This window comes from Coregonus lavaretus (genome assembly GCF_964263955.1).
Source record: "Coregonus lavaretus genome assembly, chromosome: 26".
Lineage (NCBI taxonomy): Eukaryota > Metazoa > Chordata > Actinopteri > Salmoniformes > Salmonidae > Coregonus > Coregonus lavaretus.
Genome location: NC_140013.1, coordinates 36085056 through 36150055, shown reverse-complemented (window position 1 = coordinate 36150055; position 65000 = coordinate 36085056). Strand labels below are relative to the sequence as shown.

General features: G+C 45.2%; 2 protein-coding genes and 1 pseudogene across 3 annotated transcripts in view; 2 read left to right on the top strand and 1 right to left on the bottom strand.

Annotated features, from left to right (window-relative positions):
- The window catches only part of LOC311102016 (glutamate receptor 4-like), a gene marked incomplete at its 5' end in the record, with an annotated part of 129655 nt that extends 118916 nt beyond the window's left edge, over window positions 1-10739 (top strand). Inside the window, 5 exons of the mRNA XM_084143237.1 lie at window positions 1109-1337; window positions 4430-4677; window positions 7336-7494; window positions 8135-8249; window positions 9239-10739. Of these exons, the coding sequence (XP_083999363.1) occupies window positions 1109-1337; window positions 4430-4677; window positions 7336-7494; window positions 8135-8249; window positions 9239-9484 (997 nt within the window). The 3' untranslated portion in view covers window positions 9485-10739. The remainder of the gene's footprint in view (window positions 1-1108; window positions 1338-4429; window positions 4678-7335; window positions 7495-8134; window positions 8250-9238) is intronic.
- Window positions 10740-25367: 14628 nt separating this feature from the next.
- On the bottom strand, window positions 25368-32215 carry LOC311101818 (uncharacterized protein). The gene is made up of 4 exons (XM_084143021.1): window positions 32025-32215; window positions 30405-31034; window positions 27612-27881; window positions 25368-26240 (listed from the first exon to the last, which is right to left on the bottom strand). The coding sequence occupies exons 2-4, from the start codon at window positions 30741-30743 to the stop codon at window positions 25488-25490; spliced, it is 1362 nt and encodes a 453-aa protein (XP_083999147.1). The 5' UTR covers window positions 30744-31034; window positions 32025-32215; the 3' UTR covers window positions 25368-25487.
- Window positions 32052-53877, top strand: LOC311102015 (L-aminoadipate-semialdehyde dehydrogenase-phosphopantetheinyl transferase-like; annotated as a pseudogene). The gene is made up of 4 exons: window positions 32052-32168; window positions 33608-33839; window positions 34676-34797; window positions 53821-53877. The product of its transcript is annotated as an L-aminoadipate-semialdehyde dehydrogenase-phosphopantetheinyl transferase-like (transcript).
- Window positions 53878-65000: the final 11123 nt, after the last annotated feature.

The following is a 65000-nucleotide window of genomic DNA, read 5'->3' as shown; positions in this document are numbered from 1 at the left end:
AGCAACACGTAGCGTGCAGACAGAAACATAGGACAAGCAACACGTAGCGTGCAGACAGAGAAACATAGGACAAGCAACACGTAGCACGCAGACAGCGCAACATAGGACAAGCAACACGTAGCACGCAGACAGAGCAATAGCACAAAAAGAAACAAAACAAAATACATAAATGCAACAAAATGTTTACACACCCCACAAGCTACAGACAACAGATAGCATGGAAAGCAGCAATAAAAACAGCTAGGGATTATGTTCACAAGTCTGATTGGCCTTTATCCATGTCTTGTCTGTAGTTACCAATATAAACAAACAGGGAAATGCAGATAAGACTCAACAGTGTGTGTGATCAAAGGTACAAGGTCTTTGTAGACAACTGCACAGCCAGGCCAATAATTGACATAACATACACTCTCACATATCGTGTTGCTCTAATGCAATAAAGGTTCAAGTGGAATGGAGTAAATATAGCCACAGGTTTACAGAAGGGTATTACATGGAAGCTGAGAGGGATTTGTTGGATTTGAAAGCAACACTTGCTGTTGTTTCCTGCTCTCTGTTTGAATAGAAAGGCCCGCCCTCTCCCCTTTAAAGAAGAATCAAAGCTTCCCTCTTTTTTTACTCTCTCTCTCGCTCTCTCGTTCTCTCTCTCTTTCTCTCTCGCTCTCTCTCGCTCCCTCTCCCTCCCTCATGTTATGTTACCTTTTGTTCTGGTGGTGGTTGAATTGATGTTGAATTGGTTTGAATGTTAATTGCTTTAACTGTGTTGTTGCTCTCACTGTGGTGCCAATGAAGCAAAGCATATTTGAACTCTCTGGAATTCAATTTAGAGAGCCTCAATATACTGTGTCTCGGTGCACTCTTTGAAAAAAAGGTGCTATCTAGAACCTTAAAGGGTTATTTGGCTCTCCCCATAGGATAACCAATTGAATAACTATTTTTGGTTCCAGGTAGAACCCTTTTGGTTCCAGATAGAACTTTTGGTTGCAGATAGAATTTTTCTACCTTTTATCTATGATTTTCCCTCTCTTTTCTCTTTTCCCTCACCCCCTCTTTCTTTTCCTCCTTCTCCCTCTCCTCTCCTCTCCTCTCTCCCTCCCCCCTGTCTCAGGTCTCTGTCGGGGCGTATAGTGGGGGGCGTGTCTCTGTCGGGGCGTATAGTGGGGGGCGTGTGGTGGTTCTTCACTCTCATCATCATCTCGTCCTACACGGCCAACCTGGCAGCTTTCCTCACAGTGGAGAGGATGGTGTCGCCCATAGAGAGTGCTGAGGACCTGGCCAAGCAGACGGAGATCGCCTATGGAACACTGGACTCAGGCTCCACCAAGGAGTTCTTCAGGGTGAGTACACACACACACACACACACACACACACACACACAAACACACAAACAAGGACACAGACGTGTGTGTGTGTGTGTGTGTGTGTGTGTGTGTGTGTATGTGTGTGTGTGCGTGTGTGTGTATGTGAATAGTTAGGGCCTGGCAGTAGCAGACAGAGTGTGCATCTGTGAGCAGCGTTAACATCATCAACATAACGAGCAAGCTGGAATCTGTGGAGGGTGAAGAAGCTATTTACTCTGAGAGGGATTTACCACCATTCATTGTGTGTGTGTGTGTGTGTGTGTGTGTGTGTGTGTGTGTGTGTGTGTGTGTGTGTGTGTGTGTGTGTGTGTGTGTGTGTGTGTGTGTGTGTGTGTGTGTGTGTGTGTGTGTGTGTGTGTGTGGGTGCGTGTGCATGTGCGCGCGCATGTCTGTGTGTGTGTGTGAGTGCGTGCATTCATATGTATTTTTCACCACTGATTTCATAAAGCCTGAAGGTAAGCTTATGATGGTCACTACATTGAAATTACGGCATTGTTTGGCCTGGCAGACAGAAAAAGAAGGAGAAAGAGAGAGAGAGAGAGAGAGAGACAGACAGAGAGAGTGAGAGAGACAGAGAGAGAGAGCGAGAGAGAGAGAGAGAGTGGGGGGGCGAGAGAGGCTCGCTGGTTCGACGAAAGTCACTGACATTATTATGGGATAGATGTCTGTCACACCCAAGCAAATCCCGGCGAGGCACACACACACATACACCGACCTCTCTACTCCAGGCTGTAGCTCATTGGCTAAGGCTGAGGCTTATCGTGTCCTAAAGGAGAGAGATAATAACACTTTATAATGGAGAGAGAGAGAATAACACTTCATAACGGAGAGAGAGAATAACACTTCATAATGGAGAGAGAATAACACTTCATAACGGAGAGAGATGGAATAACATTTAATAATGGAGAGAGAGAATAACACTTCATAACGGAGCGAGAGAATAACACTTCATAACGGACAGAGAGAATAACACTTCATAACGGAGAGAGAGAATAACACTTCATAACGGAGAGAGAGCAGAATAACACTTCATAACGGAGAGAGAGAATAACACTTCATAACGGAGAGAGAGAGAATAACACTTCATAACGGAGAGAGAGAATAACACTTCATAATAGAGAGAGGGAATAACACTTCATAATGGAGAGAGAGAATAACACTTCATAATGGAGAAAGAGAATAGCACTTCATAACTGAGAGAGGGAATAACACTTCATAACTTAGAGAGGGAATAACACTTTACAACGGAGAGAGAATAACACATCATAACGGAGAGAGGTAATAACACTTCGTAACAGAGAGAGAGAGAATAACACATCATAACGGAGAGAGGTAATAACACTTCGTAACAGAGAGAGAGAGAATAACACTTCATAACGGAGAGAGAAAATAACACTTCATAGCGGAGAGAGAGGAAATAACACTTCATAATGGAGAGAGATAATAACACTTCATTACGGAGAGAGAGAATTTCACTTCATAACGGAGAGAGAAAATAACACTTCATAACGGAGAGAGAGAAAAACACTTAATAACAGAGAGAGGAAATAACACTTCATAGCGGAGAGAGAGAATAACACTACATAACGGACAGAGAGGGAATAACACTTCATAATGGAGTGAGACAATAACACTTCACAACGGAGAGAGAGAATTACACTTCATAATGGAGAGAGAAAATAACACTTCATAACGGACAGAGAGAAAAACACTTCATAACGGAGAGAGTGAATAACACTTCATAATGGAGAGAGGGAATAACACTTCATAACGGAGAGAGAGAATAACACTTCATAAGGTAGAGAGGGAATAACACTTCATAATGGAGAGAGAGAATAACACTTCATAAAGTAGAGAGAGAATAACACTTCATAACGGAGAGAGGGGAAAACACTACATAACGCAGAGAGGGAATAACACTTCATAACGGAGAGAGGGAATAACACTTCATAACGGAGAGCGAGAGAATATCACTTCATAACGTTGAGAGGGAATAACACTTCATAACGGAGAGAGGGAATAATACTTCATAACGGAGCGAGAGAATAACACTTCATAACGGAGAGAGAATAACACTTAATAACTGAGAGAGAGAATAACATTTCATAACGGAGAGAGAGAATAACACTTCATAACGGAGAGAAGGAATAACACTTCATAACGGAGAGAGAGAATAACACTTCATAAGGTAGAGCGGGAATAACACTTCATAACGGAGAGAGAGAATAACACTTCATAACGGAGAGAGAGAATAACACTTCATAACGGAGAGAGATGGAATAACACTTCATAATGGTGAGAGGGAATAACACTTCATAATGGAGAGAGAGAATAACACTTCATAACGGAGAGAGAATAAGACTTCATAACGAAGAGAGAAAATAACACTTCATAACGGAGAGAGAGGGAAATAATACATGATAAAAACAAGGGAGTAATGACAGTTGTGGAGAATGACAGTTTGTTCCCCAGCTTGTTATTTTCATTCTTCACTACACACACAGACACACACACACACACACACACACACACACACACACACACACACACACACACACACACACACACACACACACATACATTCACACACATATACACACACACACACACACACACACACACACACACTGCAGCACACTAAGATCAAGCATAAAGTTGTGTGTTAACAACAGGGTCTGTTTAGAGACAGACAGAATCACTCCCTGTCTTCACAGAGACAACAGCACCACTCCAAAACCCCACAGCTGTAGCATGATACCAAACACTGACAGACTCATGTCCTACAATATTTCACTGTTCACTAGCAGTTGGTTTCATGCTTTTCTAATTTTCCACGCTGCTTAGATCATTTCTCATTCTGTCACTACATTCTAATGAATGCCCTGTGAACAGCAGCTGCAGACGACCATAAATATTTCAGGATCAATGGTCATTGCAGCTGTGAGGACATATAATTCAGCTTCACACATCAGATGGATGGATGGATAGATGGATGAATGAATGGATGGATGGATAACTAACCCTAACGCTAACCTCTAACCCCTTCTCTCTGCCCTTCCTTCTCTCAGAGGTCAAAGATCGCGGTATATGAGAAGATGTGGTCCTATATGAAGTCTGCTGAGCCTTCTGTCTTCGCTAAGACCACAGCGGAGGGTGTGGCTCGCGTCCGCAAGTCCAAAGGAAAGTACGCTTTCCTCCTGGAGTCCACCATGAATGAGTACACGGAACAACGCAAGCCCTGCGACACGATGAAAGTTGGAGGCAACCTGGACTCCAAGGGATATGGTATCGCCACACCTAAAGGCTCACTGCTAAGGTGGGTGGAGTAGTATAACGATGGTAGTCCCCAACTCAACTGTTGTTATGGTATTCCACCTACCCTGGTGTGCCTTTTATATGGATCACTTAATAGTGTATTTGTCTGGTCTATGTCTGCTGCTTTTTCTCTCTCTCGCTCTCTCGCTCTCTCTGTTACTTTCTTTCTCTGCCTCTCTTGCTCTCGCTCCCTCGCTGTCTCCCTCTCCCTCTCTCTCTCTCTCTCTGTCTATGTTGTGTTAAGTTATTTAGTGCCTGTTAGTTCCATTGCTCTGTTGTATTGCTGTCTGTCCGTCTATCCATCCATCCCTCTCTCTCCATCTCTCTTCTTTCACTCACTCTTTCTCTTCACAGGGCCACCGATCAGGTAATCTGTCCACTCGTTTGTCATCTTGATTGTCTCATTCCTTCATTCTCAGACATAGTGTGTAGTGTAGATACTATCTGTTTTTGGACTGAGGCTGATTGTGATTGAAGTTACTAACAGTGATGCCGTGGGGAGGGGCGGAGCACCTTGGCGTTGCCATGACTCCCAGAGTCACCTGGGGGAATTTATAGACACACAGGAAACAGGATGTTGAAGGGCCTGACCAACGGGGGGAACAAAAAGCAGAAAACTATCAAATTATTTCATAACACCCCAAAATACAGATCAAATCAATCAAATCAATCAAAATAAACAAATTCCCACAATCCAATTCATTGATGATGCCCTGAAACACGAAAATCCATATATTTGTAGTATGTGTGTGTGTGTGTGTGTGTTTTGGACCAAGAGGAGTCCCATCTATAGCAGCATGACTACTGACACCATTTTCTATAACTTCCCCCTGTGCACCGTGCAAAGAAGTCCTCCCACTCCCCTGCGCCTTTACCAGGGTTCCTTTACCACTCAGATAAATGAAGGTTTTCTATTTTAGAGGGAAAAGTGACAGCCAGTGGATGATAGTCCCCACCTGGCCCCCTTACTATTCTGGGACTATTGACTGCTGTCTCTGGCTTCTCCTTATCATCAGAAAACCTACGGGAGAGCGCACGTCAGGCGAGAGCCCCTGCTCACGGCAAGCCATTCAAAGCACCGATTTGACATGATGATGATGATTTTGATAAAGATTATTAGTAGTAGTAAGATATGTAGTTAATAATATATGTAGTTAATTCATATGATAATAATTATTTTCCATGTATGGGAGATGTCTACATAGCATCATTCTTTTTCCCCTACCCTTCTTATGATGGTGATTTTTTCCATGGCTTGCAGCCCACCCAGGAGAACTCTCTCTCACTCTCTCTCTAGCCTCTGAGCCAAGGGGTAGCACAGTGTACAATACCACAATCATGACTGTCTGTCTGACTCTCTGTTTGTCTGTCTGTCTGTCTGTCTGTCTGTCTGTCTGTCTGTCTGACTCTCTCTCTGTCTGTCTGTCTGACTTTCTCTCTGTCTGTCTGTCTGTCTGACTGTCTGTCTGTCTGTCTGTCTGTCTGTCTGTCTGTCTGTCTGTCTGTCTGTCTGTCTGTCTGTCTGTCTGTCTGTCTGTCTGTCTGTCTGTCTGTCTGTCTGTCTGTCTGTCTGTCTGTCTGTCCATCTGTCTTTCTGTCATACACAACCAGATAGATCAGAACACTGTTACATTCTCCACAGATCTTTTTTATTAGAGAGACAAGCTGTCAACCAACCCAAATTCAAAAATCTGTCGATGTGCTCTTGAGCATGGCTCCTAACCCTATTGTCACATACACCCTATCTGGTGTATGTGACAATAAAACAGGAGAGAGAAGAGAGAGAGGAGAGAGGAGGGAAGAGAGAAGAGAGGGAAGAGAGGAGAGAGAAGAGAGGAGAGAGAGAAGAGAGAGGGGTGAAAAAATTGAGGCGAGAGAAGAGCGAGAGGAGAGAGTGCAGAGAGAGAGAGGAGAGAGGAGGGAGAAGAGAGGGAAGAGAGGGAGAAGAGAGAAGAGGGAGGAGGGAGAAGAGAGGAGAGGGAGGAGGGAGAGGAGAGAGAAAGGAGAGAGAGGTGAAAAAAGAGTGGGAACAGAGGATAGATTGAGGAGAGAGAAAAGAGAGAGAAGAGAGAGTGGAGAGTGGAGATTGAAGGTGTGTTATTTTAGCCCTCTGTGTCCGTGGTCCATTTTTGGAGGTCATTTCCCCTCAGGGTGTGAGATGGAGACCTGCAGGGGAGGAGGACAGGAGCGGCAGTGACCAGAACACCAGCAGCAGGGTATTAGCTCCGTGTCAGTAGGGGACTAAGATAGGCTTTAACACAACATTTAACCAGGGCTCCACCACTCCCCTTTACCCGCCCTGCTGCACATCATTCAGACAATAGCCTTTATCTATGCCTGGTAAAGGTGGACTGAATGAAAGGGGTTTGGGCTATTTGGCTCTCTCTATAGGCTCTATATGTTGATTTAGCTACAGCAAACTGGCATAACCATTCTAAAGGTGGGGTTTCAATATTGCAAAGATATCTTTATAATAAGGGGGGATGTAAAAGCTGGAAGAGAGAGAGAGAAAGAGAGAGGGTTGTCTGGAGGGTTGTGTGAGTCCACTAATCTGATGCCTTCCAGCCAATCACCGGTGTTCCTTTTCCTCATTCCATTGGCTCATCATTGGCTGATACTCCATCCCTCCTCTGACCAACTATGTTTTATCCCTCTGAAGAAATGCGGTCAACCTGGCCGTGTTAAAACTCAACGAGCAGGGCCTGTTGGACAAATTGAAAAATAAATGGTGGTACGACAAGGGAGAGTGTGGCAGCGGGGGAGGGGACTCAAAGGTTAGCCTCTCTGTCTCCGACCGCGGTTCAACCGTGTTCGGGAAGTAATGCGAGCATCTGCCCCGGCCACACAGATCAGTGATGAACATGACCACATCGCCCCGCCCACTTCGACTAACCTCGGTCTGAAACATGGGAGGAAAGAAGGAGAGGAGGGGAGTGATGGAGAGAGATAGGAGAGAAATTACTGTCAAAGCAGGAATATTGGCCCTCTAGTGGATGCTCTGAAGAGAGGAGTGTGGACTAGAAGACTGTCAGAACATAGAGGGAGAGATAGAGAGGAGGATGGTGGGATGAAATAGAGAGATTATGTACTTTATGTTTTGATGTACTTTATTGTTTGCTGCCTTTTAAATTCCTTTTCATATCTCTTACCCAGTGTGAGCAGGCCCTGCCAATAGTCCTGTGTTCACAGTAATTGCCTCTGCTTGTGTAGCACCGGCTGGGGCAGTATGGGCGCGTTACCTGAAGTGATGCAGGGGGGTCCCACTCATATGTCTGTAGCTCGCTTAGCCCTCGCCCCCCAGTCACCCAACGAGCATACACACATGTACTCAGTGGGACCCAGACTGGGTCACTTTTACCAAGCAGTACCATTGATGTGACAGTTCTGACTGTATGTGACCTAATAACATAAAATAACATGGACCTATGATGTTATTTATGTTATTTTTACACGCCAAGAACCCCGGTAAACCTTGCGGTTTTGAAACTGAGTGAAGCAGGAGTCTTAGACAAACTGAAAAACAAATGGTGGTACGATAAGGGCGAGTGTGGACCCAAGGACTCGGGAAGTAAGGTCAGTGTCGCGGGCAGAGTGGGGGACCAAACACCCTCACTGTGTGACAGACAGGAACGCCTCCAGATTAGCCTGGAGACTAGGATTAGCATTAGAATTAGCATCAGTTAAATCTAAATAATCTAATGATAAAATTTGATTGATTTACTGTTGAATACCTTTCTATTTATATCACTGCAGGTTTTCTGCCTATGCCACATCTGCCTTTATAATGTGATTTCAAAATAAAAAAATTATGATACTGCATAAATTCTGGAAAATGTGTTAAGGCCTTAATAATAATGGGCTTAATCTCATACCATTCAGTTTACTATTCTCTGGGTTACTCTGGGTAAAAGAAAAGTCAAAGAGTGGAGAGGTTCTTTGAAACATAATGAGTTTTATGAAACTACAGATAATCTTAGAACATTTAAGACGTCCTTAAACACATCAGATGTCTTTAGAAGAACACTTGAGAGATTCTTAGAAGATCAGAGAACTCCTAAGAATGCCAGTGAAGTTTTTAAAATACTAGGGACCTTCACCAAGAGTGTCTGAATAGAATACTTTATCATCACTCATCCAAAAGCCTGACCAATACGATGACTGAACATATTTTAATTGTTACAGTGTACTAGTCATCCTCGACTTAATACTTAATACTTGTAGCAATATTAAAATGTTTCTTTACTTAAATTGTAGTCATGCAGTAGTAGTAGATATGTAGTAAATGTAGTAGTACTGTCATAGTAGTAATAATAGTTGTAGTGTATGCACTAGTAGATTATAAGCTTTAATGATGGTAGTAGTAGAAATGCTTACCCTAGCAGACTAGTCATAGTAGTGGTAGGGGCTGTTGTTGATAGCACAAGTAGACGTTATTGTGCTAAAAAATAAAGAACTAAGACTTAGTCATGATGTTGATGAAACTCTAAAGCTGCCTGTTCTGTGTCTCACTAGCACCACTGTCTCTCTCTCTCTAACCCTGTGCTCTCCGTCCCTCCTCCCAGGACAAGTCCTCCCAGGCCCTGAGCCTGAGCAACGTGGCCGGGGTCTTCTACATCCTGGTGGGGGGTCTGGGCCTGGCCATGCTGGTGGCCCTGGTCGAGTTCTGCTACAAGTCGCGCGCCGAGGCCAAGCGCATGAAGGTGGACCTTAGCCCCCCTCACTGCCCCAGCCCCTCTCCCAGCACCCAGAATTTAGCCACTTATAGAGAGGGGTACAACGTATACGGCTCCGAGGGGGTCAAGATATAGGGGTAGGACTTAGGGTCTCCTATAGGTGGGCTGGTGTGAAGTTTCGTGTGCGTGTAGCCTCTAGCAACAGCAGACCAGTGTTGTGACTGTGGTGAAGCATTGTGGAACCAATGTGCTTATGTTCTTTCCCTTTTTTCTGTTGTGACAGCTTCTTATGTTTCAGTTTTAGTTTGTTTTTCTAATCGTTGATGTATAGCGCTTCACCCCAGAGCATTCTGGGGGCAGGTGGCAGATTGGTTCCATCGTCTTTGGCTGCAGATGATGATGATGATGTTATACACCTGCATTCTGTCTATACTCCGTACACTACACATACAGCACATAAGACATTAGAGCACATCTCCTGTCCTCAAGGCCCGCAGTATCTGCTGGTTTTAACACTGTTCTAACAAGTGACTGATTTAGACCTTGGTAAGCAGGTAAACATTGATTGACCAGTTAGGTACCAGACCAGGGAGAACAGAAAACCAGCAGGACTGCTTCACTGGAGGACTGGCGTTTTACAGACAAGTTAAGTCCCCTGTCAGAGTTATAGAATTCTAGATGCCCAAACATCCCAAATGAGGTAGAGTTAGAGAAGAATCCACTCAAATCAACACTTTATAGAGGATGTCTGCTTTTTGATGTTAACCCTAAAAGTGACAACATATTTTTGGCTTAAAAGCACCAACAGAGATCATTTTTCACCCCAAATTGGTAATGATTGCAAAGAGACACTGTCTGTCTAGCAGATTTTTTTTATTAACCTTTTGTAACACAATTAAATGGTTTAAATTTCCCAAAATATTTTTTTTAAATATTTTGATACATTTCACCCATAGCCATTTGTTTGAAAGAAATTATGTCATTCATTCAAAGTAGTTGTGTTTCTGTGATACTCAGTGGCTGAGAAATTGCCGATTGAGCTAATCTGTCATACCGGTACGACCTAAGATGGCCACCGATATGGGCGAATTAGGCGATAAGGGCGCCGGTGCCATCAGACTTTTAGTTCCAATTGTATCTGAAAGATGAGACTCTCGATCTGGAATAGAGACATTGACTGGAAGCTAAATATGTATTTAAATTGTTGAGTCATTTTTTTGTTGTAGTGGCTGCCATGCCCACCAGGGGCCAAATCTGGAGTGTCTCCATATCTATATATCTTCAGGGTACATACAGTGCATTCGGAAAGACCCCTTCCCTTTTTCCACATTTTGTTATGTTACAGCCTTATTCTAAAATGGATACAATTTTACTCATCAATCTACACACAATACCCCATAATGACAAAGTGAAAATAGGTTTTTAGAAATTTTTGCAAATGTATATATAATAAAAAACAGATACTTTATTTACATAAGTATTCAGACCATTTGCTATGAGACTCAAAATTGAGCTCAGGTGCATGCTGTTTCCATTGATCATCCTTGAGATGTTTCTATAACTTGAATGGTGTTCACCTGCGGTAAATTAAATTAATTGGACATGATTGGAAAAGGCACACACCTGTATATATAAGGTCCCACAGTTGACAGTGCATGTCCGAGCAAAAACCAAGCCATGAGGTCAAAGGTGTCACGATTTAAACTGAATATGAACCCAAATGCAGACAACTAAACCGAGCCAGAGAAGGTTTAACAGGTTTATTTCAAAGTTAAATTGTCCAGGTTTCCAAAAATAGGGGAAGAGCAAGTCCAGGTCTACAGGGAGGGTAACAGATCCAGGGTTCTGAGCAGGAGTGGTACCGTAACGTCCTAGTGTCCGTGGTGAGTCCAAATGTGAGGTCCAGTAGTGGAAAGCAGGATGGTGGTGGCAGGAGTGAAGCGGAGGCAGGAGTCAGGTTCCAATAATCTGTGGCACAGGAGAAATATAAATAGAACAGGCCAAAAACACAAAGAGCGAAAACAAGCAGGTTGAGTCAGCAGCGAGACTAACATGGTCGTCTTGACTATGATCTGACGATGAGTGGCAAGTTTGACCGGGTCTTTAAGGCTGAGGTGATTATGGTGAATGAGCTGCAGCTGGAACCCTGACTCCCGCACACCAGACTTCACTCCTGCAATCAAGAACAGACAGAGGGGAGGGGGAGAGCAGAGAGAGAGAGCTACCTAGCAGCAGTAGGCCTAACAAAAGGAATTGTCCGAGACAGGATTGTGTCAAAGCACAGATCTGGGGAAGGGTACCAAAACATTTCTGCAGCATTGAAGGTCCCCAAGAACACAGTGGCCTCCATCATTTTTAAATGGAAGAAGTTTGGAACCACCAAGACTCTTCCTAGAGCTGGCTGCCCGGCCAAACGGAACAATCGGGAAAGAAGGGCCTTGGTCAGGGAGGTTAATTGAAATGCATTCCAGGTGACTACGTCATGAAGCTGGTTGAGAGAATGCCAAGAGTGTGCAAAGCTGTCATCAAGGCAAAGGGTGGCTATTTGAAGAATCTCAAATATAAAATATATTTTGATTTGTTTAACACTTTTTTGGTTACTACATGATTCCATATGTGTTATTTCATCGTTTTGATATCTTCACTATTATTCTACAATGTAGAAAATAGTAAAAATAAAGAACAACCCGTGAATGAGTAGGTGTTCTAAAACTTTTGACCGGTAGTGTATGTAAATGTGATATTTTTAAAAATATATTTTTAATACATTTGCTACATTTTCTAAAAACCAGTTTTTGCTTTGTCATTATGGGGTATTGTGTGTAGATTAATTTCCAAAGGAAACATTAGGAACATTGTATATCAATGAGTAGTGTGTTCCTATAAAGTGTTGCCTGAGACAAAACAGGAGTCAGTCAGTCTCTCTCTATAATTCTAAATCTGTGAAACACCCCTCACTTCCCCTTTTCCTCCAAAACCTCACCTTACAAAACCTCATCTTACTGTACAAATCCTCACCTTACAAAACAAATTCTCACCTTACTGTGCAAAACCTCAACTTACTGTGCAAAATCTCACCTTACTGTGCAAATCCTCAACTTACTGTACAAAACCTCACCTCACAAAACAAATCCTCAACTTACTGTACAAAACCTCACCTTCCATGTTTTTAAACCAAGACCCCAGAAATGCATGATCACTTTGAAATGCAGATGTCTAACCCAAATGTATTTGAAACGTATCCTGAGCATCTGTCTGTTTGTTGTTGCCTGCCTTTTTTATAGAATGTTAGTTTAAGTAGTCATATACAGGGAACTGCGAAAATAAAAGAAACACCAACATAAAGTGTCTTAATAGGGCGTTGAGCCACAGCGAGCCGCCAGAAAACCTTAAATGCACCTTGGCGTAGATCCTGCAAGTGTCTGGAAGGGATGCGACACCATTCTTCCACGAGAAATTCCATCATTTGCTGTTTTGTTGATGGTGGTGTAAAACTCTGTCTCAGGCACCACTCCAGAATCTCCCATAAGTGTTAAATTCGGATGAGATCTTTAAACCCCCTATGCTCCTTTGAGACCCCTCTTTCAAAGTCACTGAGATCTCTTCTTCTAGCCATGGTAGCCAAAATAATGGGCAACTGGGAATTTAACTGCTTCATTAACTCAGGAACCACACCTTTGTGGAAGCACCTGCTTTCAATATATACTGAACAAAAATATAAACGCAACATTTAAAGTGTTGGTCCCATGTTTCATAAGCTGAAATAAAAGATCCCAGAAATGTCTCTCAAATGTTATGAACATATTTGTTTACATCCCTGTTAGTGAGCATTTCTCCTTTGCGAAGATGATTTATCCACCTGACAGGTGTAGCATATCAGGAAGCTGATTAAACATCATGATCATTACACAGGTGCACCTTGTGCTGGGGACAATAAAAGGCCACTCTAAAATGTGCAGTTTTGTCACATAACACAATGCCACAGATGTCTCAAGTTTTGTGGGAGCGTGCAAATTGCATGCTGACTGCAGGAATGTCCAACAGAGCTGTTGCCAGATAATTTAATGTTAATTTCTCTACCATGAGCCGTTTTAGAGAATTTGGCAGTACGTCCAACCGGCCTCACAACCACAGACCGTGTAACCACGCCAGCCCAGGACATCCATTTCCTTCTATGAACTGTAACTCAGTAAAATCTTTGAAATTGTTGCATGTTGCGTTTATATTTTTGTTCAGTGTACCTTGTATCCCTCATTTACTCAACTTTTTCCTTTATTTTGGCAGTTACCTGTATGTTTCTATGCTAATGCTTGTGTGTAATGTGTGTGCGTGTACTTCTGTGTTCCTATGTTTGCACAGTGACTGATGTATTTGATTAATTAGGGTCCTATTGTAAAAACTCAAGTGTTTCTTTCTCTTCTCTCCTCTCCTCCCATTGCCCCTCCCTCTCTAATCACCCCATCCCCCTCCCCTGGCTCTTACATCCCCTCCAGCTCCCCTTCACAGAAGCCATGCGGAACAAGGCTCGGCTGTCAATCACGGGCAGTGTGGGTGAGAATGGGCGTGTCTTAACCCCAGACTGCCCTAAGGCCGTCCATGCTGGCCACTCCCTCAGACACCCAGGGCTTTCTCTACCCTCGGGCCTACCCTGAAAACCAAAAACATACACTGTGCCTTAACCACACACACACACACACAAGGCTACATCATTACCACCCCGACGCCACACACACACACACACACACACACACACACAGAGATCGCCAGCAAGCTAACAGCAACTACAGGGAGAGAGGAGGGACACATATGACGATCACCATCACACTAAAATCCTACCTTGAGTGTAAACTTTGGGAGATCCATGGAACAAGGACAACAAGGTGACAAACTGACAGTGTTAGCACACTGACTACACATGAACCCAAAAGATTAACTGAGAAAAAAAAAAGATGCGATGTTGAAGACGAAGACTTTGGGCAGCGTCATGAGCAGGCAGACGTGACTTTATCTGCTCCGACGTGATAGACTGCATCCTCTAACAAGCCACACCCTTGACCCCATACCAGGAAACGATGCTTTAGGACAAACACCACCATCATAATCTTCATCATCATCATCTTCACTTACCTATGAGGAATAAGCGGCAGGAGAATCTCTTATAAGACCAGAAAACTGTAAACCTGAAAACGTTGGACTGTACAAACCTGCTCTTTCGCTGTGAACTGGTCAGACGAACATGCTTTCTTACAACGCTTTGGTTAGCGTCTAGCAAAAACAACGCAGAGATCACTGAAGTTACCGTACTAGACGACAACTCAATGGATATCTCCAAACTCACATGGCTAACACAACCGTAGGATTCACAGGGGTTTGTAGATATAAAATACAAAAGGAGTAATAGTTATTGAAATTATCCATAATAATGACAGTAACGCTAAATAACATCTAGATTTATCACTTCTCTGGGTGGGGAACAGAGGTAAAGCTGTACATTCTGTGAAAAGTGAAGAAAACGTATCAAAGTAAATCTCAAATGAGACACTAATCCATATAATGCATTATTTTTGACCAGGGCCACATTTAGCCACCTAGGGCTCTGGTCAAAAGTAGTGCACTATATGGGGGATAGGGTGTCATGTGAGACGTAGCCATGTTGTTTTCCAGTGCAGGGGGAACATATTGTATCAAAGCTTGCTTTTTAAACTGTTGTAAATAACTGCGTAGCAAAACTGAACTCACCTCTCTTTTTTAACCATCTTAGGTAATAATTCATTGCAATAATGAATATAACAAAATGCCACTTGTAATTATGAATACATCTTTTTATAAATACATATTATATACAATACAAATGAATATATATCTATACATCTATAGAGAGCTATAGAAAATTATAAGATCACCATTGAGTGAGGCCATGGCATATGTTCTGTTAAAGGGTGTTTTGAGAATGATAATGATTATGTTCCACAGTCTTTGTGTGTCCTAATCCACACTGAATGTCAATCTGACACTCACAAACACACATCATCACTTACACATGGTCAACTCTTACAGAGCAATTTTTGGCACCACACAAGATGTTCCTTTTTTTCTAGTTGTTTGTTCCCCATTTTGTTTTATTTTGTTGTTTTGTCCACCATTTTGAGATGTACAATAGTCCCAGATCTTCTTTGTGTTATTTTGTCTGACTGTCCTCTGTTTTAAAGGGTATTGCAGCAGTCTGGAGTGGCCAAGAGGAAAGTACCAGACATTTAGACTGAAAGACTTCTAACTGAATGGTGGTGTTTGGTGGCATTGACAGCAGTTGCGTGGGTAGTATTGCCTTGGCCCTGGCATTTTGAGCACTCTGTATCTCCTCCTCATCTCCTCTCACTGACAGGGTCACTGCACACAGCACACAGAGTCACCTTGACCTAACCCCTGACATTAAACCTTTGACCTTCTCTAACTTTGACCTTTCAACTCTTATAGGCAGACACGACCAGTCAACCTTTAAACTCTCACTCTGAACCCTAGTCTCATTCTCTCTCCCTCTCCTAACCCTCCCTCTAGAGCTTACAAGACAATTAGATTACTTTATTTTTTTATTTTTCAATCTCCCACCAAATGAACTAACCCCGGGCAGGCAGTCCTATCTGTGTATCGTTGAAGCAGACAGGCTGACTGCTGGCTGACTACTAACCACCACAGTGTTCTGGGTTTAACACAATCTTTCTTTGTATTTGGTTACGTTTTCTAGTAAAATATCAACCCCTGCTTTCTCTCTGAGTATTTCTTTCACTGACAGCATTTTGGGTTGTGTGTACTGTGTGTGACTTCAACATGATAGTTTCTCTCTGAAGATTTCTCAGAGAAGACCCTTCCAGAAATAGGGTGTAGATACTAATTTTCCAAATAAATGATGACAATAACAATATTGGCAATAATTAAAGATAATTGACATTTCCATGACATTTATATTGCCATTTGCACTATAGATCCGTGAGCGTTTTAGATTGTAACCTGAGGCCGTATGAATGGACAACCTAGCATGTTCTCTGGTTCAACAGAGCAGGGGTTAAAGCTTCCCTGCTGTAGTGGGGCCATGTTGGAGAGCTCCCTCCCTGCTGTGGTTTGTTGGAGAGCTCCCTCCCCACTGGGCACAGACGTGAATTCAACGTTCATTCCAAGTTGGTTCAACATAATTTAATTGAAGCGACATGGAAACAACATTGATTCAACCAGTGTGTGCCCAGTGGGTCCCTGCTGTGGTGTGGCCATGTTGGAAAGCTCCCTCTCTGCTGTGTGGTGGCCATGTCGGAAAGCTCCCTCTCTGCTGTGTGGTGGCCATGTCGGAAAGCTCCCTCTCTGCTGTGTGGTGGCCATGTCGGAAAGCTCCCTCTCTGCTGTGGTGTGGCCATGTTGGAAAGCTCCCTCTCTGCTGTGTGGTGGCCATGTTGGAAAGCTCCCTCTCTGCTGTGTGGTGGCCATGTCGGAAAGCTCCCTCTCTGCTGTGTGGTGGCCATGTCGGAAAGCTCCCTCTCTGCTGTGTGGTGGCCATGTTGGAAAGCTCCCTCTCTGCTGTGTGGTGGCCATGTCGGAAAGCTCCCTCTCTGCTGTGGTGTGGCCATGTTGGAAAGCTCCCTCTCTGCTGTGTGGTGGCCATGTCGGAAAGCTCCCTCTCTGCTGTGTGGTGGCCATGTCGGAAAGCTCCCTCTCTGCTGTGTGGTGGCCATGTCGGAAAGCTCCCTCTCTGCTGTGTGGAGGCCATGTCGGAAAGCTCCCTCTCTGCTGTGTGGTGGCCATGTCGGAAAGCTCCCTCTCTGCTGTGTGGAGGCCATGTTGGAAAGCTCCCTCTCTGCTGTGTGGTGGCCATGTCGGAAAGCTCCCTCTCTGCTGTGTGGTGGCCATGTCGGAAAGCTCCCTCTCTGCTGTGTGGTGGCCATGTCGGAAAGCTCCCTCCCTGCTGTGTGGTGGCCATGTCGGAAAGTTCCCTCCCTGAACACCTCACACACACACTAATGCAGGGTCATCACTGACAAGCATTTCCCATTTATTCTTCGGCAGAGCAAAAGGGCTTTTTGAACAGCTCTCCAAACCTCTTAACCCCTCCCCCCCTCCTCTCACCGCTCCACATACACACACTTACATGCCCTTCCCTCACTGTCTCTGCAGAACAATTGCAGACTTTTTCACCTTGTATCTCTCCCTGTCTCCTACTCTAACCCTAGCTCAATACCTCCTACACTTTTCCTCTCCCTTTTGTATCTTTCTCTCTCTCGCTTTCTATCCCTCTCTATCTCTCCCCTCCTTTCCTTTCCTCTCATCCATCTTCCGCACTCTCTCTGCTTTTTAATTCTGTCCCCTGGGCTTCTCACAGCATTCTGCTGCATCAATATTGTCTCTCCTAAAAATATTGTCACACCTTTTTATCTTCTCACCCCTTCCTCTTCACCCTCTCTCTTTTCTCTCACCCACTCATTTTACATTTTAGTCATTTAGCAGACGCTCTTATCCTGAGTGACTTACAGTTACTGAGTGCATACATTTTTCATACTGGCCCCCTGGGGGAATCTAACCCACAACCCTGGTGTTGCAAGCGCCAAGCTCTACTAACTGAGCTACACGGGGCCACCAACTCCTTACCCTCCCCTCATCTGTCACACATCTCTCCACCTTCCCCCCATCCCTCCGCCTTCTCTTGATCCAAAAAGCTGTTAAAAGGCCATCTTTGATGATAAAGATGGTTAAATGTGTTTAGTCTGTTCAAGTGTACTCGATTATGATGATGCCACTCATGTAAACCTAAACAAAGACACGTGACAAGAGTCCAAATGATTCAATACGATTTGTCATGTTAAATATTAATGAAGTCAGTTTGCTTCTGGAGCCATAGTGCTGCATTTGACAGATATGATTACCAATATGTATTTTACTGGACAGAGATGGGGGATATTTTCAGCAGCCAAACTGCTGCAATTATTTTGTTTTCAGTCTCACACACACACGTTACGTCATTTATTTATTGAAGACATGTTTCACCAGTGAAAAAGGACCATTTTATAAAACAGAATTTGACGTAGACGACTAAACCCGTCAGCAGCCGAAGCACATCCTTTCATATAGGCTTTCCTTACAGAAACAGACAACAGAAAATCTCAAAGCGGGAAAAGAACCGTAGTCTGTGTGATTTGAACTGCCTGCTGTGTGTGTGAGTGAGATGGAGGTGTATCAGGTGATTTACAGTGAGGGAAAAAAGTATTTGATCCCCTGCTGATTTTGTACGTTTGCCCACTGACAAAGACATGATCAGTCACAATCTTCCCAGCTCTGCAGATTTTGCTGTGAAGAGACAGAATCATTAGATCATTTGTTTTGGTTCTGTCCATTTGTAGCTTGTTTTTGGACACAGGTCCAGGAATGGCTAAAGGATTGCAATATTTACCTGGAGCTAACCTTGCAGATAGCATTACTAGGTGATCTGAAAAGTCATAGTCAATCGATCAATAATATAATAATACTTTTAGCAAAAATGTTTATTTTTAATTCACAATCTGTAGAAGCAATGAGAATAGAAAGGTTCAGAATTTTTGTAAAACATCACAGTACGGTTGAAATATATATGGCAAATAGAAATCCTATATGGATGGTGTTAAGAGATAGATGGGATGTATTGAATAGAGATGAAGGATGGGACTAATAACAAATAACAACAAATAATAACAAAGATAGCTAATAATGTAAGCATACTGTGTCCATAATAAGTATATAGGTTGTATTTTGGGAGCTTTTGGGAAAGAGCACAGTTAGAAAGATATGGCATATAGAAGCAAACCGGATGGACATCATGAAAATGATCGGAGAGGTTGAGAATAGAAGTAGTTCAGGAGCAAAAATATATATACATTATCTACTAATATATATATATATAATTATTGTAAAATTAACTGTGTCCATAAGGTGTAGATAGTAAGTATAGACCGGAAGTAGAGGCCTGGGCATTGTTGTTCACTAATTTACTCCAAGTAGGGAAAGGATGGTGGGATTGAAAAGTAATAAAGGGGAGTATATAAAACATGGGGGATTGGAAGTGATGCAGACAATTACATTGATAGAAGATACAATCTATCTGCAATATTAAGCTGATCCACCCCCCCCCCCCCCCAAAAAAAAAAAGACATGATCAGTCTATAATTTTAATGGTAGGTTTATTTGAACAGTGAGAGACAATAACAACAACAAAATCCAGAAAAATGCATGTCAAAAATGTTATTACATTAAAAAGCAAATCAATTGATAAGTATTTGACCCCCTCTCAATCAGAAAGATTTCTGGATCCCAGGTGTCTTTTATACAGGTAACGAGCTGAGTTTAGGAGCACACTCTTAAAGGGAGTGCTCCTAATCTCAGCTTGTTACCTGTATAAAAGACACCTGTCCACAGAAGCAATCAATCAGATTCCAAACTCTCCACCATGGCCAAGACAAAGGGCTCTCCAAGGATGTCGGGGACAAGATTGTAGACCTACACAAGGCTGGAATGGGCTACAAGACCATCGCCAAGCAGCTTGGTGAGAAGGTGACAACAGTTGGTGCGATTATTCGCAAATGGAAGAAACACTAAGTAACTGTCAATCTCCCTAGGCCTGGGGCTCCATGCAAGATCTCACCTCGTGGAGTTGCCATGATCATGAGAACGGTGAGGAATCAGCCCAGAACTACACAGGAGGATCTTGTCAATGATCTCAAGGCAGCTGGGACCATAGTCACCAAGAAAACAATTGGTAACACACTACGCCATGAAGGACTGAAATCCTGCAGCGCCCGCAAGGTCTCCCTGCTCAAGAAAGCACATATACAGGGCCGTCTGAAGTTTGCCAATTAACATCTGAATGATTCAGAGGAGAACTGGGTGAAAGTGTTGTGGTCAGATGAGACCAAAATGGAGCTCTTTGGCATCAACTCAACTCACCGTGTTTGGAGGAGGAGGAATGCTGCCTATGACCCCAATAACACCACCCCCACCATCAAACGTGGAGGTGGAAACATTATGCTTTGGGGGTGTTTTTCTGCTAAGGGGACAGGACAACTTCACCGCATCAAAGGGACGATGGACGGGGCCATGTACCGTCAAATCTTGAGTGAGAACCTCCTTCCCTCAGCCAGGGCATTGAAAATGGGTCGTGGATAGGTATTCCAGTATGACAATGACCCAAAACACACAGCCAAGGCAACAAAGGAGTGGCTCAAGAAGAAGCACATTAAGGTCCTGGAGTGGCCTAGCCAGTCTCCAGACCTTAATCCCATAGATAATCTGTGGAGGGAGTTTAAGGTTCGAGTTGCCAAATGTCAGCCTCGAAACCTTAATGACTTGGAGAAGATCTGCAAAGAGGAGTGGGACAAAATCCCTCCTGAGATGTGTGCAAACCTGGTGGCCAACTACAAGAAACATCTGACCTCTGTGATTGCCAACAAGGGTTTTGCCACCAAGTACTAAGTCATGTTTTGCAGAGGAGTCAAATACTTATTTCCCCCATTAAAATGCAAATCAATTTATAAAATTTTTGACATTTTTCTGGATTTTTTTGTTGTTATTCTGTCTCTCACTGTTCAAATAAACCTACCATTAAAATTATAGACTGATCATTTCTTTGTCAGTGGGCAAACGTGCAAAATCAGCAGGGGATCAAATACTTTTTTCCCTCACTGTAAGTGTGAATGTGGGGTCAAATCAGATGTATTCATGAAAACAGGCAGAACAAATAGAATAACACCCTATTCATTTATATCCTTTATTGTGAGTCTTAAAGGCGATGCAGAAAGCATAGGCTAGGTAACAACACATCTGCCACGCTGATCCTCAACACGGGGGCCCCTCAGGGGTGCGTGCTCAGTCCCCTCCTGTACTCCCTGTTCACCCATGACTGCATGGCCAGGCACGACTCCAACACCATCATTAAGTTTGCCGACGACACAACAGCGGTAGGCCTGATCACCGACAACGATGAGACAGCCTATAGGGAGGAGGTTAGAGACCTGGCCGTGTGGTGCCAGGATAACAACCTCTCCCTCAACGTGACCAAGACAAAGGAGATAATTGTGGACTACAGGAAAAAGAAGAGGACCGAGCACGCCCCCACATCACCAACAAATGGTCATGGTCCAAACACACCAAGACAGTCGTGAAGAGGGCACGACAAAGCCTATTCCCCCTCAGGAGACTGAAATGATTTGGCATGGGTCCTCAGATCCTCAAATAATTCTACAGCTGCACCATCGAGAGCATCCTGACTGGTTGCATCACTGCCTGGTATGGCAACTGCTCAGCCTCCGACCACAAGGCACTACAGAGGGTAGTGCGGACTGACCAGTACATCACTGGGGCCAAGCTTCCTGCCATCCAGGACCTCTATACCAGGCGGTGTCAGAGGAAGGCCTAAAAATTGTCAAAGACTCCAGCCACCCTAGTCATAGACTGTTCTCTCTGCTATCGCACGGCAAGCAGTACTGGAGCGCCAAGTCTAGGTTCAAAAGGCTTCTTAACAGCTTCTACCCCCAAGCCATAAGACTCCTGAACAGCTAATCAAATTGCTACCTGGACTATTTGCATTGTCCACCTCACCCCTTCTTTTACACTGCTGCTACTCTCTGTTTATTATCTATGCATAGTCACTTTAACTCTACCTACATGTACATACTACCTCAATTACCTCGACTAACCTGTGCCCTGACTCTGTACCGGTACCCCCTGTACATAGCCTCGCTACTGTTATTTTACTGCTGCTCTTTAATTATTTGTCATTTTTAACTTATCTATTTTTTACTTAACACTTATTTTTCTTAAAACTGCATTGTTGGTTAAGGGCTTGTAAGTAAGCATTTCACTGTAAGGTCTACACCTGTTGTATTCAGCGCATGTGACAAATAACATTTTATTTTATTTGATATAGGCAGCATTATTACATGTACATTTTAGTCATTTAGCAGACGCTCTTATCCAGAGCGACTTACAGTTAGTGAATACATTTTTTTTTTTTTCATACTGGTCCCCCGTGGGAATCGAACCCACAACCCTGGCGTTGCAAACGCCATGCTCTATCAACTGAACTACATCCCTGCCGGCCATTCCCTCCCCTACCCTGGACAACGCTAGGCCAATTGTGCGCTGCCCATGAGTCTCCCGGTCGCGGCCGGCTGCGACAGAGCCTGGATTCGAACCAGGATCTCTAGTGGCACAGCTAGCACTGCGATGCAGAGATATTCAACTCTTCCTTGGATAACTGAGCTATTACAGAACACCACACACAACATTCCATCATAGTACTAAACCATAAGCACACAATCAAAATAACACAAATATAAAAGACAAAAGGTTTGGTTAAAAAAAATTCTCTGTAAGGCCTTATATGCCACTGGTTTGAACACAGTCACATACCGTATACTGTAGAGCATTCTGTGCTTTGAGTTTACAGCTATTCTACATTATGTCCACTTCCTGTGCAGTACATGAACGGTACTACTGAGCTACACAAAACTTTACCAGGGACAAAACAACAGTTTCTCCCAGTACACAACCACTCACTTTATACAAACACACATTGTAGACACCAGTGGAGGCTGCTGAGGTGAGGACTGCTCACAATAACGGCTGGAACGGAGTAATTGGAATGGCATCAAGCACATGGAAACCATGTGTTTGATGCATTCAATACCATTCCACTGATTCCGCTCCAGCCATTACCATGAGCCCGTCCTCACAAATTAAGTTGCCACCAACCCCCTGTGGTATACATAGGTTATCTTTGTTCAATTAACAGCTCCTTTGAATTGAAAGAATCCCCCTTTTAACGCAACAAAGTCCACAAACATTTATTTTATGTGATTGGACGAGGCTGCTGAGTTTGAGTCTTGATCCCGCCTCTACAGGAAATAAAACTGTATAAAATCCTTTGTCATCAACCTGGAGTAGGATAAAGATCCCCTGTTGATCCAAGATCAGTTTTATGGTTTTACTGTCTGATTGGTTGAGCTGTTCACCTGGTTTAAACCAATTGTGGATCAGACAGAACAGTAACAAGCTATTGGAGCTGTCAGAGACAGACAGGAGAGGGAGGAGAGAGCCTCACTGGACCATGGAGGTGACTGCTCAGAGAGGCTGATATCTGGCCGGTCTACACTGAGATAAAGATCCCCCCCCTCTTCTTTTGCTCTTTCTCCAGGCACTTATCTCGTAGATATCCCTTAATGCTCATCACATACGCTGCTGCTACTGTTTATTATCTTTCACTTTATTCCTACTTATACAGTGGGGGAAAAAAGTATTTAGCCAGCCACCAATTGTGCAAGTTCTCCCACTTAAAAAGATGAGAGAGGCCTGTAATTTTCATCATAGGTACACGTCAACAATGACAGACAAAATGAGAAGAAGAAAAAATCCAGAAAATCACATTGTAGGATTTTTAATGAATTTATTTGCAAATTATGGTGGAAAATAAGTCTTTGGTCAATAACAAAAGTTTCTCAATACTTTGTTATATACCCTTTGTTGGCAATGACACAGGTCAAACGTATTCTGTAAGTCTTCACAAGGTTTTCACACACTGTTGCTGGTATTTTGGCCCATTCCTCCATGCAGATCTCCTCTAGAGCAGTGATGTTTTGGGGCTGTCGCTGGGCAACGCGGACTTTCAACTCCCTCCAAAGATTTTCTATGGGGTTGAGATCTGGAGACTGGCTAGGCCACTCCAGGACCTTGAAATGCTTCTTACGAAGCCACTCCTTCGTTGCCCGGGCGGTGTGTTTGGGATCATTGTCATGCTGAAAGACCCAGCCACGCCCTTGCTGATGGAAGGAGGTTTTCACTCAAAATCTCACGATACATGGCCCCATTCATTCTTTCCTTTACACGGATCAGTCGTCCTGGTCCCTTTGCAGAAAAACAGCCCCAAAGCATGATGTTTCCACCCCCATGCTTCACAGTAGGTATGGTGTTCTTTGGATGCAACTCAGCATTCTTTGTCCTCCAAACACGACGAGTTGAGTTTTTACCAAAAAGTTCTATTTTGGTTTCATCTGACCATATGACATTCTCCCAATCCTCTTCTGGATCATCCAAATGCACTCTAGCAAACTTCAGACGGGCCTGGACATGTACTGACTTAAGCAGGGGGACACATCTGGCACTGCAGGATTTGAGTCCCTGGCGGCGTAGTGTGTTACTGATGGTAGGCTTTGTTACTTTGGTCCCAGCTCTCTGCAGGTCATTCACTAGGTCCCCCCGTGTGGTTTTTGCTCACCGTTCTTGTGATCATTTTGACCCCACAGGTTGAGATCTTGCGTGGAGCCCCAGATCGAGGGAGATTATCAGTGGTCTTGTATGTCTTCCATTTCCTAATAATTGCTCCCACAGTTGATTTCTTCAAACCAAGCTGCTTACCTATTGCAGATTCAGTCTTCCCAGCCTGGTGCAGGTCTACAATTTTGTTTTCTGGTGTCCTTTGACAGCTCTTTGGCTTGGCCATAGTGGAGTTTGGAGTGTGACTGTTTGAGGTTGTGGACAGGTGTCTTTTATACTGATAACAAGTTCAAACAGGTGCCATTAATACAGGTAACGAGTGGAGGACAGAGGAGCCTCTTAAAGAAGAAGTTACAGGTCTGTGAGAGCCAGAAATCTTGCTTGTTTGTAGGTGACCAAATACTTATTTTCCACCATAATATGCAAATAAATTCATTACAAATCCTACAATGTGATTTTCTGGATTTTTTTTCTTCTCAATTTGTCTGTCATAGTTGACGTGTACCTATGATGAAAATTACAGGCCTCTCTCATCTTTTTAAGTGGGAGAACTTGCACAATTGGTGGCTGACTAAATACTTTTTTTCCCCACTGTATGTACATATATACCTCAATTACCTTGTACCCCTGCACATCGAATTGGTACTGGTACCCAGTGTCTATAACCAAGTTATCGATTCTAATTGTGTATATTTTATTATTATTATCATCACTTTTCCATTGTTCCTCTATATTTCTCTCTGCGTTGTTGGGAAGGGCCCGTAAGTAAGCATTTCACTGTTAGTCCACACCTGTTGTTTACCAAGCATGTGACAAAATGTGATTTGATGCGATCCTTCTCTCTATCCTGCCTCCCTCTCTCTCAGTGACCCTGGTCCTTGTGAAGCTGCATTCTCTCCCTCTCCACCACTAGTCTCTCCCTCTCTATCTGCAGTCGTCCAGACTCAAACTTAAAGAACTGCAGCCTCTCTTTCTCTAACTGCAATCTCTCCTTCTCCAGCCTCAGTCTCTCGCCCTCCAGATCTATCATAGAAAGCCAGGGTTTATTCTCTTTTCTCTCATTCTGTCCATCCACAGCAGAGGAAGAGGAGGTGGTAGGGGTGGGGGTGGACGAGGAGGGAGGGCCTTGCTGGGGGGGAGCAGCGGCCCATTCTGATTGGTTCATGAGCAACACCCTAAGTCTCTCTTTCTCCACCTGCAGTCTCTCTTTCTCCAGCTGCAATCTCTCCCTCTCCACCTCCGACTGACTAAGTCTCTCCTTCTCCAGTAGGAGTCTCTCTCTCTCCACCGCTAGCCGCTCCGTTTCCACAGCCAGTCGCTGCCTCTCCAGTTCCACACGCTGCTTCTCCAAACCAACCATAAGTCCCGTACTCTCGTGATTGGCCAGTCCTAACCCAACAAAGCCCATTCCGCCCAATGAGAGGTCCCGATTCATCGAGGTCGCGGTTCCCTTTGAGGCACTGAGCATTCCGAACTCATCGATGTGTGAGAAGACTTCAGGGATGCGTCCATCGCGCTCTCCCATGTCGGGTAGGAGGGAGGTTAAACAATCTTCATCATCATCATCATCATCATCATCCTCCTCACCATCTCCCTCTCCGCTATCACCCTCCAGCTGACAGAGAGAAACAGAGGGACTCCGATCATATTTATACTAATTAATACAATACACACATGCTGGCACGCACACTAGTGATGTGCGGGTCAGCTGTTTGTTCACCTGCACGGAATTGCTAATAACCCATCCGCAACAGCCTGACTATATGTGATAAAGTGAAAATCTGAGGCCCGCACCCGACCCTAACGTAATATAGAAAAATGCGCTGTAGAGTCAGAAGGCAGATTTTTTTGGGGCCAGGTCTTTCTAGATAGGCCTATGTTTCTGCTTATAATTTCCGACATTTTGGTAGGCTATTTGTTAGTGAACTTGTCTTCTGTCATTGCTTGTTGCCCTAGAAGACCAAATAAACCCTTGCTCACCAGCATAATGTCATAAATCGATAGAATGAATGCTTCAATCTAGTTGACGTCGGTAAAGTTTGTTTTCGCTTTCCTCCCTCGAGCAGCAAAGACATTAAGGGACTGGGAGAAAATGCTATAACAAAAAAACTGAAAAGATTTTCCCTGTAAAATTTCCAAATTATATCAGTTTGACCGGTTTTAAGGACATTAAAAGCTGTTAAAAACTACCCAACATGTTTTTGATAAGATTTCAGATCAGCTTTGATGCATATTCAATGTGGTTGAAATCCTATCAGCTTTTATGCTGCTGATAAAAGATAGCCCCACCACCTTTACAGACAGTCCCTGACCGTGCATTCATTCTCTCAAGATGCTGAAATTAATTATATTTATCCACTTCTGTTCCGGAGTCTAAATTTACATTTGGTGTATCATTTTACTGCAAGAAATGCTTAAATTCTGCACCAGTTAATATTACATTAGGCTGTGTGAGAGGTTATAGCCCTAAAGTCAGTGTCTAGATTTCAGTTCAGCTACTATTCCATTTAACCCATCCGAACAGTACAGTTCACTTAACATGCCATTTTGAAGTCCCCTGAAGCGACTGTCGAATTTGTATAGTGACCACAATCATCACACATAACATTGGCAACTGCTATCATCCTCGTTTACAACTAAACCAAATATTATTAATTTTTTAAATGTGAATACTGCCCTCCCTTCGATTAATTTTCAACTCTCCATTTCACAGTTTTTCCTCTTATTGAATTAAACTCAGACATGGTCTTTTTTGCCTCAGCAGATCGATAAACTTTTTCTGCCCAAGTTGCCAAAAGCGTTTGGCAATTGCCCAAAGCTTATGCTTAGGCTACGCATTAACGGCAGATACAAATGATAGAAAAACCTCAAATTTACCTATGAATATGAATTTCACAAGAATTCTACATTTACAGATTTGTTATACATTGTTTTCCCTTTATTCAACCCGCAAATCACTAACGCACACACACACAGAGATCCTCACCCTGTATCCGCTGGCCTCCTCCTCCATCTTTACCCCTGTAGACATTACGTGTCCGCTGGGCTCTCCAAGATCCGCCAGGTCCTGCCAGTCGCACTGGGACTCCTTGGGAAAGCTAGAGAGGTCGAGCGACTGGTCCCTTGAGCCCAGTGAGGCGTTGTGTTCGGGGGAGGAGGGATCATACTCTGCCTTCAGCCCTGTGGGGAGAGAGAGCTCAGCACGGAGCTGCTTCCTCTTCATTAGCGACCGCCAGTCCAGGTAACGCCGCTTCACCTGGAACCACACACAATCATTACAAACAGTGGTGATGTCACAACTCTCAAGATTCTTCAGGAAGTATAGGTAAATCTGCACTGGGAAGTGGGAGCATAATGGAACACCTTCCAGTGAATGGGGCTGAATGAAACTATTGAAATGCGGCCCTTGTATGTAGGATACTTCCTGCTCTCTTTTCAGTGTTGTGTTCGAGACCACCTAAAGCGAGACCGATTCAAGACCAAGACCGGAGCAAATCGAGTCAGACTCAAGACCAGAAAGGGGGGTAGAGACCGAGTCAAGACCGGGAGGGGGGCGAGGGGTCCGAGACAGAGACAAGACCAAGACCAGAAGAAATGTGAGTCCAATTCAAGACCATGATTGTACAGTGGGGAAAAAAAGTATTTAGTCAGCCACCAATTGTGCAAGTTCTCCCACTTAAAAAGATGAGAGAGGCCTGTAATTTTCATCATAGGTACACGTCAACTATGACAGACAAAATGAGGAAAAAGAATCCAGAAAATCACATTGTAGGATTTTTTATGAATTTATTTGCAAATTATGGTGGAAAATAAGTATTTGGTCAATAACAAAAGTTTCTCAATACTTTGTTATATACCCTTTGTTGGCAATGACACAGGTCAAACGTTTTCTGTAAGTCTTCACAAGGTTTTCACACACTGTTGCTGGTATTTTGGCCCATTCCTCCATGCAGATCTCCTCTAGAGCAGTGATGTTTTGGGGCTGTCGCTGGGCAACACAGACTTTCAACTCCCTCCAAAGATTTTCTATGGGGTTGAGATCTGGAGACTGGCTAGGCCACTCCAGGATCTTGAAATGCTTCTTACGAAGCCACTCCTTCGTTGCCCGGGCGGTGTGTTTGGGATCATTGTCATGCTGAAAGACCCAGCCACGTTTCATCTTCAATGCCCTTGCTGATGGAAGGAGGTTTTCACTCAAAATCTCACGATACATGGCCCCATTCATTCTTTCCTTTACACGGATCAGTCGTCCTGGTCCCTTTGCAGAAAAACAGCCCCAAAGCATGATGTTTCCACCCCCATGCTTCACAGTAGGTATGGTGTTCTTTGGATGCAACTCAGCATTATTTGTCCTCCAAACACGACGAGTTGAGTTTTTACCAAAAAGTTCTATTTTGGTTTCATCTGACCATATGACATTCTCCCAATCCTCTTCTGGATCATCCAAAGGCACTCTAGCAAACTTCAGACGGGCCTGGACATGTACTGGCTTAAGAAGGGGGACTGCAGGATTTGAGTCCCTGGCGGCGTAGTGTGTTACTGATGGTAGGCTTTGTTACTTTGGTCCCAGCTCTCTGCAGGTCATTCACTAGGTCCCCCCATGTGGTTCTGGGATTTTTGCTCACCGTTCTTGTGATCATTTTGACCCCACGGGGTGAGCTCTTGCGTGGAGCCCCAGATCGAGGGAGATTATCAGTGGTCTTGTATGTCTTCCATTTCCTAATAATTGCTCCCACAGTTGATTTCTTCAAACCAAGCTGCTTACCTATTGCAGATTCAGTCTTCCCAGCCTGGTGCAGGTCTACAATTTTGTTTCTGGTGTCCTTTGACAGCTCTTTGGTCTTGGCCATAGTGGAGTTTGGAGTGTGACTGTTTGAGGTTGTGGACAGGTGTCTTTTATACGGATAACAAGTTCAAACAGGTGCCATTAATACAGGTAACGAGTGGAGGACAGAGGAGCCTCTTAAAGAAGAAGTTACAGGTCTGTGAGAGCCAGAAATCTTGCTTGGTTGTAGGTGACCAAATACTTATTTTCCACCATAATTTGCAAATAAATTCATTAAAAATCCTACAATGTGATTTTCTGGAATTTCTTTTCTCAATTTGTCTGTCATAGTTGACGTGTACCTATGATACAAATTACAGGCCTCTCTCATCTTTTTAAGTGGGAGAACTTGCACAATTGGTGGCTGACTAAATACTTTTTTTCCCCACTGTATGTGTCAAATCGCCACCATAACAGTTCAAAATGTCCAGTATTTCTGTGTTAATATTTCATAAGAACACATGGATTCTTTAGACATTCAGAATGGTGAAAAGAAAATGCAGGCTGAGGGCAAAGAGAGAGCCACTACAAATGATCACTAACCCAACTTCCCCTGGTCTCCCCTTGCTAATAGTGAGCGTGCAACTTTCAAACAATTTCCCCCCACACTTCCCTCCCAGCAAAGTTTGAGGATATTTTTCAACCAAAGTAAAGGACAGTATATGATAAAGTAGGAAGCCCAGGTTTCAATAGGCGATAATATACTAATGTGTCATGAAAGGAGTGTGGTTTTATGCGCTGACTGAATGGGAGCTGACAATTATGTTTGTTTTTTACTCCGCTGATCTCTGGAAGGAATTACGAGTCCTCACTGTCCGAGACCAAGTCAAGACAGAGAAGAAATGTATCTGACACAAGACACTCAATATGCAGTCCAGAGACCGGACTCAAGGACTACAACACTGTCTATTTTACAACATAATTTGTCACTATGGAAGCCCCCTCCACACACACCTCTGAAGCTGTGCGTAGCTCGCCCTCTCCCAGTGCGTTGACGCCTCCTGCTACCTCCTCCCAGGCTCGTCTCTTCAGCTCGTTGATGGCGGTGTTCTGCTGGCGGGAGAACAGCACGTCTCGTCTCTTGTGGATCTCCCGGATCAGCGTCTGCGTCTCACGAACGCTGTAGTTACTCTTCCTCTTCCTCTTCAGGTGTTTCATCTGCAGGAAATCCAGCCTGGCGGTCAGGAGGGGCGCGCACGCAGACGGACAGAGAGACAAATCAAGGAGGGATGGAGATAGGGATGGAGAGACAGAAGTCTTACAGAGGACCTCTGAAAGTGAGAGGGACATCATTGGGCAAAGGCATGGAGAAGTGTAAAAGAGGGATGAATGGATGGATGGATGGATGGATGAAAGGGGGGGAAGAGATACAGAGAGAGAGGGAGAGAGCAGTCAGGCTAGCTTGGACTTCAAGAAGTGAGTGTTGTATATCGCTGGATGAAGGACTGCTGTTGAGAAGAATCCCGCCTCATGTGACACACTCCCTTAGTTCACTCAAAGGCCAAGGGTCACACAGCACAGGTAAGTGCTACAGCAGGTGTGTCCTCAGGCAACCAGAGCACCAGGACAGGGCTCAGCTTCCTCCTGAAAGACAAACACAGGAGCAGAGAGCAACCAGAGAGCGATTAGTTAATCAAAATGGTGGTAAACTTATCTTCAATAGAACTCAAAATGGGTCTATTCTGTATCTTGATCTGTCACAGGACAAGTGCATGCTTTGACAGACCCAAGAGACTGCATGTGTATTTGACCTGCTGAGTATCGTCGGAACAAAGATTTGCTTGCAGGCAACCATCATTACAAACCATGCCACAATAATGTTGTTTTTCATTTATTTGGGGCGACGATTGATGATGGGGGAACAGCTAGCCATCATAGCGGTCTCTCTCTTTTCTGAGGTGAGACGGGGATCAGGATAGGTTCCAGTTTGGACTATGTAACTGAGTGTAGTGCTTTGCATTACGCTTTTTGTGAAAAGCATCCGCTAGCTTGGAACGTAGCCTAATCGGCGTTGTTTGTTGAACCGTTAGCTAGCTAGCTAACAACATGCACACCATCACGTTTGCACCGTAAAAACTCAAACCTCCACAGATGATTTTTATTGAGGCGAAATGGTCACTCTCTCCTACGTAATGCTATTGATGATCATCGTAAAAAAACTCACCTTATCAATCGTAGAGAATAAATCAGATGCTCATCAACGCAAAAAAATCTCTGAATCGGAACAACACCTTTTGGCGACGCAGCGTAATCATCCATCCCATTGGTCCATCCATTGCCACTACCACTTTGACGTCCCACCCCCATCAGTTGTTCCGGATGTGGGGCCACACGTCATGTGTTGTTATTGCTAGATTTAATGTTCTTAAAGTGAAGCAAACACTACTGTTCAGGTGACATTCTGCCTTATCAAGCTCTCATGCTTTGCTAGCTAACTATGTTTTTTGGTTTGCAGCATTTACAGTGCTTAAAATGCCGATACACTTGCCTCACAGCTAACAGTTAGCTAAAATGGATAGATACTTCACATAAACTGTCAGTGCTAGCCAGCTGCATTATAAGAAGTAACGTTACCCGTTCTTAGTACTGAAACTGGCCGTCATGGGAGGCGTGCGCTGGGCGTTCCAGTGTGGCTCGTGGACCCCGACCCGGCCTGAGTGGCTGCAGTGCGACGAGAAAGACCGAATCGGAAAGTTAATGTTTGCCAAATCAGCCATGGTGCGTTGAATGTGTTATTCCGATAATCCTTCTTTCTTCTATGGTATAATGCCGTTCGCAACAATTGGATGTGCATTCTGCCACCTACTGTGCGGGTGGATAATAAGGATCCCAAAAAAACGTAATAAGGTAATAATGTGGGTTAAAAAAAAAATATATATATATATATATATCATACAAACTGTCTTAATTAACTAAACAAAATCAACCTGCTTTGGTGTAAAACACAAATTCTAATCAGGTCCCTACACAGGCTCAGAAGACATTTCCTAGGTACAATAGTCCTTGCAGTGCTTCTGCCATAAAGTCTTGGAGCCCCAAAAACTTTGCGGCTGTAGATATGACATCCAGCTTCTTGGACTTCTTAGACACGTGCTGTACAATGAATCACTGTGGTTATAAATGCCACAAAATCCACCTTCTTCACAATGTGTATCCAGATGACTTGATTGACTTAAAACACTAGCAACTGGTTGCAATGCATCCACCGCCATATCTTCAACACTGTCGCCTCTTGCCCCTAAGACTATCTTCACCGCCTCCACGTAGGAAATCCGCTGCACAGCCCTGATCCTTGACACTTCGGCCTCCTTCACCCTAACAGGGCACTCAAGGAAGAGTATGATCACCACCACAGTTGCAACATTTTCCATACACAGATTCTTCAATACCATACTTCTCTCGTCTACAAACATTTGACACGTGACCATATCCTTTACAATTCCCACACTGTTATGGTTTGGACACAAATGCTCTCACCGCATACCTCACATATCCAAACTTCACATATTCAGGTAGTCTCCTCAAACAGCAACAATATTGATAGGCTTTTTTCCTTCCTCCCATTTACTATACAGGTCAGGTAATATGCCCTGACCACTCCTGGGATTTTCTGACTAAGGTACTCGTCATCTATATCCAACGAGACTCCAGCTATAACTCCTTTGGCAGGCACCCTGCTCCGAAGATCAATACATGTTACTTCTGACGTGGCCAATTTTGCCACATCCAGTGCACGCTTCTTCTGTTCTTCATCGACACAATTAACCAAAACAATGCTGCTTCTAGTCACCTTTATTGAATCCACCTTTCCCACTGCTTTCTTCACAGTCCTCAATATTACAAATGGATTTCCCAAATGAATCTCCTTGTCCAAAAAATGCAGTCCAATGAGAAATTATTGGACCGGTCCTTGTCTTCCTCTACAACCTTCACTCATTTTGTTCCGTTATTTGATTTCACTGTTTTCCGTTCATTATCACACCCTTCACTTGCCACACTTTCAGATTCAAGCACAGTCACCATTTCCTCCCACGAGCACGCCGCCGCCCCCCCCCCCCCCCCCCTCTTTTGATGATCAAATAACAATTTCCATGTTCTAGCTTTTTGTCACGTCCCAGCAGTTATTGACGCTCTCTCCTTTTTCCCTTCTCGCTCAGGCTGGCAGGTTGGTGTTGAGGAGGTTGGTGTGTGACAGGATGGGTGTTCCCTGGGCTGACATTGGCCTGGAGCGTTCTCCCAGAGGAAAGCCCTACCTGGCCAACCCAGCCTGCTCCAGCCCTGAAGCCGGGGTCTGGAGTTCTAACACCTCCCACCAGGGTGACTGTGATGTGCTGGCTGCAGAGCACGTGCTGCAGGTCGGGGTGGACGTGATGAAGACCACCATGCCAGGTGTATGTGTGTCTGCATGTTCATGCACACTGGCTTTCTTTAGCGCTTTGATGTTTGATTAAATAAGCAGCATTGAGAAGCGCTCATTTGGACAGTAAACTATCTTACTTCATCCTGAGTGAAACTTTCTCTCTCCCCTTTTCCTGTTTTGTGTGTGTGAGAGAGAGAAGTAACCCTTCTATCCCGTATAACTCCCCTGCTTGAGTCTCTCTATTTCACCATTCCCACCACATAGCTCATTTGGCGTCCACCTCTCCATGCCTTCAGGACGCTAATGTACTAACCCAGTCCTGTCATCACCAAATCCCCTTCAACTAGGCCTAGACCTCTTCATCTGAAAAGGTTGAGCGCTCTACGTACCCTCATTCCCTGGAGGAAAACCTTAAAACACACACTTAACTCCCACATTGCCCCCCAGGGAGAATAACTAGCTAGGCCCTTTAAACCTTATAGATGGGCTGTCATTCACAAATCCCTATATCCATTTTACAAAGACATCAAAAGGATTTCTTCCAAGTGTCATGCAGTTCCTTTTTTCACCACATGATGCCACTGTTATCTTTCATATTCTCTGAGCGGTTTGGCAGTGCTCTATTACAGGGATCTCTTTCCGTTCCCTCTGTGTGCTGAAAGATGGTTGGAAGAGACAAAGTGATGATCCGAAACAAAGTAGGAGTGTCTGTGTGTTGCTTTTCTCTCCATTTCATTTCAACCTCTCCCCCCTCAACTGTTTTCTTACTGTCAGAGCTCAAACCCTCAGGTTTGTGTGTGTATTTAATTATAAACCTGTGTTTCCCTGTACCCCCCTCTCTCTCCCTCCCTCCCTCTCGCTCTAGGTAGCAGTTCTGTCCCAGAGTTTTTCCATATCATGACGAGGCAGTTCACGGTGTATGAGTGGAGTGTTATCCGCTGAGCAGGATCTGAATGGGAGCAACTGACCATGTTCTACAGACACTGGGTAACCATGACGATACATACAGCACTCTCACATCCATGGTGATATATGATACACACGCTAGACTTGCACACTGACTCCTACACATTACATGCAGGGGCAGGGACCCCCGCACACACACACACACACACACACACACACATGATTTGGGCTGCTCAGTCGAGTTGTCAGATTGAGAGAGCAGCACAAGGACAGCAAGTACTGATATCATCGCTGTTGACTATTCTTAGTGCTTTCCCGTTGCTATAGTGACTTACCTTGTAATCCTGTTACTGTGGCTTGCCTTCGTGTAACAAGGTTTGCTTGATTTCAAAGACGCATCCACACACACTCAAAGTCCCTCACACACACAGAACCTTGTGTCATTGCCTGGACTTCAGAGACACATCCACACACACCATGATCATCACACACAGAACCCTGTGTCATTGCCTGGGACAGGGAAAGTGTTCAACCTGATAAGTGATGAATTTGGGTGCACCAATGGTTGTTCACCATTAAAATGATTATTGTGTACATGCAGTGCCTTCAGAAAGTATTAATGTCCCTAGACTTATTACACATTTTGTTGTTACAGCCTGAATTCAAATGTATTTAATTGTTTTTTTCCCCTCACCCATCTACACACAATAACCCATAATAACGAAGTGAAAACATGTTTTAAAAATGTTAGCAAATGTATTGAAAATGAAATACAGAAATATATAATTTACATAAGTATTCACACCCCTGAGTCAATACATGTTAGAATCAGCTTTGGCAGCGTGTCACGACTTCCTCCGAAGCTGCCTCCCCTCCTTGTTCGAGCAGGCTTCGGCGTTCATCGGCCTTCTAGCCACTACCGCTCCATATCTCATCATTCCATTTGTCTTGTCTTGTCAATTACACACACCTGGTTCATATTCCCCTCATTAGTACGTGTTTAAGTGTTCCCTCTGCCCCCCTTGTCCTTGTGGGTGATTGTTCATTGTGAGGATTAGTAGTTCGGTTGAGCTCAGTATTTTGTATTGCCAGGGTATTGTCCCCGTGTGCATGTTTGTTCCAGTGCGCCTGTTTTGCACACTGGACTGGTTACGCTGGATTACAGAATAAACTCTGTATACTGTGATTTACCCTCCTGTGCCTGACTCCTTCAAATCACGCATCACAGAATCACCTACCAACTATGGAGTCAGCGGGAGAGGAGTGCATGCCTGGAGTCGTGGCACGGGTCCAGGAGCATTCAACAATGCTAGCCAGCTTGGGAGAAGCGATGTATTGGGTTCTCCAGGTCGTCCAACGCCTGGAGAGGAGAGGACCCGATCTGTCGAGACCAGCTGGGCAACCGGATCCAGCTACCCACACCCCAGCACCTAGAGCGATCCATATATCCCGACCACGGGAGTTCGACCGGACAGCTGCTCCAACTGGAGCTCTACTTCTCCAGCATCAGCCCGGCCCCATCGGAGTGGGAGAAGGTGTCCGCCCTCGTCTCCTGCCTCTCGGGGAAAGCCCTGGTGTGGGCCAACGCGGTCTGGAACGAAGGAGGAGCCGCGTTGGACAACTACGGGGAGTTCGAACAAGCGGGCCCTTATCGACCACTTCCGGTGCCATCTGCGGGAGGACATCCGAAGGGAGCTAGCCTGCCGGGACACCATGTTGTACTTCACGCAACTGGTGGACATGGCCATCCGTTTGGACAACCTGCTGGCGGCCAGAGGACGTCCTGGAGGGGGTCTGCCCGTTCCAACCCCGGCCGACTCGGATCACGAGCTGATGGAGCTGGGTGGAGCCGCGATCCGAGAGAGCAGAGGACGACAGCGCCAGTGTCACTCTGGTGGCACGAAGGGACATTACACCGCACAATGTTGTCAGCGTTCTTTTGGGTCTGGAGGCGGCAGGTAGGGCACTCTCGCATCACCCCAGGTATCGAACACCACACTTGTTCAGAGCCCTCTGCTGCGCACTGTATCCTACCCATCTACTTTCCTGATCACATGGTAGTTCCCCAGTGTAAGGCACTAGTCGATTCAGGCGCGGCTGGGAACTTCATGGACAGGGCATTCTCACACAGTTTAGGCATTTCATTGGTTCCCCTATCCATTCCACTCCCCATCAGAGCACTTGACAGTCGACCATTAGGGTCCGGGTTTGTTAGGGAAGTTACCGCACCAATCACCATGGTTACCCACGAGACTCATAGCGAGCAAGTCACGTTTTTTATTATTAAAAGTCTCCTGCTTTCCCTTAGGTACTAGGTATCCCTTGGTTAGCATTCCACAAACCCACATTCTCATGGCCGCAGAGGGTTCTCACGGGGTGGTCGCGAGAGTGTCAGGGTAGGTGTCTCGCTGTTTCTGTTGGTGCAACCACGGTGGAAAGTCCAGACAGTACCTCCACCGTGCGATTTGGCGCACGCGTTTTCCAAAATGCAGGCGACCAAGTTACCACCTCATCCGGTAGACGCTGTGCCTCTCAGGTGTCATGTGTATCCCCTGTCACAGGCTGAAATGGAGGTTATGGAAACATACATCACTGAGTCCCTGTGCCAGTGGTTTATACGTCCCTCCACTTCACCCGCCTCCTCAAGTTAATTTTTTGTGAAGAAGAAAGACGGCGGTCTGCGCCCTTGCATTGATTATCGATCACTGAACAAGGAGACAATACGATTTAGTTATCCTCTCCCCCTCATTCCTTCAGTGATCGAGTCAATGCATGGGGCGCGCTTCTTCACCAAATTAGATCTCCGGAGTGCGTACAACCTGGTGCGTGTCCGAGAGGGGGATGAGTGGAAGACCGCATTCAGCACAACCACGGGGCATTATGAATACCTGGTGATGCCCTACGGTTTGATGAATGCTCCATCCGTCTTCCAGTCCTTTGTGAACAAGGTGTTTCGGGACATGCTTGGTCGCGGTGTAGTGGTCTACATTGATTACATTCTGGTGTATTCCACTACGCGCGCCGAGCATGTGTCCCTGGTTCGCAAAGTGCTTGCCCGACTGTTGAAAAATGACCTTTATGCCAAAGCAGAAAAGTGTCTGTTTTTCCAGCAGTCCGTCTCCTTCCTTGGATACCGCATTACCACCTCAGGTGTGGAGATGGAGGGAGATCGCATTTCAGCCGTGCGTAATTGGCCGACTCCAACCACGGTTGAGGAGGTGCAGCGCTTTATTGGCTTCGGCAACTACTATCGGAGGTTTATCCGGGGCTTTGGCAAGGTTGCAGCTCCCATTACATCTCTGTTGAAGGGTGGGCCGTCCCGGCTCCGCTGGTCTGCTGAGGCTGACAGGGCCTTCAGTAACCTGATGGGTCTGTTCACCTCTGCCCCGGTACTGGCCCACCCCGATCCATCGCTACCGTTCATAGTGGAGGTGGATGCGTCTGAGGTAGGGATAGGCGCTGTCCTATCTCAACGCTCGGGCACGCCACCCAAGCTCCGCCGCTGTGCCCAAGCTCCGCCGCCGCCAGGCCAGGTGGGCCCTATTCTTCACCCGGTTTGATTTCACACTATCATACATCCTGGGTACGAAGAACACGAAGGCCAGCGCATTGTCATGGCTGTATGACACAGAGGAGAGGCCCAGAGACAACACCCTTATACTCCCGGCCTCCTGCATTGTGGCGCCGGTAGTATGGGCGATGGACGCGGATATAGAGCAGGCGTTACGCACAGAGCCATCTCCACCTCAGTGTCCAGCTGGGCTGCAGTATGTGCCTGCTCTTATCCGTGACCGTCTGATCTACTGGGCACACACGTCACCCTCCTCTGGTCATCCAGAGTACCGGAAAGTACTGGTGGCCTACCTTGGCTAAGGACTTGAGGGTGTATGTCTCCTCCTGCTCGGTGTGCGCCCAGAGTAAGGCACCTAGGCACCTCCCAGCGGGTAAGTTACGTTTACCAGTTCCACAACGACCATGGTCTCACCTGAGTGTTGATTTCCTTACCGATCTTCCCCTCTCCCAAGGTAACACCACCATCCTGGTCGTTGTGGACCGCTTTTCCAAGGCCTGCCGCCTCCTTCCTCTGCCCGGTCTCCCCACGGCCCTGCAAACTGTGGAGGCCCTGTTTACACATGTCTTCTGGCACTACGGGGTACCAGAGGATATAGTGTCTGACCGGGGTCCCCAGTTCACATTCAAGGTCTGGAAGGCGTTCATGGAACATCTGGGGGTCTCGGTCAGCCTGACCTCTGGTTTCCACCCCGAGTCTAATGGGCAGGTGGAACAGGTAAATCAGGATGTGGGTAGGTTTCTGCGGTCCTACTGCCAGGACCGGCCTGGGGAGTAGTCGGTGTTCTTGCCATGGGCCGAATATGCCCATAACTCTCTCTGTCACTCCTTCACTAACCTAACGCCATTCCAATGTGTTTTAGGTTACCAACCGGTTCTGGCACCATGGCACCAGAGCCAGACCGAGGCTCCTGCGGTGGATGACTGGTTTCAGTGCGCGGAGGAGACGTGGGACGCTGCCCACGTCCACCTCCAACGCGCCGTGCGTCGTCAGAAGGCCAATGCTGACCGCCACCGCAGTTTGCCAAAAGGCACCTAAAGGACTCTCAGACCATGAGAAACAAGATTCTCTGGTCTGATGAAACCAAGATTGAACTCAAGCAGAATAATACATATTTAAATACAAATAATTAGAACATGGCTTTTTTTGGCGGGAGGTTGTTGTTTTGGCGGATGGTTGTTGTGGTTGGTCCTGTGTTCTCTCTGGCGTCCTTTCCCCCTTGCGGCAGATGAGGATGCGGGTGCGTTTGCACGCTCGGCCCATTTCTTCCCCAGTCAACCATGTGGTGTGCATTTTTGTGTTTGAAAAGGTGCGGCGTTAAGTGAGTGAGAGGGGAAATGGTTGCATATCCCAGAGCCGACCGGGGGTCTATGAGCAGGGGTACTGAGAGAGAGCTTTCAATTTTGTGTAGATGAGGGATATACATTTTTAAATATAGTATACATCTAATCTAATTTTTCATTGTCCTATCATGATGGAAAGATCCCTAACCCTATAACCTGGACACCGACCTGAGCGACCCATACACCAAAGAGAAGTTCCCAACTCTTTTATGGACCTGCTGTGAATATGCAGCCTAAACAGAGAAATAAATGCGGTCAGAGACCTACTTGAGCAGCACGGCCCCCTCAAGATTCTGAGCCTGCCTGGCAGGGTTGGTCCTACAAAGCCAGAGCCCCCTGATGGGAGAGCATAATATACAAGGAAATTCTCAAAGCTGCTAATGAGAACCTTGACGACCTTTTACCTAGCCGGTGGGGATTCCGGTGGGGTACGCCCACCCAGGTAGTGGCAGTGCTGGCAACACTGGCTGCAGTAACCCATGGGGAGGGGGTCACACTCGGACAATCATAGAGGGGGTTTATCATTGTAGCCCAGGTGGCACAAAATAATCAAAGGTCTGACCGCATGGAGATGCTTGGGAAAATGGTTACAACAGGGGATCAGAGTGTTTGTGTCTCAGGTGAAGAGGGTGGATCTGATCTCCATCACCTAGGACTTGACATAGATTAAGTAGATTAATCAAATCTCACATTGTTATCAATTTCTGCCCAATCTGCATGCTTTCTCAATCAGCTTTAACTGTATGTGCACTCGTAAATCAAGTTATTTCTCGAGTTGGGCTCTGGGATATAACAGCCGTTGAGTATCTGATTTTATGGTGGATTGTGGAGGAGGGGGGTTGAGTGTGTTGGAGTGTGTTGGAGTATGTGAGTATGTGCGTGTGTGCTTGTCTGGCATCTGTTGTGGGGGGGTGGGGATGTTGGGGGGGAGGGTATGGGATGGACCACGGGAATTATTTGCTAGGATAATAATTGCTTGTCAATGAATTAAATGTAATACAATGGCAATCCGGGTTATATGTTAGAATCCTATGCGTGAACTGCCGACATTATTACGCATATTAATTGATAATGATGGAAAATAGGATATGCATAATAAATAAAAAAGTGTTATATATATATAGAGGTGAAAGCATTGGAAATGCTTTTGGCGGTTAATCTGCTTCTGTTTTGTGGGTGGTACTGTGTGCTGTTTTCGATGGATGGGTCCTGGCCTCTCGGGGCCTTAGGGATGCGGAGGGACGTGGGTGGGATGCTGATCACTGGGATAACGGCTCAAATTGGGATGGGGAGGGGTTTTAGCGGGGGAATTAGTGGAGAACAATTGAAGGGTTGCTCCGTAGCAGTGCAAATATCACGGTACAGCTATATGGACACTCAATCATTACGCTATTTTTTATTGGTAAATTTACAAACATATATAATGATAAATAGACTTGAAACTTGTATCTCATTATGGTGTATGGTGAAATAAGTATAGCCAGTTATAATTGTAATGGCTTAGCTGATAATAACAAAAGAAGAACAATATTTACATGGCTCAAAGAGAAGGAATATAATATCTATTGTATACAGGAAACTCATTCAACAATTCAAGATGAAGTAGCGTGGAAAAAAGAATGGGGGGGGGGGGGGGGGGAAATATACTTCTCCCATGGGCAAAGAAATTCAAAAGGGGTGATGATATTAATTAATAGTAATTTCGATCCGAATGTGCAAATTGTACAAATAGATACACAAGGTAGATGGATTATTTTAAATATGTTATTGGACCATAAACAGATATGGCTCATTAACCTTTACGGACCAAATAATGATGATCCACAATTCTTTGACAATATATATAATAAATTATCAAGCCTGCAAGCAACTCAAGACAATATTATTATGGTGGGGGATTATAATACTGTTTTAAATAGCTCAATGGACTGTAAAGGAAATCACACCACAAACAATCACCCACATGCTCTTAAGGAAATTGTGAATGTCATGGATACATTAGAACTAGTAGATATATGGAGGCTTAAATATACTGATCTAGTGAGATATACATGGCGGAGACTGAATCAAGCTAGTCGTCTTGACTTCTTTCTTATCTCATTCTCGTTGGCACCAAAAGTAAAAAAAAGTGTTGATAGGGGACAGAATGCGGTCGGACCATCATATAATAGGCATATACATTACTCTTACTGAATTTCCACGTGGGCGAGGATATTGGAAATTTAATCAAAGCCTATTGGATGATAATTTATTTATAATTAGAACAAAGGAATTTATAACTGACTTTTTCCAACATAACATAGGTACAGCGAATCCCCTTATTGTATGGGACACCTTTAAATGTGCCTTTAGAGGCCATGCAATTCAGTACTCATCTCGAAAACAAAAGCAATTTAGGTAAAAAGAGTTTATACTAAGAAAGGAAATAGAAAGTCTAACAGAACAGATAGATGGCAATAAAAACTGTAACATAGAGGCTCAGAATAAATTAGAGGAAAAACAAAAAGAAATGGAGAAACTTATTCAAGAAAGATCAAGTGTAATATATTATAAAAATAAAGCAAACTGGATGGAATATGGGGAAAAATGCACAAAATTCTTTTTTAATCTTCAACATAGGAATGCTACCAAAAAGAACTTAATAAAACTGGTTACAATTGACGGAGTCACCCATAATTCACCAAATAATATTTTGAAGGAAGAAACAAAGTACGTTAAGCATATGTTTTCTTTTCAGTCGCCTCCATCTCCTCTAACTGAAGCTAATTGTAGAGATTTTTTTTCTATTGATAATGTCAAATTAACAGCCACACAGAAAGACTCATGTGAAGGTGAAATTACAGAGGAGGAACTTCTGGATGCAATTAAATACTTTAAGTCTGGGAAAACTCCAGGGTTGGATGGCATACCAGTCGAGGTATACCAAACCTTTTTTGATATACTAAGAGGACCGTTATTAGCATGTTTTAACCACTCCTATGTAAATGGTATATTATCTGACACTCAAGAAGAAGGTCTGATCACATTATTACTGAAACAGGATACAAGTGGAAAATATAAAGATCCAGTCCATTGACAAAATTGGAGGCCCCTTACACTTCAGTGTTGTGATGCAAAAATCCTAGCAAAATGTATAGCGCATAGAATTAAAAAGGTATTGTCGGATATTATTCATTCTAATCAGACAGGTTTTTTACATGGAAGATACATTGGAGATAATATAAGGCAGGTATTGGAAACAATAGAACACTATGGAAAATATGGGAAACCAGGCCTGCTATTCATAGCAGACTTCGAAAAGGCATTTGATAAAGTTCGACTGGGGTTTAAATATGTAGTCATGTAATTTTTTTTTTGCAGACGCTCTTATCCAGAGTGACTTACAGGAGCAATTAGGTTTAAGTGCCTTGCTCAAGGACACATCGACAGATTTTTCACCTAGACGGCTCGGGGATTAGAACCAGCGACCTTTCAGTTACTGGCACAACGCTCTTAACCTCTAAACTACCTGCCGCCCTATAAATGCCTGGAGCATTTCAATTTTGGAGAATCTCTTATAAAATGGGTCAAAATCATGTATAGTAACCCTAGGTGTAAAATAGTAAATAATGGCTATTTCTCAGAAAGTTTTAAACTGTCAAGAGGAGTGAAACAAGGTTGTCCACTATCGGCATATCTATTTATTGTGGCCAGCGAGATGTTAGCTATTAAAATCAGATCCAATAATAATATCAGAGGATTAGAAATACAGGGCTTAAAAACAAAGGTGTCATTGTACGCTGATGATTCATGTTTTCTTTTAAATCCACAACTAGAATCCCTCCACAGCCTCATAGAGGATCTAGATACATTTTCTAACCTCTCTGGATTACAACCAAATTATGACAAATGTACTATATTACGTATTGGATCACTAAAAAATAAAAATGTTACATTACCATGTAGTTTACCAATAAAATGGTCTGATTGTGATGTGGATATACTCGGAATACATATCCCAAAGGAAATAAATGATCTCACTTCAATAAATTTTAATAGAAAGTTAGCAAAAATAGATAAGATCTTACAACCATGGAAAGGAAAATACCTGTCAATTTGTGGAAAAATCACCCTGATTAACTCTTTAGTATTATCCCAGTTTACCTATTTGCTTATGGTCTTGCCTACGCCCAGCGAACAGTTTTTTAAATTATATGAGAAAAAAATATTCCATTTTATTTGGAACGGCAAGCCAGACTAAATTAAAAGAGCATATTTATATAATGAATATGAATTCGGAGGACAGAAATGATTAAATATTAAAGCATTAGACCTATCACTAAAAGCTTCAGTCATACAAAAGTTATACTTAAATCCGAACTGGTTCTCAAGCAAATTAGTAAGATTGTCTCACCCAATGTTCAAGAAAGGCATTTTTCCCTTTATTCAGATTACAACCTCTCACTTTCAGTTATTTGAAAAGGAAATAATCTCCCAAATGTCACTATTTCTAAAACAAGCCATAGAAAGTTGGTTGCAATTTCAATTTAATCCTCCAGAAACGACAGAACAAATAATGCAACAAATATTGTGGTTAAATTCAAATATACTGATTGACAAAAAACCTTTCTTTTTTGATAGAATGTTTAAAAAAGGTATAATCTTCGTAAATGATATCATCGGTAGGACTGGTGGAGTTATGTCGCACATGCAGCTGACAAAAACATATGGAAATGTCTGCTCTACCCAAAATTACAACCAAATAATTGCAGCCTTACCGCAAAAGTGGAAGAGGAAAGTGGAAGGGGAAGAAAGTAAGGAACTTGTCTGTTGGCCTTGCATTAAAGAACATAATTGGTTCAGTACTCATTTTTAAGGGAAACTGTGATAAATAAAAAAGTATATCAGTTTCACTTAAGGACCAAAGGATTGACAGCCGTCCCATATAGATTGCAAAATAGTTGGGAAGAGATCTTTGACGTACCGATCCCATGGCATAGTGTTTATGAACTGACACGCAAAACGACACCGGATTAAAAAATTAGAATCTTTCAATTTAAATTATTATATAAAATTCTTGCTACCAATAGAATGTTATTTATATGGGGGATACAATCTTCCCAGCTCTGCAGATTTTGCTGTGAAGAGACAGAATCATTAGATCATTTGTTTTGGTTCTGTCCATTTGTAGCTTGTTTTTGGACACAGGTCCAGGAATGGCTAAAGGATTGCAATATTTACCTGGAACTAACCTTGCAGATAGCATTACTGGGTGATCTGAAAAGTCATAGTCAATCAATCAATAATATAATAATACTTTTAGCAAAAATTTTTATTTTTAATTCACAATCTGTAGAAGCAATGAGAATAGAAAGGTTCAGAACTTTTGTAAAACATCACAGTACGGTTGAAATATATATGGCAAATAGAAATCCTATATGGATGGTGTTAAGAGATAGATGGGAGGTATTGAATAGAGTTGAAGGATGGGACTAATAACAAATAACAACAAATAATAACAAAGATAGCTAATAATGTAAGCATACTGTGTCCATAATAAGTATATAGGTTGTATGTTGGGAGCTTTTGGGAAAGAGCACAGTTAGAAAGATATGGCATATAGAAGCAAACCGGATGGACATCATGAAAATGATCGGAGAGGTTGAGAGTAGAAGAAGTTCAGGAGCAATAAGGGACTGGGAGACTAGTCAGGATCGAGGGGAAGATGAACGGAGCAAAGTACAGTGAGATCCTTGATGAAAACCTACTCCAGAGCGCTCAGGACCTCAGACTGGGGCAAAGGTTCACCTTCCAACAGGACAACGACCCTAGGCACACAGCCAAGACAACGAAGGAGTGGCTTCGGACAAGTCTCTGAATGTCCTTGAGCGGCCCAGCCAGAGCCCGGACTTGAACCCGATCTAACATCTCTGGAGAGACCTGAAAATAGCTGTGCAGCGACGCTCCCCATCCAACCTGACAGAGCTTGAGAGGATCTGTAAAGAAGAATTGGAGAAACTCCCCAAATACAGGTTTGCCAAGCTTGTAGTGTCATACCCAAGAAGACTCGAAGGCTGAAATCGCTGCCAAAGGTGCTTCAACAAAGTACTGAGTAAAGGGTCTGAATACTTATGTAAATGTGATATTTCAGGTTTTTTATTTGTGTAAATTTGCTCAAATATCTAAAAACCTGTTTTTGCTTTGTCATTATGGGGCATTGTGTGTAGATTAATGAGGGAAAAAACTATTTAATACATTTTAGAAAAATGCTGTCCTCCGAACCGTACCCCTGTGTAAAAAGTCAAGGGGTCTGAATACTTTCCGAATGCACTGTAAAGTTCACATGGTGAAATCCCTGAGTGGTTTCCTTCCTCTCCGGCAACTGAGTTAGAAAGGTTGCCTGTATCTTTGTACTGACTGGGTGTATTGATACACCATCCCAAGTGTAATTAATAACTTCACCATGTTCAAAGGGATATTCAATGTCAGCTTTTTTTATTTGTAACATCTACCAATAAGTGCCCTTCTTTGCGAGTCATTGGAACACCTCCCTGGTCTTTGTGTTTGAATCTGTGTTTGAAATTCACTGCTCGACTGAGGGACCTTCCAGATAATTGTATGTGTGGGGTACAGAGATGAGGTAGTCATTCAAAAATCAAGTTCAACACTGTTATTGCACACAGAGTGAGTCGATGCAACTTATTTTGTGACTTGTTAAGCTAATTTTTACTTCTGAACTTATTGACGCTTGCCATAACAAAGGGGTTGAATACTTATTGACTCAAGACATTTCAGCTTTTCATTTTTAATTCATTTAAAAACTTAATTCCACTTTGACATTATGGGGTATTGTGTGTAGGCCAGTGACACAATCTCAATTTAATCAATTTAAAATTCAGGTTGAAATGCATTTTTGGAAAAAGTCAAGGGGTGTGAATACTGTCTGAGGGCACTTCATAATTAAGCAGTAAGGCCCGAGGGGGTGTGGTATTTGGCCAATATATCACGAGTGCCTGGATACAGCCCTTAGCTGTGGTATATTGGCCATATACCACAAACCCCTGAGGTGCCTTTTTGCTATTATAAACTGGTTACCAACGTAATTAGAGCAGTAAAAATAAATGTTTTGTCATACCTGTGGTATACGATCTGATGTTCCACAGCTGTCAGCCAATCAGCATTCAGGGCTAGCTAACATGCTAGTTAAAAAGTAGTAAGTAGTTGTTAAAATGCTAAAGTTGTCCATCGTGATTCGAACACGCAATGTTTGGGTTGCTCGACCGATCGCTTCTATAGCTCAGCTGGTAGAGCACAGCGCTTGTAACGCCAAGGTAGTGGGTTCGATCCCCGGGACCACCCATACACAAAAATGTATGCACGCATGACTGTAAGTCGCTTTGGATAAAAGCGTCTGCTAAATGGCATATTATTATTATTATTATTATTATTAAGTAACCAACTGCCTTCATGTGTGATTGAAATGCACTGTATACAAAATCATGTGGTGGACATGAACATTTGTAAAATAAAATGTGTCTGTCACGAATTTCGCATAAGTCTATTTCATGATAATTTGTGATAGTGGGTTGATGTATTACAGGCACACTAAGCAGCATGTGGTTTATAGTAATCTTCTTTTTGGCAGCAACTCAAACACCGTTCCAATCCCACTAACGGCAGCTTAGCAGGGTTTCTCTAGCAGCTATAGCTAACACTATCCTTCTCCAATTCAATCAGTTAGCTTTAGCATTATCCACTAAAGCTAATGCTATCCTGCTCGAAATTCATCAGTTAGCTTTAGCATTACCCACTAAAGCTAATCTATCCCTATTGCATTTCAGAGCCACTAACAACAGATTAGCAAGGTCTAGTTAGTGGCTAATACCACGCATGGCAATCCCTCTCTGTCTCTTTGTGATTGGGATCTTAGCATACACCGAAACACGTACTCTGGCACTCTCTCTGTCTCGGAGTCTTTGAATTCTCCAACAATGTAACCTTGAAAGCATTTGTAAAGTGCTTTTCTAGGAAATACTGGAAAGCTTTACCAAGGATGCTCTCAGTGCCTCTCACACCAAGGCTTTAGAGTGGTACAAAGTTACCTCCTTTCCTTGTCTCCTTTCCTCATCTCCTTCCTTTCATCCACACTAGTTTGAAGATATATGTCAGGGGAAAGCACTATTGTGGAAACCTATTGGGTGGGTTGACTCTCACCTCGAAAGCTGAAAAGAAGGAATGGTCCATCACAGAATCTGGACTGGTTTGTCGGCCTAATGGTGTTTTGGTGTGACACTTTTGTCACAGAGAATAGCAACACACCTATTGATCGCCAGCTCCGGGACAGTACAGCAGCGCTATGAATCTGCTGCTGAGATCTTTTCTAAATAGAGGAGGAAGGGAGAGAGGGAGGGAGGGAGGGAGGGAGGGAGGGAGGGAGGGAGGGGGAGAGAGAGAGAGAGAGAGAGAGAGAGAGAGAGAGAGAGAGAGAGAGCTAGGGAGGACTGGGAGAAGACTAACTGCCCAATTTAAGGAGCATCATAGAGACAAGGGGTTTCAGTACTGGAACCAAGGGATTAAAATCCTTACATTTGGACCTTTCACTGTTTGCTGGGTCAAGCGCACGCACGCACACACACACACACACACACACACACATATATATTTTGCCTGAGTGAGCAAGAGAAGAGATCATGTCCTTGTCTCCCCCCACCTCTCTCTCTGCATACAACAGGACGCTAGACTTCACATCTGCTAAGGTCTGCAGAATTAATGTTTGTTTCAAATCAAATCAAATCAAATATTATTTTCCACATGCACCGAATACAACAAGTGTAGACCTTACAGTGAAGTGCTTACTTACAAGCCCTTAACCAACAATGCAGTTTTAAGTAAATAAAAAATAATTAAAGAGCAGCAGTAAAATAAAATAATAGTAGGTACGTTATATATACGGGGTACCGGTACAGAGTCAATGTGCGGGGGCACCGGTTAGTCGAGGTAATTGAGGTAATATGTACATGTGGGTAGAGTTAAAGTGCCTATGCATAGATAATAAACAGAGTAGCAGCAGCGTAAAAGAGGGGGTGGGGTGGGGGGGACAATGCAAATAGTCCGGGTAGCCATGATTAGCTGTTCAGGAGTCTTATGGCTTGGGGGTAGAAGCTGTTAAGAAGCCTTTTGGACCTAGACTTGGCGCTCTGGTACCGCTTGCCGTGCGGTAGCAGAGAGAACAGTCTATGACTAGGGTGGCTGGAGTCTTTGACAATTTTGAGGGCCTTCCTCTGACACCGCCTGGTATAGAGGTCCTGGATGGCAGGAAGCTTGGCCCCAGTGATGTACTGGGCCGTACGCACTACCCTCTGTGGTGCCTTGCGGTCGGAGGCCGAGCAGTTGCCATACCAGGCGGTGATGCAACCAGTCAGGATGCTCTCGATGGTGCAGCTGTAGAACTTTTTGAGGATCTGAGGACCCATGCCAAATCTTTTCAGTCTCCTGAGGGGGAATAGGCTTTGTCGTGCCTCTTCACAACTGTCTTGGTGTGTTTGGACTATGATAGTTTGTTGGTGATGTGGACACCAAGGAACATGAAGCTCTCAACCTGTTCCACTTCTGCCCTGTCGATAAGAATGGGGGCGTGCTCAGTCCACAATCATCTCCTTTGTCTTGATCACGTTGAGGGAGAAGTTGTTATCCTGGCACCACACGGCCAGGTCTCTGACCTCCTCCGTATAGGCTGTCTCATTGTTGTCAGTGATCAGGCCTACCACTGTTGTGTCGTCGGCAAACTTAATGATGGTATTGGTGTCTTGCCTGGCCATGCAGTCATGGGTGAACAGGGAGTACAGGAGGGGACTGAGCACGCACCCCTGAGGGGCCCCCGTGTTGAGGATCAGCGTGGCAGATGTGTTGTTACCTACCCTTACCACCTGGGGGCAGCCCGTCAGGAAGTCCAGGATCCAGTTGCAGAGGGAGGTGTTTAGTCCCAGGGTCGTTAGCTTAGTGATGAGCTTTGAGGGCACTATGGTGTTGAACGCTGAGCTGTAGTCAATGAATAGCATTCTCACGTAGGTGTTCCTCTTGTCCAGGTGGGAAAGGGCAGTGTGGAGTGCAATAGAGATAGCATCATCTGTGGATCTGTTGGGGCGGTATGCAAATTGGAGTGGGTCTAAGGTTTCTGGGATAATGGTGTTGATTTGAGCCATGACCAGCCTTTCAAAAAACTTAATGGCTACAGATGTGAGTGCTATGGATCGGTAGTCATTTAGGCAGGTTATCTTAGTGTTTTTGGGCACAGGGACTATGGTGGTCTGCTTGAAACATGTTGGTATTACAGACTCAGTCAGGGACATGTTGAAAATGTCAGTGAAGACACTTGCCAGTTGGTCAGCGCATGCTCGGAGTACACATCCTGGTAATCCGTCTGGCCCTGCGGCCTTGTGAACGTTGACCTGCTTAAAAGTCTTACTCACATCGGCTACGGAGAGCGTGATCACATAGTCATCCGGAACAGCTGATGCTCTCATGCATGCTTCAGTGTTGCTTGCCTCGAAGCGAGCATAGAAGTGATTTAGCTCGTTTGGTAGGCTTCTGTGACTGGGCAGCTCGCGGCTGTGCTTCCCTTTGTAGTCTGTAATAGTTTGCAAGCCCTGCCACATCCAACGAGCGTCAGAGCTGGTGTAGTACAATTCAATCTTAGTCCTTTATTGACTCTTTGCCTGGTTGATGGTTCGTCGGAGGGCATAGCGGGATTTCTTAAAAGCGTCCGGGTTAGAGTCCCACTCCTTGAAAGCGGCTGTTCTACCCTTTAGCTCAGTGCGGATGTTGCCTGTAATCCATGACTTCTGGTTGGGGTATGTACATACGGTCACTGTGGGGACGACGTCATCGTTGCACTTATTGATGAAGCCAGTGACTGATGGGGTGTACTCCTCAATGCTATCGGAAGAATCCCGGAACATATTCCAGTATGTGCTAGCAAAATAGTCCTGTACCTCAGCATCTGTGTCATCTGACCACTTCCTTATTAACCAAGTCACTGGTGCTTCCTGCTTTAGTTTTTGCTTATAAGCAGGAATCAGGAGGATAGTTATGGTCAGATTTGCCAAATGGAGGGAGAGCTTTGTGTGTGGGGTAAAGGTGGTTTATCGTTTTTTTTCTTCTGGTTGCACATTTAACATGCTGGTAGAAATTAGGTAGAATGGATTTAAGTTTCCCTATATTAAAGTCCCCGGCCACTAAGAGCGCTGCCTCTGGATGAGCCTTTTCCTGTTTGCTTATGGCCTTATACAGCTCATTGAGTGCAATCTTAGTACCAGCATCAGTTTGTGATGGTAAATAGACAGCTATATACAGTGGGGAAAAAAGTATTTAGTCAGCCACCAATTGTGCATGTTCTCCCACTTAAAAAGATGAGAGAGTCCTGTAATTTTCATCATAGGTACACGTCAACTATGACAGACAAATTGAGATTTTTTTTCTCCAGAAAATCACATTGTAGGATTTTTTATGAATTTATTTGCAAATTATGGTGGAAAATAAGTATTTGGTGACCTACAAACAAGTAAGATTTCTGGCTCTCACAGACCTGTAACCTCTTCTTTAAGAGGCTCCTCTGTCCTCCACTCGTTACCTGTATTAATGGCACCTGTTTGAACTTGTTATCAGTATAAAAGACACCTGTCCACAACCTCAAACAGTCACACTCCAAACTCCACTATGGCCAAGACCAAAGAGCTGTCAAAGGACACCAGAAACAAAATTGTAGACCTGCACCAGGCTGGGAAGACTGAATCTGCAATAGGTAAGCAGCTTGGTTTGAAGAAATCAACTGTGGGAGCAATTATTAGGAAATGGAAGTGAATGACCTGCAGAGAGCTGGGACCAAAGTAACAAAGCCTACCATCAGTAACACACTACGCCGCCAGGGACTCAAATCCTGCACTGCCAGACGTGTCCCCCTGCTTAAGCCAGTACATGTCCAGGCCCGTCTGAAGTTTGCTAGAGTGCATTTGGATGATCCAGAAGAGGATTGGGAGAATGTCATATGGTCAGATGAAACCAAAATAGGACTTTTTGGTAAAAACTCAACTCGTCGTGTTTGGAGGACAAAGAATGCTGAGTTGCATCCAAAGAACACCATACCTACTGTGAAGCATGGGGGTGGAAACATCATGCTTTGGGGCTGTTTTTCTGCAAAGGGACCAAGACGACTGATCCGTGTAAAGGAAAGAATGAATGGGGCCATGTATCGTGACATTTTGAGTGAAAACCTCGTTCCATCAGCAAGGGCATTGAAGATGAAACGTGGCTGGGTCTTTCAGCATGACAATGATCCCAAACACACCGCCCGGGCAATGAAGGAGTGGCTTCGTAAGAAGCATTTCAAGGTCCTGGAGTGGCCTAGCCAGTCTCCAGATCTCAACCCCATAGAAAATCTTTGGAGGGAGTTGAAAGTCCGTGTTGCCCAGCGACAGCCCCAAAACATCACTGCTCTAGAGGAGATCTGCATGGAGGAATGGGCCAAAATACCAGCAACAGTGTGTGAAAACCTTGTGAAGACTTACAGAAAACGTTTGACCTGTGTCATTGCCAACAAAGGGTATATAACAAAGTATTGAGAAACTTTTGTTATTGACCAAATACTTATTTTCCACCATAATTTCCAAATAAATTCATTAAAAATCCTACAATGTGATTTTCTGGATTTTTTTTCTTCTAATTTTGTCTGTCATTGTTGACGTGTACCTATGATGAAAATTACAGGCCTCTCTCATCTTTTTAAGTGGGAGAACTTGCACAATTGGTGGCTGACTAAATACTTTTTTTCCCCACTGTAGATGAAAACTCTCTTGGTAAATAGTGTGGTCTACAGCTTATCATGAGATACTCTACAGGCGAGCAAGACCTTGAAATCAATTTAAATCAATTTATAACATTTTTGACATGCGTTTTTCTTGGTTTTTTTGTTCAAATAAACCTACCATTAAAATTATAGACTGATCATGTCTTTGTCAGTGGGCAAACGTACAAAATCAGCAGGGGATCAAATACTTTTTTCCCTCACTGTATATAAAGTATTTGATCCCCTGCTGATTTTGTGCGTTTGCCCACTGACAAAGACATGATCAGTCTATAATTTTAATGGTAGGTTTATTTGAACAGTGAGACAGAATAACAACAAAAAAAACAAGAAAAACGCATGTCAAAAATGTTATAAATTGATTTGCATTTTAATGAGGGAAATAAGTATTTTACCCCTCTGCAAAACATGACTTAGTACTTGGTGGCAAAACCCTTGTTGGCAATCACAGAGGTCAGACGTGTCTTGTAGTTGGCCACCAGGTTTGCACACATCTCAGGAGGGATTTTGTTCCACTCCTCTTTGCAGATCTTCTCCAAGTCATTAAGGTTTCGCAAGCAGCAGTGCTGACCTGGTGCCCTCTTACCCCTGAGCTCTATGTATTGATTGGCTGGTTTAATGAGGTGGCGCCCCAGGTCTTTCTACTTCCTGGTGATCCTGTTTAATGTCACGACCTCACTGTGTCATAATGAGGTCATGACGTTGGTAGTGAGAGAATTAACAAGAGGACTCGCGTACACAGAAACACACACACACAGGGTTCATTACAACTTGTACATGTACACAGACAATTACACAAACACACTGTCACAGTTAGTTCACTCTTATCTGTTAAAGATGGAATCCGCATTAGGGGAAATGTCGCCCCTGTCAGCCCCACGGCCGTTGTTTTTGTTTTGTTGACGAAGTAGAGCTGGGGAGAGTTGCGCGTCATCAACATATGCTGCTGTTCTGTAGCGTGTGCCATGATGTCTGGGAGAGAAGAAAACAGGGCCTGTTTCCAGTAACTTCTTTGTTGTAATATCGCAAATGGACGTGGCAGGGTGTCATCCCTCCATAACTTTCTTTGAAATGAAGAACAGCAACAGGAAATGTGGATTATAATTAATGGACATTTTTGTAGGGATTAATACATTTTTCGTCTGAAATGTCAAAGTGGAGATTACGGACTTTAGCCTTTTTAAACCTCAAAAACACTACATGTTTTAAATGTCCTGCATTGCAGAAAAGTTATCATGCAGCAGGGTGATCAAATTAAGATCCTACATCTGTAACCTCCCTCACTTTAAAAAGTAAAGGATTGAGTCTATTTTCTCCTTTCAATCTCCTCTCCCCTCTGTCCCCCTATCTAGCAACTCTCTCTGCCCCCGGGGCGACGCATCCATTACTCCTGGAAGGCCAGGCAGTGAGATGGAGATTGCTTGTCTGGGATGGACACAATTCCCCCGAGTGGCCCTATGATTAGGGCCAACTGTGTTGAATGAAAGAGGGAGAGGGGGAGGATGATGATACATAGCCAACTATAGCATTCTGATGTGTTAGAACGGAGAGAGGAGACGTGTGTGGCTGGCTGCATGCGTGATCCTTTAAAGAAGGATCAGTAAAGGAGAGCTATTTGTCACCTTAACCACTCGTGGAAGCCAACACCTGTAACCTCATTCTGTGTGTGTGTGTATTTCTTTAACTGCTCCTGTCCTCTTCAGGAGAGTGTGTTGGGTAAGGACCACCATGTTGCTGTGGCATTGGGACCCTAGTGTTAAACAAATCAAAATATATTTTATATTTGAGATTCTTCAAATAGCCACCCTTTGCCTTGATGACAGCCTTGCACAATCTTGGCATTCTCTCAACCAGCTTCACCTGGAATGCTTTTCCAACAGTCTTGAAGGAGTTCTCACATGCTGAGCACTTGTTGGCTGCTTTCTATTCACTCTGCGGTCTAACTCATCACAAACCATCTCAATTGGGTTGAGGTCAGGGGATTGTGGAGGCCAGGTCATCTAATGCAGCACTTCTTCACCCTTCTCGGTAAAATAGCCCTTACACAGCCTGGAGGTGTGTTGGGTCATTGTCCTGTTGAAAAACAAATGATGGGATCGCGTATCGCTGCAGAATGCTGTAGTAGCCATGCTGGTTAAGTGTGCCTTGAATTCTAAATAAATCATAGACAGTGTCACCAGCAAAGCACCCCCACATCATCACACCTCCTCCTCCATGCTTTATGGTGAGAAATACACATGCGGAGATCCTCCATTCACCCACACTGCGTCTAACAAAGACACGGCGGTTGGAACCAAAAATCACCAATTTGGACTCCAGACCAAAGGACACATTTCCACCGGTCTAATGTCCATTGCTCGTGTTTCTTGGCCCAAGCAAATATCTTCTTCTTATTGGTGTCCTTTAGTAGTGGTTTCTTTGCAGCAAATCGACCATGAAGGCCTGATTCACACAGTCTCCTCTGAACAGTTGATGTTGAGATGTGTCTGTTACTTGAACACTGTGAAGCATTTATTTGGGATGCAATTTCTGAGGCTGGTGACTCCTCTGCAGCAGAGGTAACTCTGGGTCTTCCATTCCTGTGGCGGTTCTCGTGAGAGCCAGTTTCATCATAGCGCTTGATGGTTTTTGCGACTGCACTTGAAAAAACGTTCAAAGTTCTTGACATTTTCCGTATTGACTGACCTTCATGTCTTAAAGTAATGATGTACTGTCATTTCTCTTTGCTTATTTGAGCTGTTCTTGCCATAATATGGACTTGGTCTTTTACCAAATAGGGCTATCTTCTGTATACCCCACCGCACCCTACCTACAACACAACTGATTGGCTCAAACGCATTAAGAAGGAAAGAAATTCCACAAATTAACTTTTAAGAAGGCACACCTGTTCACTGAAATGTATTCCAGGTGACTACCTCATGAAGCTGGTTGAGAGAATGCCAAGAGTGTGCAAAGCTGTCATCAAGGCAAGTGGTGGCTATTTGAAGAATCTCAAATATAAAACATATTTGTTGAACACTTTTTTGGTTACTACATGATTCCATGTGTAATTAGAACAGTAAAAATTAATGTTTGGTAATACCCGTGGTCTACGGTCTGACATAACATGGTTTTCAGCCAATCAGCATTCTGGGCTCGACCCAGCTGGTTTATAAATGTCCTATGACATTACTGTGTGGTTCTTCCATTCCTCATGATTCTACCTAATACCCTAGAGAGAGGGAGAGAGAAATTCTACTCTACTCATCACTAATGTGTCATCTGATGGGAAAGATGAAAATGGTGCAGCTCCTTTAGCCAATCATGTACATTCAGACTGCTCGCATAGGGTAATGACAGAGAAGATAAATGGATTTCATTGTCATTCATCTCTCCCTCACTTTCCCTCCACTCATCAGTCTCTCCCCCTTTCTTTTCTCACTTCCTCTATCTCTCTCCCGCTCGCCCTCTCTCCTATCTCTCCCCCGCTCTACCTCCCCCTATCTCTCCCCCGCTCTATCTCTCCCCTGCTCTATCTATCCCCTATCTCTCCCCCGCTCTACCACTCCCCTATCTTTCCCCCACTCTACCTCCCCCGCTGTACCTCTCCCCCACTGTACCTCTCCCCTATCTCTCCCCAGCTCTACCTCACCCCTATCTCTCCCCTGCCTGCCCTCTCCCCGATCTCTCCCCCACTCACCCTCTCCCCCGCTCTACCTCTCCCCTATCTCTCCCACACTCTACCTCTCCCCTATCTCTTCCCCGCTCTATCTCTCCCCTATCTCTCCCCCTTTCTACCTCTCCCCTATTTCTCAACAGCTCTACCTCTCCTCTATCTCTCCACCGCTCTACCTCTCCTCTATCTCTCCACCGCTCTACCTCTCCCCTATCTCTCCACTGCTCTATCTCTCCCTGTATCTCTCCCGCTCGCCCTCTCCCCTATCTCTCCCCCGCTCGCACACTCCCCTATCTCTCCCCATCTCTATCTCTCCTGTATCTCTCCCCCGCTCTACCTCTCCCCTATCTCTCCCCCGCTCTTCCTCTCCCCTATCTCTCCCCCTCTCTACCTCTCCACTATCTCTCCCCGCTCTACCTCTCCCCTATCTCTCCCCCGCTCTACCTCTCCCCTATCTCTCCCCCGCTCTACCTCGCCCCTATCTCCCCTGCTCTACCCCTCCCCTATCTCTCCCCCTTTCTACCTCTCCCCTATCTCTCCCCCGCTCTACCTCTCCCCTCTCTCCCTTGCTCACCCTCTCCCGTATCTCTCCCCCACTCGCCCTCTCCCCTATCTCTCCCCCGCTCTTCCTCTCCCCTATCTCTCCCCAGCTCTACCTCTCCCCTATCTCTCCCCGCTCTACCTCTCCCCTATCTCTCCCCCGCTCTACCTCTCCCCTATCTCTCCCCCGCTCTACCTCGCCCCTATCTCCCCTGCTCTACCCCTCCCCTATCTCTCCCCCTTTCTACCTCTCCTGTATCTCTCCCCCGCTCTACCTCTCCCCTATCTCTCCCCCGCTCTTCCTCTCCCCTATCTCTCCCCCTCTCTACCTCTGCTTTATCTCTCCCCGCTCTACCTCTCCCCTATCTCTCCCCCGCTCTACCTCTCCCCTATCTCTCCCCCGCTCTACCTCGCCCCTATCTCCCCTGCTCTACCCCTCCCCTATCTCTCCCCCTTTCTACCTCTCCCCTATCTCTCCCCCGCTCTACCTCTCCCCTCTCTCCCTTGCTCACCCTCTCCCGTATCTCTCCCCCACTCGCCCTCTCCCCTATCTCTCCCCCGCTCTTCCTCTCCCCTATCTCTCCCCAGCTCTACCTCTCCCCTATCTCTCCCCGCTCTACCTCTCCCCTATCTCTCCCCCGCTCTACCTCTCCCCTATCTCTCCCCCGCTCTACCTCGCCCCTATCTCCCCTCCTCTACCCCTCCCCTATCTCTCCCCCTTTCTACCTCTCCCCTATCTCTCCCCTGCTCTACCTCTCCCCTTTCTCTTCCCCGCTCTACCTCTCCCCTATCTTTCCCCCGCTCTACCTCTACCCTATCTCTCCCCCGCTCGCCCTCTCCCCTATCTCTCCCCCTCTCTACATCGCCCCTATCTCTCTCCCGCTCGCCCTCTCCCCTTTCTTTCCCCTGCTCTACCTCTCCCAGCTCTACCTCACCCCTGACTCTCCCCATCTATCTCTCCCCCGCTCTACCTCGCCCCTATCTCTCCCCCACGCTACATCTCTCCTATCTCTCCCCCGCTCGCCCTCTCCCCTATCTCTCGCCAGCTCTACCTCTCCCCATCTCTACTACTCCCCTATCTCTCCCCCTTTCTACCTCTCCTTGATCTCTCCCCATTCTACCTCTCTCCTATCTCTCCCCGCTCTACCTCTCCCCTATCTCTCCCCCGCTTTACCTCTCCCCTTTCTCTTCCCCGCTCTACCTCACCCCTATCTCTCCCTGCTCTACCTCTCCCCTATCTCTCCCCCGCTTTACCTCTCCCCTATCTCTTCCCCGCTCTACCTCACCCCTATCTCTCCCCCGCTCTACCTCTCCCCTATCTCTCCCCCGCTCTACCTCTCCCCTATCTCTCCCCCGCCCTCTACCTCGCCCTTATCTCTCCCCGCTCTTCCTCTCCCCTATCTCTCCACTGCTCTACCTCTCCCCTTTCTCTTCCCCGCTCTACCTCTACCCTATCTCTCCCCCTTTCTACCTCACCCATCTCTCCCCCTCTCTACCTCGCCCCTATCTCTCCCTTGCTCGCCCCTCCCTTATCTTTCCCCACTCTACCTCTCTAATATCTCTCCCCCGCTCTACCTCTCCCCTATCTCTCCCCGCTCGGCCCTCCCCTATCTCTCCCTCGCTCTACCTCACCCCATCTCTCACCCACTCTGCCTCTCCTCTATCTCTCCCACGCTCAACCTCTCCCCTATCTCTCCCCCGCTCTACCTCGCCCCTATCTCTCCCCCGCTTTACCTCTCCCCTATTTCTCCCCCGCCCTCTACCTCGCCCCTCTCTCTCCCCACTCTACCTCACCCCTGTATCTCCCCCATCTAGCTCTCACCCGCTCTACCTCCCCCCTATCTCTCCCCCGCTCTACCTCTCCCCTATCTCTCCCCGCTCTACCTCTCCCCTATCTCTCCCCCGCTTTACCTCTCCCCTTTCTCTTCCCCGCTCTACCTCACCCCTATCTCTCCCTGCTCTACCTCTCCTCTATCTCTCCCCCACTTTACCTCTCCCCTTTCTCTTCCCCGCTCTACCTCACCCTTATCTCTCCCCCGCTCTACCTCTCCCCTATCTCTCCCCCGCCCTCTACCTCGCCCTTATCTCTCCCCGCTCTTCCTCTCCCCTATCTCTCCCCTGCTCTACCTCTCCTCTTTCTCTTCCCCGCTCTACCTCTACCCTATCTCTCCCCCTTTCTACCTCACCCCATCTCTCCCCCTCTCTACCTCGCCCCTATCTCTCCCTTGCTCGCCCCTACCTTATCTTTCCCCACACTACCTCTCTAATATCTCTCCCCCTCTCTACCTCTCCCCTATCTCTCCCACGCTCTACCTCTCCCCTATCTCTCCCCGCTCGGCCCTCCCCTATCTCTCCCTCGCTCTACCTCACCCCATCTCTCACCCACTCTACCTCTCCTCTATCTCTCCCACGCTCAACCTCTCCCCTATCTCTCCCCCGCTCTACCTCGCCCCTATCTCTCCCCCGCTTTACCTCTCCCCTATCTCTTCCCCGCTCTACCTCTCTTCTATCTCTCCCCTATCTTTCCCAAGCTCTACCTCTCCCCGCTCTGCCTCGCCCCTGTCTCTCCCCATCTATCTCACCCCCGCTCCACCTCTCCCCTCTCTCCCCCGCTTTACCTCTCCCCTATATCTCCCACGCTCTACCTCTCCCCTATCTCTCCCACGCTCTACCTCTCCCCCATGTCTCCCCCGCTCTACCTCGCCCATATCTCTCCCCTATCTCTCCCACTCTCTACCTCTCCCCTATCTCTCCCCGCTCGCCCCTCCTCTTTCTCTCACCCGCTTTGCTTCGCCCCTATCTCTCATACGCTCTACCTCTCTCCTATCTCTCCCCCGCACTACATCTCCCCTATCTCTCCCCTGCTCTACCTCTCCCCTATCTCTCCCCCGCTCTACCTCTCCCTTATCTCTCCCCCACCCTCTACCTTGCCCCTATCTCTCCCCACTCTAACTCGCCCCTGTCTCTCCCCATCTATCTCTCCCCTGCTCTACCTCACCCCTATCTCTCCCCCGCTCTACCTCACCCCTATCTCTCCCCGCTCTACCTCTCCCCTATCTCTCCCCCACTTTACCTCTCCCCTCTCTCCCCCGCTCTACCTCTCCCCTATCTCTCCCCGCTCTACCTCTCCCCTATCTCTCCCCCACTTTACCTCTCTCCTTTCTCTTCCCCGTTCTACCTCTCCCCTATCTCTCCCCCGCTCTACCTCGCCCCTATCTCTCCCCCGCTCTGCCTTTCCCCTATCTCTCCCCCTCTCTACCTCTCCCATATCTCTCACCCACTCTACTTCGCCCCTATCTCTCCCCTGCTCGCCCTCTCCCGTACCTCTCCCCCACTCTACCTCTCCCTGATCTCTCCCCCTCTCTAACTCTCCCCTGTCTCTCCACTTATCTACCTCTCCCCTATCTCTGCCCCTATCTACCTCATCCCTTATCTTTCCCCCGCCCTACCTCTCTCTTATCTCTACCCCACTCTACCTCACCCCTATCTCTCCCCCACTCTACATCTCCCCTATCTCTCCCCGCTCTACCTCTCTCCTATCTCTCCCCCGCTCACCCTAGCCCCTATCTTTACCCCGCTCTACCTCTCCCCTATCTCTCCCCCGCTCTACCTCTCCCCTATCTCTCCCCCGCTCTACCTCTCCCTTGATCTCTCCCCCGCTCTACCTCTACCCTATCTCTGGGCTCCTAAATAACTATATTTTGACAGAAAGGAAAGGGGTGATTAAGAAAATGATTAGTAGGGAAGTGGAGAAATGGGTGATAATAATTAACTCCTTCGACTGCGCTGGAGAGATTGATTGGGATACAGACGTCCTTGTATGAGGAGGACAATAGTTTTTTCCCTCCTTAAGAACAACCCTCTATCTCTCCATCATTCCCTCTCTATCTTCCAGTCCCATGTGATTATGTTAACATGAGGGAACATGGCAAAATAGATTCCTATGGAATCAAAGTGTCATCATAGATTAACCTTCATCCTTTTCTTCTGACGTTCATTCTGTGTTTCTGGTCATACTCCTCTCATTTCCCTCCTTACTGCTCTCTCCCTCCCTCTCTCGTCCTCTTGCTGCCATTTGTGTGTTTTATCAGGGTCTTTCCTTCCTCATCTCCCCCTCTCCTGTCTCAACAGTGTCTGTGTGAGTGTACACGTCCACTGGGTGTGAGCATGCTCTCTCTCTCTCTCTCTCTCTCTCTGTCTCTCATCTCTCCCCTGCAATCCCTCTCATGTTTCCTCTTTTTCCCAATGCCTCACCCTCACCCTCACCCTCTCTCTCTCTCTCTCTCTCTCTCTCTCTGTCTCTCATCTCTCCCCTGCAATCCCTCTCATGTTTCCTCTTTTCCCCTATGCCTCACCCTCACCCTCACCCTCTCTCTCTCTCTCTCTCTCTCTCTCTCTGTCTCTCATCTCTCCCCTGCAATCCCTCTCATGTTTCCTCTTTTTCCCTATGCCTCACCCTCACCCTCACCCTCTCTCTCTCTCTCTCTGTCTCAATTCAATTCAATTCAATTTAAGGGCTTTATTGGCATGGGAAACTAAGCAAGTGAAGTAGATAGTAAACAAAAGTGAAATACCTATAATAATAATATGTAATAAATGGCGCCGGAGAAGATGGCTGCCGTTTTACAGCCCTCTAACCAATTGTACTATTATGTGTGTTTTTCCGCGTTATTTGTAATTTATTTTGTACATAATGTTTCTGCCATCGTCTCTTATAACCAAAAAGAGCTTCTGGATATCAGGACAGCGATTACTCACCTCGTATTGGACAAAGATTTTTTCTTCAATGAGGCGGCCGCAAAGGATATCCTACAGACACCCGACAAGGCCCAAATCCCTGTCATTCGCATGAGGAAGAGACGGAGATATCGTGGACGTAGGTCGGGGTGCCTTGTAAGGATCCGACGGCGAGCGAGTAAACTGCCGCTCCCATCAATCCTATTAGCCAATCTTCAATCATTGGAGAATAAATTGGATGACCTAAGATGACGGTTATCCTACCAACGGGACATAAAAAACTGTAATATCTTATGTTTCACCGAGTCGTGGCTGAACAACGACATGGACAACATATAGCTAGCGGGCTATACGCTACATCGGCAGGATAGAACGGCTGACTCCGGTAAGACAAGGGGTGGCGGTCTGTGTATATTTGTAAACAACAGCTGGTGCACAAAATCAAATACTAAGGAAGTCTCGAGGTTTTGCTCGACTGAGGTAGAGTATCTTATAATAAGCTGTAGACCACACTATTTACCAAGAGAGTTTTCATCTATATTTTTCATAGCTGTCTATTTACCACCACAAGATTGCACTGAATGAGCTGTATAAGGCCATAAGTCAACTGGAAAACGCTCATCCAGAGGCAGCGCTCCTAGTGGCCGGGGACTTTAATGCAGGGAAACTTAAATCCGTTCTACCTAATTTCTACCAGCATGTTAAATGTACAACCAGAGGAAAAAAAACTCTAGACCACCTTTACTCCACACACAGAGACGCATACAAAGCTCTCCCTCGCCCTCCATTTGGCAAATCTGACCATAACTCTATCCTCCTGATTCCTGCTTATAAGCAAAAACTAAAGCAGGAAGCACAAGTGACTCGGTTAATAAAAAAGTGGTCAGATGACGCAGATGCTAAGCTACAGGACTGTTTTGCTAGTACAGACTGGAACATGTTCCGGGATTCTTCAGATAGCATTGAGGAGTACACCACATCAGTCACTGGCTTCATCAATAAGTGCATCGATGATGTTGTCCCCACAGTGACCGTACGTACATACCCCAACCAGAAGCCATGGATTACAGGAAACATCCGCACTGAGCTAAAGGGTAGAGCTGCCGCTTTCAAGGAGCGGGACTCTAACCCGGACGCGTATAAGAAATCCTGCTATGCCCTCCGACGAACCATCAAAGAGGCAAAGAGTCAATACAGGACTAAGATTGAATCGTACTACACCGGCTCTGGCGCTCGTCGGATGTGGCAGGGCTTGAAAGCTATTACAGACTACAAAGGGAAGCACAGCCGCGAGCTGCCCAGTGACACAAGACTTTCAGACGAGCTAAATCACTTCTATGCTCGCTTCGAGGCAAACAACACTGAAGCATGCATGAGAGCACCAGCTGTTCCGGATGACTATATGATCACGCTCTCCGTAGCCAATGTGAGTAAGACTTTTAAGCAGGTCAACATTCACAAGGCCGCAGGGCCAGACGGTTTACCAGGACGTGTACTCCGAGCATGTGCTGACCAACTGGCAAGTGTCTTATACCTATTTTCAATATGTCCCTGACTGAGTCTGTAATACCAACATGTTTCAAGCAGACCACCATAGTCCCTGTGCCCAAGGACTCTAAGATAACCTGCCTAAATGACTACCGACCCGTAGCACTGACGTCTGTAGCCATGAAGTGCTTTGAAAGGCTGGTCATGCCTCACATCAACACCATTATCCCATTATCCCAGAAACCCTATACCCACTCCAATTTGCATACCGCCCCAACAGATCCACAGATGATGCAATCTCTATTGCACTCCACACTGCCCTTTCCCACCTGGACAAGAGGAACACCTACGTGAGAATGCTATTCATTGACTACAGCTCAGCATTCAACACCATAGAGCCCTCAAAGCTCATCACTAAGCTAAAGATCCTGGGACTAAACACCTCCCTCTGCAACTGGATCCTGGACTTTCTGACGGGCCACCCCCAGGTGGTAAGGGTAGGTAACAACACATCTGCCATGCTGATCCTCAACACGGGAGCCCCTCAGGGGTGCGTGCTCAGTCCCCTCCTGTACTCCCTGTTCACCCATGACTGCATGGCCAGGCACGACTCCAAAACCATCATTAAGTTTGCCGACGACACAACAGTGGTAGGCCTGATCACCGACAACGATGAGACAGCCTATAGGCAGGTCAGAGACCTGGCAGTGTGGTGCCAGGATAACAACCTCTCCCTCAACGTGACCAAGACAAAGGAGATGATTGTGGACTACAGGAAAAAAAAGAGGACTGAGCACGCCCCCATTCTCATCGACGGGGCTGTAGTGGAACAGGTTGAGAGCTTCAATTTCCTTGGTTTCCACATCACCAACGAACTATCATGGTCCAAACACACCAAGACAGTCGTGAAGAGGGCACGACAAAGCCTATTCCCCCTCAGGAGACTGAAAAGATTTGGCATGGGTCTTCAGATCCTCAAAAAATTCTACAGCTGCACCATCGAGAGCATCCTGACTGGTTGCATCACCGCCTGGTATGGCTACCCGGACTATTTGCCGGGTAGCCATTTTTGTTGTTGTTTTATTTTACTTTTTTAGTAAAAATAAATGCACTGTTGGTTAAGGGCTGTAAGTAAGCATTTCACTGTAATGTCTGCACCTGTTGTATTCGGCGCATGTGGCCAATAACATTTTATTTTATTTTATTTGAAATAAACAATAAATATTAACGGTAAATATTACACTCAGAAGTTCTCTCTCTCTCTCTCTCTCCCTCTGTCTCCATCTGGCTGTGTGTCTATTTTGGTCAGAGACATTTAGTGGGCCATTAGGAGCTTGTGTTTGGAAGCCAGCAGGGCTTTTAACAGAGCAGCCAGACTGCTACTAATGCTCTCTCTCTCTCTCTCTCTCTCTCTCTCTCTCTCTCTCTCTCTCTCTCTCTCTCTCTCTCTCTCTCTCTCTCTCTCTCTCTCTCTCTCTCTCTCTCTCTGTCTGTCTGTCTCTCTCTCTCTCTGTCTGTCTGTCTGTCTCTCTCTCTCTCTCTCTCTCTCTCTCTCTCTGTCTCTCTCTCTGTGTGTCTGTCTGTCTGTCTCTCTATCTCTCTCTACCTCTCTCTCTCTCTCTCTCTCTCTCCCTCTCTTTCTCTCTCTCTCTCTGTCTCTCTCTCTCAATTTCAATTTTTCAATTCAAGCTGCTTTATTGGCATGAAAAACATTGCGTCAATATTGCCAAAGCAACAATGTATACAATATACATTGTAATAAAATAATAAAGAATAACAAATAATAATAAAAAATGGTAGTAAATAATAATACATAAATAAATAACAACAATAAAATGGTAACAGTCAATAGTAGAAATATAATAAATATACAAATCTAAATATGGAAAATGAAACTATAACTAACTTATAACTAAATAACGGTCATCTTAACCATTATCAGTACTACAACTACCATCATCATTACTACCACTGCTACCACCACCATCATTAAACTGCCAGCATTCCCATTACCACCCATACCACTAATATTTGGAATAATAAACAACAATAATAATGGTAATAACAATAATAGCAATAACAATAATAATAAGTAAGTTACTATTTACTATG

Excerpts from the sequence above, each read along its gene's own strand:
- LOC311101818 (XM_084143021.1), bottom strand. The coding sequence starts at position 30,743 with ATGATGTCCCTCTCACTTTCAGAGGTCCTCTGTAAGACTTCTGTCTCT. Across the intron at positions 27,882-30,404 it reads AGCTACGCACAGCTTCAGAG|GTGAAGCGGCGTTACCTGGA; the intron begins GTGTGTGTGGAG and ends GTGTGGTTCCAG. Across the intron at positions 26,241-27,611 it reads AGGAGGCCAGCGGATACAGG|CTGGAGGGTGATAGCGGAGA; the intron begins GTGAGGATCTCT and ends TCTCTCTGTCAG.